Source organism: Heteronotia binoei, chromosome 14, assembly GCF_032191835.1.
Source record: "Heteronotia binoei isolate CCM8104 ecotype False Entrance Well chromosome 14, APGP_CSIRO_Hbin_v1, whole genome shotgun sequence".
Classification (NCBI taxonomy): Eukaryota; Metazoa; Chordata; class Lepidosauria; order Squamata; family Gekkonidae; genus Heteronotia; species Heteronotia binoei.
In genome coordinates, this window is record NC_083236.1 from 63,824,140 (window position 1) to 63,884,193 (window position 60,054).

Here is a 60,054-nt window from a genome sequence, read left to right on the forward strand (position 1 = left end):
TTCGAGCTGTGGTGTTGGAGAAGCTCAAATACTTTGGCCACCGAAGGAGAAGGGAGCACTCACTGGAGAAGACCCTGATGCTGGGAAAGACAGAAGGCAAAAGAAGAAGGAGACGGCAAAAAATGAGATGGATGGACAGCATTACTGATGTAACTAACAAAAAATTTGAGCAGACTTCGGAGGATGGTGGAAGACAGGAGGGCCTGGCATGACTTGATCCATGAGGTCACAAAGAGTCGGACTCAATGGTGGGACTGAAGAACAACCTCCAAGAATTCAACATTGTGGCTGGATTTTTGATTGAGCATTTTTAAGGGGAAAACGAGCTGCAAAGCGCTTCAACCTAGCAAATTGCTATTTCGGATGACTCACAAGAAGGCTCCCATTTTCCGCTTGAGCACAACACTTCCCAGCCTAAATAGCTGATGCGTTCAGCGGAGCGAGTCATCCAGCGCTGAGTAATCGAGAGATCGTGAGGCGCATGCACGTGTGAATCAGGCCCCACTGCGGACAGTCGCTAATTAGTGTGAGCTGTTTGCACTTTACGGCCTGAGTTGTCAAATGAAAGGAAAGGCCACTGTGAACTCGTAATGGCCGATGTGGTGTGACAGAAATTGCTGTCTTAGGTACACCTCCTGTGCCATCCTAAGAAAACTTTCCTGGGTGGAAGCACCCTGGAATGGGCTTGGGTAGAATTCTGAACACACCTGCGAGGGATTGTTCTCACAAGGTAAAGACTGACAAAGCAGTTCAAGGGGAAGTTGAGTACAGTGTGATCTTGGCTTCTGGTTTTGCAAGTTCTAAGCCAGATACTGGGCTAGACTCCAAAACAACTAAATGCCACACACATTTTGTCACTTATAAATTTATCTTGCTCTTTATTGTTTTTAAAGGGGAAGAAATTGAAAACAGTAGAACTGTTTCACGGATAGTCTGGGTCTTGTGACAACCCAGGTGTTAGCCAATTGGTGCTTTGGATATCGGGCGATAGACTAGTGATACAGAGAAAACAAGAAATGAATAAACGGTGCTCCCTTACATGAATAAACTTTGGTTGTTCAGTCGCACAGTCGAGTCCGACTCTTTGCGACCCCATGGGCAAAGTCACGCCAGGCCCTCCTGTCTTCCACCATCCTCTGAAGTCTGCTCAAATTCATGTTTGTTACATCAGTAACGCTGTCCAGCCATCTCATCTTTTGCCGTCCCCTTCTTCTTCTGCCTTCTGTCTTTCCCAGCATCAGGGTCTTCTCCAGGGAGTGCTCCCTTCTCATTTGGTGGCCAAATTATTTGAGCTTCAGCTTCAGCCTCTGACCCTCCAGGGAACAGTCAGGGTTGATTTCCCTTAAGATTGACTGATTTGATCTTCTTGCAGTCCAAGGGACTCTCAAGAGTCTTCTCCAGCACCATATTCTCCAGCACATAAACTACCACTCCCTTAAACAAAGTTTGAAGCATTCCTTTAGCCTAAGAACATATGAACATATGAAGCTGCCTTATACTGAATCAGACCTTTGGTCCATCAAAGTCAGTATTGTCTTCTCAGACTGGCAGTGGCTCTCCAGGGTCTCAAGCTGAGGTTTTTCACACCTATTTCCCTGGACCCTTTTTTGGAGATGCCGGGGATTGAACCTGGGACCTTCTGCTTCCCAAGCAGACGCTCCACCACTGAGCCACCGTCCTTCCCCAGGAAGTCTTCTTCCAGCATAAATGGCTGTTCCTCCAATTCAAAGGCCACCGTAGAGGAAGTCTGGATCCATGCCAGTTCCTTAATATATGCAAAAAACAAAACAAAAACCATGCATGTTATTCTAATTTTTCTTCTGTCTTCCTCTCTGGAGCTCAGAGCAGCATATATGGTTTATTTGTACAAAGTTTCCGTCCAGTGGCACCTTTAAGACCAAGTGCACACACGCTTTGTCAGAATCATGCATGCACATGAAAGCTTCTACCCAGAATGGAACTTTGGGTAGAACAGAATGGAACTACACCAGTTTGGTGTAGTGGTTAAGTATGTGGACTCTTATCTGGGAGAACCGGGTTTGATTCCCCACTCCTCCACTTGCACCTGCTGGAATGGCCTTGGGTCAGCCATCGCTCTGGCAGAGGTTGTCCTTGAAAGGGCAGCTGCTGTGGGAGCCCTCTCCAGCCCCACCCACCTCACAGGGTGTTTGTTGTGGGGGAGGAAGGTAAAGGAGATTGTGAGCCGCTCTGAGACTCTTCGGAGTGGAGGACGGGATATAAATCCAATATCTTCATCTACCTCACAGGGTGTCTGTTGTGGAGGAGGAAGGGAAAGGAGATTGTGAGCCGCTCTGAGACTCTTCGGAGTGGAGGACGGGATATAAATCCAATATCTTCATCTACCTCATAGGGTGTCTGTTGTGGGGGAGGAAGGGAAAGGAGATTGTGAGCCGCTCTGAGACTCTTCGGAGTGGAGGACGGGATACAAATCCAATATCTTCATCTACCTCATAGGGTGTCTGTTGTGGGGGAGGAAGGGAAAGGAGATTGTGAGCCGCTCTGAGACTCTTTGGAGTGGAGGACGGGATATAAATCCAATATCTTCATCTACCTCACAGGGTGTCTGTTGTGGGGGAGGAAGGGAAAGGAGATTGTGAGCTGCTCTGAGACTCTTTGGAGTGGAGGGCGGGATATAAATCCAATATCTTCATCTACCTCACAGGGTGTCTGTTGTGGGGGAGGAAGGGAAAGGAGATTGTGAGCCGCTCTGAGACTCTTCGGAGTGGAGGGCGGGATATAAATCCAATATCTTCATCTACCTCACAGGGTGTCTGTTGTGGGGGAGGAAGGGAAAGGAGATTGTGAGCCGCTCTGAGACTCTTTGGAGTGGAGGGCGGGATATAAATCCAATATCTTCATCTACCTCACAGGGTGTCTGTTGTGGGGGAGGAAGGGAAAGGAGATTGTGAGCCGCTCTGAGACTCTTCGGAGTGGAGGGCAGGATATAAATCCAATATCTTCATCTACCTCACAGGGTGTCTGTTGTGGGGGAGGAAGGGAAAGGAGATTGTGAGCCGCTCTGAGACTCTTCGGAGTGGAGGGCGGGATATAAATCCAACATCTTCATCTACCTCACAGGGTGTCTGTTGTGGGGGAGGAAGGGAAAGGAGATTGTGAGCCGCTCTGAGACTCTTCGGAGTGGAGGGCGGGATATAAATCCAATATCTTCATCTTAAAGGTGCCGCTGGACGGAAGCTTTGTTCTAGTGCTTCAGACCATCATGGCTGCCCGCCTGCATCTTTGGTTTATTTGTGTATTGAAAACTTATTTTAGCTGCTTTTCTTCCTTACAGGTTCACAGCTGCTTATGGTGGAGAGACAATATAGAAAATACATGTTAAAACCCAAATTTCAAAACCACCATTTAGGACGGCTAAACTGGATCAAACGTGGCCCTAGCTAAAACCATCCTCAGTTGTTGCCTAAAGGCCAAGAGTGAGGTGACCAGGTACACGTCTCTGGGGAGGTTGCTCCGTAATTGGGGGGTTCCCACTGAAAATAAGAGCCCCGTGGTGCAGCGTGTTAAAGCTGCAGTACTGCAGTCCTAAGCTCTGCTCACGACCTGAGTTCGATCCCTGGTGGAATTTGTTTTTTCAGGTAGCCGGCTCGAGGTTGACTCAGCCTTCCATCCTTCCGAGGTTGGTCAAATGAGTACCCAGCTTGCTGGGGGGAAAACGTAGCTGACTGGGGAAGGCAATGGCAAACCACCCCTTGAAAAGTCTGCCGTGAAAACGTTGTGAAAGCAACATCACCCCAGAGTCGGAAACGAGTGGTGCTTGCACAGGGGACCTTTCCTTTCCTTCCTTCCACTGAAAAGACAGCTGCGGTGTAGTGCCTAAGAGCAGCAGACTGCAATGTGGGAGAACCGGGTTTGATTCCCCAATCCTCCTCCACACACAGCCAGCTGGGTGACCTTGGATCAGTCACAGTTCTCACAGAGTTCTCTCAGCCCTACCACCCTCGCATGGTGTCTGTTGAGGGGAGTTAGATCCAGATGGGTAACCATGTGGTCTTAAGCAGTAGAACAAAGTAAAAGTTGCACCTTTAAGACCAGCAAAGTTTTATTCAGAATGTCAGCTTTCATGTGCTAGAAGCACACTTCCATCAGACAATAGGATGGAACGGCAAGCAGCCCTAAATATAGAGAAAGTGGGCTCTGAATTAGTATGCAAAATCATGGAAATGTTTGTTAGTTGATTAAAAGAATCACAGGTTGAGGTCTGGTGATCGTTAGTTTGTTCTGACTGGGCTGAAACCACAACGAAGGCAATATAAGTCAGAAGAGCCGATTGATGTCTATGCCATTAGGTATCCTGGGTTTGAAGTGCAATAAATAAGAGCCTGTTGTAACGTTAGCTCTGGGTTAAAATGAGAGGAAGAGAAAGGAGATGGTAAGTCCCTCCGAGACTCCCTTGGGTAGTGGAGAGCGAGATATAAAACCAACTCTTCTTCTTGTACTCACCAAATGAGCATCTTTGATTGTTGGGAGAGTCGAGGGGGGGGGGGGGGCTCTCCCTGTGGTCTTAATAGCTGTTCTATTTATGCTCACAACAAGCCTGTGAAATAGATTTGGCTGAGTGAAGGCCAACAGGGACTTCTGGGGAGGGGGGGTACAATGTCAAGACAGTGTGTGTTTGCAATAAAAAAGGCCAACGCCGTGCTGGGAATTATTAGGAAGGGAATTGAGAACAAATCAGCCAGTATCATAATGCCCCTGTATAAATCGATGGTGCGGTCTCATTTGGAGTACTGTGTGCAGTTCTGGTCGCTGCACCTCAAAAAGGATATTATAGCATTGGAGAAAGTCCAGAAAAGGGCAACTAGAATGATTAAAGGGCTGGAACACTTTCCCTATGAAGAAAGGTTGAAACGCTTGGGACTCTTTAGCTTGGAGAAACGTCGACTTCAGGGTGACATGATAGAGGTTTACAAGATAATCCATGGGATGGAGAAAGTAGTAAAGAAGTACTTTTTTCCCTTTGTCACAATACAAGAACTCGTGGGCATTCGATGAAATTGCTGAGCAGACAGGTTAAAACGGATAAAAGGAAGTACTTCTTCACCCAAAGGGTGATTAACATGTGGAATTCACTGCCACAGGAGGTGTTGGCGGCCAAAAGCATGGCCACCTTCAAGAGGGGTTTAGATAAAAATATGGAGCAGAGGTCCATCAGTGGCTATTAGCCACAGTGTGTGTGTATATATAAGATTTTTTGCCACTGTGTGACACAGAGTGTTGGACTGGATGGGCCATTGGCCTGATCCAACATGGCTTCTCTTATGTTCTTAATGCCCTACAACCCACCCTCCAAAGCATTTGTTTTCTCCATTTGTGATCTCTGTAGTCTGGAGAGGAGCTGTAATTCTAGGGGATCCCCAGGTCCCACCTGGAGGCTGGCATCCCTAAACCTCAGTGGGGTGCAATGCCCCAGGGACCCCCTCCAAAGTAGCCATTTTCTCCCAGGGAACTGATCTCAGTAGTCTAAAGGCGAGCTGTAATTTTGGGGGATCCTCAGGTCCCGCTTGGAGGTTGGCACTCCTTGCTGTGAAACCAGGTCTCTCTGTCCGTAGTCTAACACACTAACCGGCAGAATGCACCGCCTCTGCGCCAGTCTGTTCTGGTCCTCTGCTCTTTCTCCTTTCGGTTCTGAATGCGCAGAAAAACCTCTCCATGCACCTAAGGTTTCTTGAACTTCTAATCAAAGGAGGCGACGGAGATCTCCATCGGCCAAAACACGCACGGCTTTTAGTTTGCTGTGATGAAATATTCAGAGCGTGCCCCTGGATCATGATTTAAAGAGGCAGCTCCAAGAGGAACAAAGTTCTCATTTATTATTCGATTGGTTAAATATTTGTACTTTTGGCTTCTTTAAAAAGAGAGAGAGAGAGGAATTAAGCTGGCCTTTCTTTCCGCTCTTTTCTCCAACGAGCGATGTTCCCTCTTCCATGCTGGTGAGCAATGAGCAAATGGAATGCTAATGCTCGGCCTTCATTAAAGTAGAAAAAGAGTTCACAATGCAAAGCACGGCTTCTGCAACGGGGATCGCCAACATGGCACCCTCTCATAGGGATGCCAGCCTCAAGATGGCACCTGGAGATATCCTGCTATTACACGTGATCCTCAGGCAACCGAGATCAATTTCCTGGAGAAAATGGCTGCTTTGGAGGGTGGAGCCTATGGCAGGGGTAGCCAAACTTACTTAATGTAAGTGCCACATAGAATAAATGTCAGATGTTTGAGAGCCACAAGGAAGGAAGGAAGGAAGGAAGGAAGGAAGGAAGGAAGAGAGAGGGAGGGACAGAGGAAGGAAGGAAGCAAAAGAGGGAGAGAGGGAGGAAGGAAGGAAAAGAGAGAGGGAGGGGCGGAGGAAGGAAGGAAGGAAAAGAGAGAGGGAGGAAGGAAGAAAGAAAGAAAGGAAAAGAGAGAGGGAGGGAGGAAGGAAGGAAGGAAGAAAAGAGAGGGAGGAAGGAAGCAAGGAAAAGAGGGATGGAGGAAGGAAGGAAAAGAGAGAGGGATGGAGGAAGGGAGGAAAAGAGAGGGACGGAGGAAGGGAGGAAAAGAGAGAGGGATGGAGGAAGGGAGGAAAAGAGAGAGGGACGGAGGAAGGGAGGAAAAGAGGGAGAAGGAGGGAGGGAGGAAAAGAGAGAGGGAGGGAGGAAGAAAGATGGGGAGTGAGGGAGAGGTGGAAAGAAAGCAACTTCAGCTTTAAATGGCTTGGCTTGGAGAAGTAATTTAAAGTCAGCCAGTGCGGTGGTGGGGGCTTCAAGAGCCACACAATACTATGGAAGAGCCACAGTTTGGTCACCCCCAGCCTATGGCATTATACTCTGGCTGAGGCTCCTCCCCTTCCTAAACCACACCCTCCTCAAGCTCCGCCCCCCAAAAATCTTCAGATATTCCCAACCTGGAACCGACAACCCTACTGCTGACAACTTTCCTGGCGCCTGCCAAGTGTTTTGAGAAAGCGGGGGTACGGTGGGGGTTGCCTAGCAAGGTTTCCGACTGGCCGCTGGAGACTGGATTGGCTGTGATTTTTTTTAAAGATCCTTCGGCAGCAGCTGCCTCCACAGCACAAAGGTTTTCACGGTTTGACTGAAGGTGAGCTGGGGCAGCCATTTTGCAGCTGGCTCCGCCTCCTGCGGCAGCCATTTTGCGGCTGCACCCACCACCTGTCCGAAGTCCAAAGGTGTCCAGGGGCTCAAAACGGTTGAGGAGCCCCGTTCTACAGTCTTAATCACAGCATATCCCAATTGGAAGGAGCATTGGACGCTGTCTAGTCCAACCCTACCCCTGGACAACACGGAAAAAAACAAAGCTAGAACATCGCCAGTTTGGTGAAGTGGTGAAGTGCGCGGACTCTTATCTGGGAGAACCGGGTTTGATTCCCCACTCCTCCACTTGCACCTGCTGGAATGGCCTTGGGTCAGCCATAGCTCTGGCAGAAGTTGTCCTTGAAAGGGCAGCTGCTGGGAGAGCCCTCTCCAGCCTCACCCACCTCACAGGGTGTCTGTTGTGGGGGAGGGAGGGAAAGGAGATTGTAGGCCGCTCTGAGCCTCTCTCCTTGAAAGGGCAGCTGCTGTGAGAGCCCTCTCCAGCCCCACCCATCTCACAGGGTATCTGTTGTGGGGGAGGAAGGTAATGGAGATTGTGAGCCACTCTGAGACTCTTTGGAGTGGAGGGCAGGATATAAATCCAATATTTTCATCTTCCTCACAGGGTGTCTGTTGTGGGGGAGGAAGGGAAAGGTGATCGTGAGCCGCTCTGAGACTCTTCGGAGTGGAGGGCAGGATATAAATCCAATACCTTCATCTACCTCACAGGAGGTCTGTTGTGGGGGAGGAAGGGAAAGCAGATTGTGAGCCGCTCTGAGACTCTTCGGAGTGGAGGGCGGGATATAAATCCAATATCTTCATCTACCTCACAGGGTGTCTGTTGTGGCGGGGGGAAGGTAAAGGAGATTGTGAGCCGCTCTGAGACTCTTCGGAGTGGAGGGCGGGATATAAATCCAATATCTTCATCTACTTCACAGGGTGTCTGTTGTGGGGGAGGAAGGGAAAGCAGATTGTGAGCCGCTCTGAGACTCTTCGGAGTGGAGGGCGGGATATAAATCCAATATCTTCATCTACCTCACAGGGTGTCTGTTGTGGGGGAGGAAGGGAAAGGAGATTGTGAGCCGCTCTGAGACTCTTTGGAGTGGAGGGGGGGATATAAATCCAATATCTTCTTCTTCCTGACAAATGATTGGTCAGCCTCTGAGAACTTCCAGGGCGGGACAGCCCCACCCCTCCTATAACTTCTCCCCCCACAATAAACACCCTGTGAGGTGGGTGGGGCTGAGAGAGCTCTCACAGCAGCTGCCCTTTCAAGGACAACTCCTGCGATAGCTATGGCTGACCCAGGGCCATTCCAGCAGCTGCAAGTGAAGGCCGAGCAACTGGCTCCGTTGTCAAACTGCTAGTACCACTGGGCAGTTCCTCCTGCAACTTGAGCCCATTGAATCTTGTCTTGCCCGCCACTGAATGCCAGAGAACAAGACCCCCTGACCCTTCTCTGGATGAAAGCCGTTCTGGGATTTGAAGAGCTTGCCCGGGCCTCTCGGCTAAAAGCCAGTTCCTTGAACTTTATTTCCATTGATTATACCCTGCCCCTCCCGCAAGCAGCTGTTGAGGGGAGAGGAAGGGAAAGGAGATTGTAAGCCATCCAAGACCCCCTCCAATAGTGGAGAATGAAACCCATTCTTCTGCTTCTTGCAGCCACCAATTGAGCATCTTTGATTATTGGGCGAGCCAAGAGGGGCCTCTCCCTGTGACCTCCCTGTGAGCCACTTTGGTGTAGCGGTTAAGTGCGCCGACTCTTATCTGGGAGGACCAGGTTTGATTCCCCACTCCTCCACTTGCAGCTGCTGGAATGGCCTTTGGTCAGCCATAGCTCTGGCAGAGGTTGTCCTTGAAAGGGCCACTTTGGTGTAGTGGTTAAGTGCGCCGACTCTTATCTGGGAGAACCGGGTTTGATTCCCCACTCCTCCATTTGCAGCTGCTGGAATGGTCTTGGGTCAACCATAGCTCTCACAGGAGTTGTCCTTGAAAGGGCAGCTGCTGTGAGAGCTCTCTCAGCCCCACCCACCTCACAGGGTGTCTGTTGTGGGGCGAGAAGATATAGGAGATTGTGAGCCTGCCTCTCTGAAACTCTGTCCTCGAAAGGGCAGCTTCTGGGAGAGCTCTTTCAGCCCCACCCGCCTCACAGGGCATCTGTTGTGGGGGGAGAAGATAAAGGAGATTGTAGGCTGCTCTGAGACTCTGTCCTTGAAAGTGCAGCTTCTGGGAGAGCTCTCTCAGTCCCACCTGCCTCACAGGGCATCTGTTGTAGGGAGAGAAGATAAAGGAGATTGTAGGATGCTCTGAGACTCTGTCCTTGAAAGTGCAGCTTCTGGGAGAGCTCTCTCAGTCCCACCTGCCTCAGAGGGTGTCTGTTGTGGGGGAGGAAGGTAAAGGAGATTGTGAGCCGCTCTGAGATTCAGAGAGAAGGATGGGATATAAATCCAAGCCAAGCCATTTTGGTGTAGTGGTTAAGTGTGCGGATTCTTATCTGGGAGAACAGGGTTTCATTCCCCCCTCTTCTACTTGCAGCTGCTGGAAAGGCCCTGACCCCAAAGCCACCATGTGACTTTCCCCCTCAGGAGGCTCCAGTCTCCGATTGGAAAGGCTTCCTCTTGGGATGGTGTGTTTGTGTTACTTGGAAGAAGTTGGCTGCAACTTGTGAGTAGAGAGGCCAATCCCTCACTTCAGAGTCGCCAGAAATGGGGGTGGGGGGGAGGGAAACATCTGCTGACCGCTTCATTATTCCCCATGTGGAGATCGATTCTTATAGGGTATAATGGGGAATTGATCTGGAGGTTTCGGAGGCTCTGGGGAAGCTGGGTTTTTTTTTAGGTAGAGACACCAAATTTTCACTATAGTATCTCATGCCTCTCCCCAAAGTACCCCCCAAGTTTCAAAACGATTGGACCAGGGGGTCCAATTCTATGAGCCCCAAAAGAAGGTGCCCCTATCCTTCATTATTTCCTATGGAAGGAAGACATTTAAAAAGGTGTGCTGTCCCTTTAAATGTGATGGCCAGAACTCCCTTGGAGTTCAGTTATGCTTGTCACACCCTTGTTCCTGGCTCCGCCCCAATGTCTCCTGCCTCCACCCCCAAAGTCCCCAGATATTTCTTGAATTGGACTTGGCAACCCTAAAGAGAAGGGCGGGATATGAATCTGCAGTCTTCTTCTTCTTCAGTATCTTCTTCTTCTCCAACAACTGCTTTGTTCTTGTAGTGACTTGTTAGCAAGCACTTTTTCATGCTAATCCATTTTTAGTTCGGGGACAGGTCTGGAGAGAGAAACCATGTTGCATACCAGAGCGTACTCCATATGTATGGAGTATGGATTGGGGGCAAGAAGGCAAGGGCATGTGGCTCCGTTCCATTCTCAGTAGACGCAGGGGTGGGATTCTAGCGAGAGCTCCTTTGCATATTAGGCCACACCCCCTGATGCAGCCAATCCTCCAAGAGCTTACAAGGCTCTTTTTTGTAAGCTCCAAGAGGATTGGCTACATCGGGGGGTGTGTGGCCTAATATGCAAAGGAGCTCCTGCTAGAATCCCACCCGAGTGGACAGAATGAGTTTCGCTCGGGGTTTACATCCTCGTTCCACCAGGAGTTTCATTGGAAGGCATTGGCCAAACATCTGGTTGCCAGTTTTGGCCTGGGAAACTCCTAGAACAGGGGTGGCCAACGGTAGCTCTCCAGATGTTTTTTCCTACAACTCCCATCAGCCCCAGCCAGCATGGCCAACGGCTGGGGCTGATGGGCGTTGTAGGCAAAAATCATCTGGAGAGCTACCATTGGCCACCCTTGACCTAGAGATCTGGGGGGGTGGAGCCTGGGAAGGGCGGAGTTGTGGAGGGGAGGGACCTCAGAATTGTGGGATGCCAAACGATCCACTTTCCGAAGCAGCCTCAGAGCACTTGTTTTCCAGACCCGCAACGACTGCTGCTACCCTCCCGCTGATCTTTTTTGCAAAGACCGTACCGTTCTGGGAGAGAACTGTGCCACAGCAATGTAGATTAATGCTTGGGAGTAGGAGGAAGGAGAGGGCTGCAGCGGAGGAACATCCAAGTCTTTTTCCTGATAACACAGTGAGTCATATGGTGCAAGTTATCGGCTGTCAAAACAAGAGCTGCTTCGCGTCGTTGGAGGAGCCTCGCCGGACCAGACGGAACGCCCACCTGGTTCCGTCCTGGTTCCAAGAGCTGCCTCCCAGTTGGTTGGCCTGCCTCTTAAAAATGCATTTGAAAAAAACAGGGGTAGATACCTGTATTTTGTGTCAGTGTCTTATACGGCAGTGCCTTATACGGAAATGGCTGGTGCTTGCACAGGGGACGATCTTTACCTTATACAGCAGCATTGACAAGACATCCAAAACAAATATAACTTTAGACTGGGGAGGGGGGAGTCAAATGTGTGGCCCGAGGGCTGAATCAGGCCCCCAGAGGGCTCCTATCAGGCCCATGAGCAACTCGTTGTCATCTGCTTCCTTCTCTCTTGCTCTTCCTTCTGCATCACAGCTTGCTCAATTGCAGAAGTGCTACAGAGCAAAACCTCTATTTTCTCCATTGGCTGACCAGCACTTGAAGCAAGCTATGTACAAAAACTTGCAATGCCCAGCCGTTTCATGTTTTCCTCCATGGGTCTTAGGCTCAAAGCATTGACCATGAGATTTCCGTAATGAATGCCAGTAATTCAAAAGTAGGTTTGCGACTTACAGACACACACCTGAACGGCATACTCATGAATGCGACGACACAGACATTGTCTCCAGATTTTGATGCAATAATTCAAAGTATGAGTCAGTTATTGGAGACTGTTAAATAAAATACTGCAAGAGTGTTAATCTACCTGGCATTACATTTCATGACACATATGGCCTGGCCTGATAAGGACTCATTTATGTCAGATGTGGCCCTTGTAACAAATGCATTCAAAACCCCTGTTTTAGATATTTAAAAGGAAGCCAATGGTAATCAGGGGAGGAAGAGAGGAGGCTCCTTCTCTGCTCAGCTTCCATGGCATCTCTCCAACATGGGCTTTCTTTCCAGGGTCCCCCATGCTAGTAGCCAGTTTGGTGTGATGGTTAAGTGTGCGGACTCTTATCTGGGAGAACCGGGTTTGATTCCCCACTCCTCCACTTGCACCTGCTGGAATGGCCTTGGGTCAGCCAAAGGCTGGCCTTGGGTCTTGCAGAGTTTGTCCTTGAAAGGGCAGCTTCTGGAAGAGCTCTCTCAGCCCCCCCTACCTCACAGGGTGTCTGTTGTGGGGGGTGGGGAGAATGTATAGGAGATTGTAAAGCCGCTCTGAGACTCTTGATTCAGAGAGCATGGCAGGGTATAAATCTGCAGTCTTCTAATCTCTGTGGTTAGCAACCTTTTTAAACCAGGTTTCTCTCTCATGCTCCAATTTATTTATGTGATGGCGGCTGCAGTTCGCTGAAAATGTGAGCTTAATATTTATATTACATGTCCCAAAGTCACTAAATGAAGTCCCAAAATGTTTGGATTGATAACTCAGAGACGGCTCATAGTGGCCCAATGCCCAGCCTGTTTGTTGTGTTAAGAGCTGACGGCTAATGTAATAGTCACTATACCAATGCACTACACACTGACAGATTTCAGAACATTGAGCTTTATTCTTGTGCCCGACTCCACACAATTGTCTCATGCTCATATGACAAATCTGTTGTGCAGGCTGATAGAAATTTTAGCCACCCAAGTGAAAAGAATTACAAAAAGAACTCAACATAAAACCTCCTGTGAGGAAGGGTTTTTTTTTTTTTCTCCCCAAATGTGATTTCACAAAAATCCATTCAAATGTTAGTATTTTAGTTGACCATCAAAACAGTGTTTCTAATAACGGAAGCATAGAGACCCTGACCGTTCAAAAGAAGTGTGTGAAATCCACAAATATGCACCAAAGCAGAATAGAAACGGTTCCAAATCTAGTTATACAAGGTACATTAGGAATGCATGATCTACAGCGGTAGAAAAAATGCTTTTACACACAGTAGTTGAAAAAAATCAAAGCCAAACAAATGCAGTCTTGAAATCCCTGTAAGCTGGTAAAAATTTCTCTTTCTGACATCCAAGATTATTGGCAAGCTGTCAATGAAAATAAAAGATAAAAGATATTGATTTACTGGTTCAGTGCTGAGAAACTACCTGCGTTTACAGTCAAATACATTTTGGACTAAAATCCTTTTTGGTCTGCAGTTCGTAACATAGGTAGAGACCGCTTTCAGATTTGAAACAGCAGTCAAGAAATGCAGCTACTTAAAGAGTTAAAAAAACAACAACAGAAGGTCCAGCTAGTTCTGCAGGCCACACTTCTAACTTCTTGAAACATGCGTTGTGTCTATTTTTCTCCTCCTTTTGCAAGCAAGAGTGGTTGAAGGAGGTGGTACAAGGAGGTGGCGGCGGCTGCAAGCATAGCACGCTTCAAGAGGGGATTGGATAAACGTATGGAGCAGAGGACCACCAGTGGCTGTTAGCCACAAGGTACAGATGGAACTCTCTGTCTGGGGCAGTGATGCTTTGTATTCATGCTTGGGAGGGGCAACAGGTTGAGGACTTCTAGTGTCCTGGCTCCACTGATGGACCTCCTGATGGCACCTGGGGTTTTTGTGGCCACTGTGTGACAAAGAGTGTTGGACTGGATGGGCCATTGACCTGATCCAACATGGCTTCTCTTATGATCTTCTGTGACACAGAGTGTTGGACTGGATGGGCCATTGACCTGATCCAACATGGCTTCTCTTATGTTCTTCTGTGACACAGAGTGTTGGACTGGATGGGCCACTGGCCTGATCCAACATGGCTTCTCTTATGTTCTTCTGTGACATAGTGTGTTGGACTGGATGGACCACTAGCCTAATCCAACATGGTTTCTCTTATATTCTTCTGTGACACAGTGTGTTGGACTGGATGGGTCATTGGCCTGATCCAACACAGCTTCTCTTATGTTCTTATGCTAATACCAGTAGCCCACAAAGCAGAGGTCCATCAGTGGCTATTAGCCACAGCGTATTGTTGGAAATCTCTGTCTGAGGCAGTGATGCTCTGTATTCTGGGTGCCTGGGGGGGTGGGGCAGAGTGGGAAGGCTTCTAGTGTCCGGGTCCCACTGATGGACCTCCTGATGGCACTTGGTTTTTGTGGCCACTGTGTAACAGTGTGTTGGATGGGATGGGTCACTGGCCTGATCCAACATGGCTTCTATTATGTTCTTATGGTAATACCAGTAGTTCACAAAGCAGGGGTCCATCAGTGGCTATTAGCCACAGCGTATTGTTGAAACTCTCTGTCTGGGGCAGTGATGCTCTGTATTCTTGGTGCTTGGTGAGGGGCACAATGGGAGGGGTTCTAGTGTCCTGGTCCCACTGATGGACCTCCTGATGGCACCTGGGGTTTTTTTGGTCACTGCTTGACACAGAGTGTTGGACTGGATGGGCCACTGGCCTGATTCAACAGGGCTTCTCTTATGTTCTTATGTCTGGGGCAGTGATGCTGTGTATTCTTGGTGCTTGGGGGGGGGGCACAGTGGGAGGGCTTCTAGTGTCCTGGTCCCACTGATGGACCCCCTGATAGCACCTGGGGTTTTTTTGGCCACTGTGTGACACAGTGTTGGACTGGATGGGCCACTGGCCTGATCCAACATGGCTTCTCTTATATTCTTATGTCTGGGGCAGTGATGTTTTGTATTCTTGGTGCTTGGGGGGGGGGGCACAGTGGAAGGGCTTCTAGTGTCCTGGCCCCACTAATGGACCCCCTGATGGCACCTGGGGTTTTTTTGGCCACTGCGTGACACAGAGTGTTGAACTGGATGGGCCACTGGCCTGATCCAACATGGCTTCTCTTATGTTCTTATGTCTGGGGCAGTGATGTTTTGTATTCTTGGTACTTGGGGGGGGCACAGTGGGAGGCCCCACTGATGGACCTTCTGATGGCACCAGGGGTTTTTTTGGCCACTGCGTGACACAGAGTGTTGGACTGGATGGGCCATTGGCCTAACCCAACAGGGCTTCTCTTAGGTTCTTATGAAAAGAAGGTAGGAAAAGAAAAAGATAGTGGCGCTTAATGGGACAGCCCACTTTAGGCCAATGTGCAACCCACCCCCTCACCCCTCCAATAATGAGCAAGGCCTCGACCGTTGCGTTTTGCCCATACCCTGGCAGCCACGGCTCGCGACTGGCCATCCCTGCCCACTTTGGTCTGCAGACATCAAATCGTTTCAAAGTTGCTCTCACTCGAAGCAGTCTTGTTTGCCGCCGCCTTGCCCTCGCCTTCCAGCTCCTCCACTCCGGCTTGAGTCATGAGATCCGCTATGTTTTTCTCCAGGTCGTCGATGCGACAGCTCATGTCGTCGAGTGCGTCCCAGTTAAAGAAAATGGCGCAGAGGGAAAACAACCAACCAGAACCACAAACTCGACCCAGAAGCGCTGGGAATTTGAAGTTAGCAAAATCAGCAAGCGAATCCAACTTTTAAAGCTCAACATTTCCGGGGGGCAGGGGTGTGTGTGGAGATAAATAAGATTTTAATATAGCACAGGCTGAAATAAAACTCATTTTAAAGGAGCGCTGATGTTCTAAATCTGGGCTAACGTAGGGCTTCCCAAGACTTTGCCCTCAACCAGGAAACCTGCCCTCCCTAGTTCAATTCTTGCCCCAAGCAGCAATGATTTTATTTATGTCCGTAGATTTATAGGCCGCCCTTTCACATAGTGGGCTTAGGGCGGCTTCCGACATAACAAAACGATCAAAACAGTTTACAATTAAGACAATTAAGCCACAGCTCACATTAGTTAAGGCGGCATGGATGGTGTGGACAGACCACCCTCTTCAAACTGGCTTCAAACTTCAGACACCCTCTTCAGTTCCGCAGGGCCTGCAAGACCACCCTCTTCAAACTGGCTTATGAATAGCTGAACTATAAGTGCATAACAGAAGAAACATCAAAATGGTCCAGTCTGGAGACCCGCCATCAATACCAACTGACAGGCATAGCGCCAAATGATAACATTACTGTCAGATTTAATTCAATTTAATTTAATGGTATTAGATTAGTAATGGTTTTTAATTAATGTACTAATTGCTTTTAAGGTTAATTAATGTTTATTAATGTATTGTTATTTTTTGCTGTTGTTAGCCGCCCTGAGCCTGCTTCGGCGGGGGAGGGCGGGATATAAATAAAATTTTACTTTACTTTACTTACCAATTAGGCACGCTTGTCCCAACTTAGATGTTCAAAAATCTCAGCTGTATCGGTTTTAAGCAATCGGTGCAAGGCGGTTTAAATGATAAGGATGTCTGTCTGCCTCAGCCACAGGCCCGGTGGAACGGCTCCGTCTTACAGGCCCTCCGGAACGGTAACAAATCCGGGAGGGCCCGAACCTCCACAGGGAGCTGATTCCACCAGGTCGGGGTCAAGGCCGAAAAAGCCCTGGCTCTGGTCGAGGCAAGCTGGACGTCCCTTGGGCTGGTGATGGTCAGAAGATGTTGGCCGGCCGATCGTAATGACCTCCGGGGCTTGTATGGGGAGAGACGGTCCCGCAGGTATGCCGGTCCCAGGCCGCGCAAGGCTTTAAATGTCCGCACTAAAACCTTGAAGCGGATCCGGTACCCGACTGGTAGCCGGTGCAAACTGCGCAGCATCGGCCGGCTGCTCGCTGCGTTCTGCACCTGCTGGAGCTTCCGGATCAGCCTCAAGGGCAAGCCTGCGCAGAGCGAGTTACAGTAGTCCAGCCTGGAAGTGACTGTTGCGTGCATCGCTGTAGCTAAGTCCCGAGGGGCCAGATAGGGCGCTAGTTGTTTGGCCTGCCGAAGATGGTGAAAGGCAGACCATGCAACAGCTGTGACCTGGGCCTCCGTATGAACATATGAAGCTGCCTTATACTGAATCAGACCTTTGATCCATCAAAGTCAGTACTGTCTTCTCAGACTGGCAGCGGCTCTCCGGGGTCTCAAGCGGAGGTTTTTCACACCTATTTGCCTGGACCCTTTTTTGGAGATGCCAGGGATTGAACCTGGGACCTTCTGCTTCCCAAGCAGATGCTCTGCCACTGAGCCACCGTCCCTCCCATAGAAAGGGTGGCATCCACACTCAAGCTCCTCAACTTCTAAGCTGGCATAAGAGATGCGCCATCCAGAGCGGGGAGCCAGATCTTAGAACACAGCCCCCCCGCCCCGACCTAAGTACAGGACTTATGTTATCTCAGCTCCCAGTTTGGTGTAGTGGTTAAGTGCACAGACTCTAATACGGGAGAACCAGGTTTGATTCCCCACTCCTCCACATTCAGCCATCTGGGTGACCTTGGGTCAGGCATAGTTCTCTGAGAGCTCTCTCAGCCCCCACCTACCTTACAGGGTGTCTGTTGTGGGGAGAGGAGGGGGAGAAGATTGAAAGCCGCTCTGAGTGAAGGATGGGGTACAAATTCAAATGTTGTTCTTCCCAGATGCTGCAATATGGGGATAGCAATATTGAACTACTTTACAGGGCTGCTGAAAAGCATACTTCGAAAAGCTCGAAGTGCTAAGAACTGTTTGCCCGAATGAAAAGGTAAAAAAAAAAAAAAAGACTTACAGAAAACAAAATGAAAAGTCCAAGCTCACACTAAAAATAAATACTGCAATCAGTGTTCCCTCTAAGGTGAGTTAGTGTGAGCTAGCTCACAGGCTTTTAGCCTCCAGCTCACACATTTTTTATCTTAGCTCAGCAAGGATGACCCCAGAGTCCGATAATTTTTGCAGTAGCTCACAACTTCAACGCCAGCAGCTCACAACTTTAATAGCAGCTGCTCACAAAGTAGAATTTTTGTTCAGAAGACTCTGCAGCTTAGAGGGAACATTGACTGCAATAGTCTTCTAGCGGACATTTATTTCGCTACACCACACCATCACAGCTGCATCTTTGCAAGGAGAAGGGAAGACAGAGAAAGCGTACTGTACCCCCAGAGAGCATTCTGAAGTTGCCGAACACACCTTGCCAAGTGAGGTTTCCTTCAGCAGGCCACAGAAATGTTTAACATACCGGAGAAAGCAAGAGGTCTTGTCTGGGAGCAAGACACCCAGGGCGTTGTAGAGTTTGGGGGGAACAGAGCAACATACTGGAAGGCCAAAGGATATTCCTGCCAATGATCTGGTCAGACATGGTTTGAAACTTGTCCTGCATCTGTTGCAGCAGGGTTTGCACCTGGCGGGAAAAGAAGATGTGCATGATACAGAGATCTTTTCAGAGCACAGGAATTCCTGGCCCTGTTGTGCATTTAACTAAACAACAGGAAGTATTTTGTTCAGAACAAGTCTAGCACTGGGAATGTCAGGACATGCCCATGAAAGCTTCTTTAAAAAGGTAAAGGTAGTCCCCTGTGCAAGCACCAGTCATTTTCGACTCTGGGGTGACGTCGCTTTCACAACGTTTTCATGGCAGACTTTTTACGGGGTGGTTTGCCATTGCCTTCCCCAGTCTTCTACACTTTACCCCCAGCAAGCTGGGGACTCCTTTTACCGACCTCGGAAGGATGGAAGGTTGAGTCAACCTTGAGCTGGCTTCCTGAACCCAGCTTCCGCTGGAAATCAGTTGTAAAAAGGGGAGATCTCCAGGCCCCACCTGGAGGCTGGCAACACTGAAGGGAGGGAGGGAGGGCAGGTTGCCAGGTTAGTGTTTGTAGAATCTTTCGGGCTCAAGTGCCGTGTTCTACTGGAGAAAGTTTTTCTTCCAGACGTTTCGTTCTCAGCTGCGGAGAACATCCTCAGTGGCGTTGCAGCCGGAGCAGGCGCTCTGACCTTCTTGGCTGCTGGAGAGCTGCTATTTCTAGGCTGGAGGGGGTGTGGTGAGAGGGCAAATGGTTTGTGAATGTACCCATTGTTTGGTGGGGCTTCCTGGAAGGGTGGTGATAAGGAAACTGGCTGTGGATGTTCTCCGCAGCTGAGAACGAAACGTCTGGAAGAAAAACTTTCTCCAGTGGAACACGGCACTTGAGCCTGAAAGATTCTACAAACCCTAATGATGATGCCAGCCGTGAAAACCTGAAATCTTTGATGCCAGGTTAGTGTTGGAAAATGCCTGGAGACTTCCGGGTGGAGCTGGGAGAGGGTGGGGTTTGTTGAGGGGAGGGGCCCCAGCAAGGTCCACCCCTTCCAAGCAGATAATTGTCAAAGCGGGAGATCTCCAGGCCCCACCTGGAGGCTGGCAACCCTAGACCCCAGCCATCCCCCTGGCAACAACGTCCTCCCGCTTCAATACCGCTCCCCGTCTCCACAGCAACCACAGCCTCCCTCCTAGGCGCCTCCCCCTCGCCGCTCCCCATCTCCATAGCAACCGAGGCCCTGCCCCTCCCCTAGCTCTCCGCAGGTCTCGCGCCAGCCCCGCCTGTCACCACAGCAACCGCCTCGTGCTCTCCCATCACCCCCCGCGGCTGCCCTGGGCCCTCCGAGGCCGCCTCACCACAGCGGTGAGGTCCTGAACGGTCTTGGGGTCCGTCTCGGCCATCCTGGTTCGCTCCGGCTCCCCCTCAGACTCCTGCTCAGACCCGACTCTCGAAGCGCTTCCGGGCCTCGCCCGGGGATTTCCTCTCCCCCGTCAAACAGCCCAGCGAGATCTCGCGAGACAGACGAGAGGTCGCCCGGGAGCGAAGCGTGACGGAAGAGCAGCGCCCTCTGGGAAATGTAGTTTTTGTAAGTAAGCGTTCTATTTTTGTTCCTAAAGTCTCGAATCCCAAGTGGCCTCTGGCTGGGACTCTCTGTGGTGTCGCTCTAGGCGCTGGCGTCTCGACGGTGAGGCATCCGCTACACTCTCTATTGCGATTGTTCCTGATAAAAAAAGTCGTCACACCGCCGCAAGACAGCTGTACGTCGTACACGGCTGGGTGACTGTACCTTCGTGCCGCTCTAGGCGTCCCCTCTCGTTGTACAAAGGCATTGTGGGAAATGTAGTCTTGGGGGGGGATGTAGTCTCGTATCCCGTTTCAATAGCAGGTGGGATTAAGTTTCCCAACCTCCAGGTTGAACCTGGACAGCTGCTGGAATTGCAGTTGATCACAGAGTGCACAAGCACCTTAGGGACCGACAAGAGTGGGGTTACGAAGCAAAAAAGAGGCCGTATTTCCTAACGACTTCAAATAAGTGCTCACTGTGACAAATCTCATTGTGAATAGCCTTCCTATTTAAGCGGTGGTATTTGCTGCTCACTACGGAACAGGACTGCATTTACATGTTTTTTTTGGGGGGGGGGCAAATTTAAAAAATGACGCCCCCTTTTGGGCCATTCTATATTATGGTCCCATAGAATACAATTGTAACGTACTCAGACGGGAGACGCGCGTAGGGCAACATTCTTTATTAGGAGCACGTTGCAAGAGAGGGAACACGCGGGCCGGGTCCCACTTATATACAATCCCCGGTACAGCCTACTGGGCCGGTCAGGCCAATCCTGACCGGTTGAACTTCCCGCCACAGCTGTTGATTGGCAGGGGATTCCACGCCCCGCGCTGGGCCTCTGGGACAGCCCAGTTGCCCCTGAGCGTGGGCGCATGTTGTTACTGATACACTACAACAATGGACTCCATACCCAATTTGGCACACACACACCCCTGTCGACATCCGGGGCAAGCACCCCCCCTGCCCCCCCCCCCCCAGATCCAGCCCTGTAGGGATATTCATAAACTTCCAAACCCCAAAGAGAACATTTTCATAATTCCCTCCCCCTCTCCCCCCCCCCAAAAAAAAGAAAAGAAAACCAGCCGAAAAGAGGATAGACACCACAAAAAAGAGAAAAGGAAGGAAGGAAGGAAAGTGTTATGTATGTAGACTTATCTGGATCGAGGCTGCGGGAGCTGCACTGGCTGCCAATTGTTTACCGAGTTCGCTACAAGGTGCTGGTTATTACCTTTAAAACCCTATATGGCCCAGGACCTGCCTACCTTAGGGACCGTCTCTCTCCATATGTTCCCCAGAGAGCACTAAGATCTAGTTCACAAAACCTGAAAATCCCTGGGCCAAAGGAGGCCAAGCTAAAAACAACAAGGGAGTAGGCCTTCTCGATAATGGCATCCCAATGGTGGAACCAGCTGCCAGAGGAGGTGCGGGCCCTACGGGATCAGTTCCGTAGGGCTTGTAAAACCGCCCTCTTCCAACTTGCTTTTTAAGATGGAACCTCGGCAATAATATTAAGCTATTTTATATATACTGAGACTGTAGCATCATTAAATTATACTGGTTTTTAGATAATTATTTAATTTAAATTAAATTAAATTTATGAATTGTATTTTAATTGTTATTCTGATTTTATTGTTATATCATGGCATATGTACCATGTCTTGTAAGCCGCCCTGAGCCTGCCTTGGCGGGGAGGGCGGGGTATAAATGAAAATTTATTATTATTATTATTGTCATGGCTGGGGCCGGGTCAGGCAAAGTCCAGAGGCAGTCCGAGGTCTGTAGCCAGCAAGCAGGAGTGTCCAAGGTGCCAAATGCAAATCGCTGTGCAAGTATCGCAGGTCCAAGGTCCAGAAGCCAAGGTCAGGGAGTCCAGAAGTCAAAAGCCAAAGTCAGGGAGTCAGGAACCAAAGTCAAGCCGGAGTGGATGCTAGAACGTCAAGGAGACAACTAGTTGCTTCCACAAAGCCTCCTCCCAAAGCCCACAGCTATATAGCCCTCTGCTGGCTGTTGCCCATTTGGGCTAATTGCTGGCTCTGGGAGGCAGCCAGGATCCTGTTACAACTCAAGCATCCTTGCTCTTAGGAGGGCCAGAATCCTCTCAAAACTCAGGACTCAGGGAGCGTCTTGCTTGTGAGCGTGCCGCCCTCCTCCGATCCCTGAGGTCCTGACGGAGGCGGTCACGCACACGAGCCACCCGAGAGGGCGAGGCAGGGGGGCTGGGATCTTCTTCAGCAGGAGGCAGGGGTACTGGTGCAGGTGGCAGGGGTACAGTTTCCTCGGCAGACTCGTCTTCCTCTGCAGGGTCCCCAGCACCCATGACAATTATTAGACTTATGTCAACTATCTGGGTATTCCTATTTAGCTAATTGTAGCCAGAAGAACGGAACTTGGGGAACTAGGAACAATGGACAGCAGGATCCTGATACCTGCTGCCTTGTACCAATCATAGGGCCCCGGCCAGTTTGAACAGACCAATAACCTGCTAGCGTGGGAACCCAGCGTTGTATACATAGTTATGGCCCGTCGACCAGTTAGCCAGTCTTGTTACTGCAGCCATCCACCATGCTGCCTCTAATAAAGAGCTGTTATCACTGTTGCCTTGTCTCTTCGATGCTTTGAACCCACTATATTATAGGAAGGAAGGAAGGAAGGAAGGAAGGAAGGAAGGAAGGAAGGAAGGAAGGAAGGAGGGAAGGAAGGAAGGAAGGAAGGAAGGAAGGAAGGAGGGAAGGAAGGAAGGAAGGAAGGAAGGAAGGAAGGAAGGAAGGAAGGAAGGAAGGAAGGAAGGAAGGAGGGAGGGAGGGAGGGAGGGAAGGAAGGAAGGAAGGAAGGAAGGAAGGAAGGAAGGAAGGAAGGAAGGAAGGAAGGAAGGAAGGAAGGAAGGAAGGAAGGAAGGAAGGAAGGAAGGAAGGAAGGACTGTCCTCTAAAAAGATGATCTGGTGTCCCCAGCTCAGATGACAGGGCTAATGAATGACCCCGGGGGAAGGGTCAGCTCTGGCCACAGACACACATACCTTTGTAACAAAAAACAGGGACTAAATATAGGTGGTTTACCAGGGAGAAGTAACCAGGAAGGCAGTATGCGTCTGTGTCCTGGGTAAGTAAAGACAACTGAAGAATATGTGACTATTAATTGAGGAGTTTTGCAAGTACTTTGTGCATGTCATGGTTGACTGCTGGCCACCCCTAGTGAAGTTTGGACATTCAGAGAGGTGGCTTGCTGCTGCCCACCCCCACCTCCTAACTGCTGGTATTCCTTGGAGGTCTCCCATCCAAGTACTTGCCAGGGTTGGCCCCACTTAGCTTCCGAGATCTGACAAGATCGGTCTTGCCTGGGCTACATGACAGTACTCCATGTGTCTTAGTATGCTATATGTTTGCTGATATTATTTTGGGGTAGCAGGGTTGCCAGCGTCCAGGTGGGGCCTGGAGATCTCCCGATTTCACAATTGATCTCCAGCTGGCAGAGATCAGCTTCCCTGGAGGAAATATGGAACAATGCAATCAACACTGGAAATATAGTTATTATCACACCAAAGTGTGTACAAAGATATATTTTAGTGATAAAGACTTAACAACATTTAAATATACAGTAATCTTTCCAGAATAGCAGCTGGTTACAAAACACAATCATTCACAGAAGAAGTGAAAAAGTCCACACAACTCCATATATGGGGCAAAGCCCAACGCCCTGTACATGTCTCTATGTCTTGTCATCTTCTGTTCTGCTACCAAGGAATCAAAAAAATCCCACGAGAGAGAGAAAAATTCCACTAGGTCAAATTACAGTTTCGTTTTGTGTCCCTTCGTCAGCCTGATATCTCCACGACCATCATTCCACAGAGCCACACAAAAATACTTTTGCTTTCGAATCAACACATTTCTTTTTTCTCTGCACCTGGCTCTTCACGCTCCTACCCTTTTCTGCAAGTTTTAAAAGTAGCAACATACAAAACTCCCACCCCAAACAAGATATCCAAAGCACAACGGTTCTTTCAGTCAACAGCAGCAGCCTTACACAGCCCCTCAAATGCATTGGGCCTGCTGGAATGGCACAGGGTTGCCGACTCCATGTTGGGAAATTCCTGGAGATACGGGGTCAGAATTGGGCGGAGGGCACGGTTTGGGGAGGGGAGTGACCTCAGCAGGGTATAATGCAATAGAGTCCAACTCTAGGGGAACTGATCTCTGTAGCCTGGAGCTCAGTTACAATTACGGGAGATCTCCAGGTCCCTCCTGCAGGTTGGCAACCCTAAAATAACCAAATCATTCTCTTTTCAAGGCCTGGAGTCAGGAAGATTGCAGGAAATGTGGTTTTGCCTTAAAATCTTTTATTTGCCTTGAAAATGATCAAGTTTGCAAAATCGCATGGTGGTTAGGATTGCCAAGTCCAATTCATGTAATATCTGGGGACTTTGGGGGTGCAGGAGGCATTGGGGTGGCGCCAGCAACAAGGTCATGGTAAGCATAGTTGAACTCCAAAGGAAGTTCTGGCCATCACACTGAAAGGGACCGCACACCTTTTCAATGCCTTCCTTCCATTGGAAATAATGAAGGATAGGGGCACCTTCTTTTGGGGTTCATAGAACTGGACCCCCTGGTCCAATCTTTTTGAAACTTGAGAAGAGGCATCGGATGCTAGGCTGCAAATTTGGTGCCTCTACCTCAAAAAAATTGGCGCCTCTACCCCCCCTGAGCCCCAGATACCTGTCAATCAATTCTCCATTAAACCCAATGGGAATCGGTCTCCATAGGGAATAATGGAGTGCCCAGCAGACATTTCCCTCCCCCCCCCACTTTCTGATGACCCTGAAACAAGGGGAGGGCCTCCAAACCAGGGGATCTCCTGCCCCCACCTGGGGATTGGCAACCCCAGTGGCAATTGCCTTTGAAGGAAACACCTTCTCTCTCGAGTTGGAAAACGCTCTGAACCCAGTAAATGAGGCTGGCTTCTTAAGGTTGCCGCTCTATTATTGCAGCAAAGTTGTCCCCCCCCCCGCACCCCGATCTTTTTCCCACCAATGATTCACCCAGCCGACTTCTTCCCTCAGACGGCCATCCGTGCCTCTCGGTCTCCTTGATTCGCCATCCTTCTGGTTAAAGCCCTAATTGCCACTTGTCTTCTATCGATCCCTCTAATCCCGTTCGCTTCATTGGGCTGCACAGCCGTGCTCAGTCAATCTATGCCACGCTTTAACCTATTATATCTTGTTTCCACTTAATTGCACCCACTGAATAATAGGCCGGGGAAGCGGCCGGTCATATTTAGCATTCAGCAAAAGACAGAGAACTCTCCGGAGTTACAAGAACAAATTTGCCGGAACTCTGTGTTCAGGAGTGGCAAAATGGCAGCCAGGCCTTGGATGATTTAATTTTAGTTAAGCAAAGGAAGTGATCAGAATGTCGGTCCACGCAGCCACGTGCTGTCTGGTTCCAGAGGCAGCGGCTCGCCAGGGTGTGAGGAAGAGAAAGAGCTTTCCCAAGACCTGCTCTTTGAGTAGGGTTGCCAATCCCCAGGTGGGGGCAGGGGACCCCCCAGTTTGGAGGCCCTCCCCTCGTTTTAAGGTTCATCAGAAAGCGGGGGGAGGGGAGGACTCCCATAGGGTATAATGGAGAATAGATCTGGGATAGATCGATATAGGGTATAATGGAGAATAGATATGGGAAGATCGATTCCCATAGGGTATAATGGAGAATAGATCTGTGAGTAGATAGATAGATAGATAGATAGATAGATAGATAGATAGATAGATAGATAGATAGATAGATAGATAGATAGATGAATTTATTGTCATTGTTCTCAACAAAAAGAGAGCAACGAAATGAGGTGCTCTTCCACAAACATACCAACACATCAAACACACATATTCATAAACCATTTAAATACATCTAAAACCATTAAACCATTTAAACCATTAAAACCATTTAAATACATCTAAAACGGATAAACATTCATAAAACCATCTGGGGCTCTGGGGAGTATCTGGGGCTCTGGGGAGGCTGTATTTTTAGGTAGAGGCACCAGATTTTCAGCATAGCATCCAGCGCCTCTCCCCAAAATACCCTCCAAGGTTCAAAAAGGTTGGACTGGGGGTCCAATTCTATGAGCCACAAAAGAAGGTACCCCTATCTTCATTATTTCCAATGGAGGGAAGGCATTTAAAAGGTGTGCGGTCCATTTAAATACGTTGGCCAGAACTCCCTTTGGAGTTCAATGATGCTTGTCACAACCTTGCTCCTGGCTCCACCCCCAATGTCTCCCGGCTCCACCCCCAAAAGTCCCCAGATATTTCTTGAATTGGACTTGGCAACCCTATGTTTTGAGAGCCTTAACGGGAGATGCCAAGGGGTGAACCCAGGGTAGGGATGCCAGCCTCCAGATGGGATATGGGGCTCCCCTGGAATTACAGCTTATCTGACTTTTCCTCCAGGTTCAGTCTCATAAGAACATAAGAGAAGCCATGTTGGATTAGGCCAATGGCCCATCCAGTCCAACACTCTGTGTCACACAGTGGCCAAAAAACAAGCAAACAGGTTTCAGGTCCAACAGTGGGGCCAGGACACTAGAAGTCCTCCCATTGTTGCCCCCCACCCAAGCGTCAAGAATACAGAGCATCACTTGCCCCACACAGAGAGTTCCATCTATACCTTGTGGCTAATAGCCACTGATGGACCCTCTGCTCCATATGTTGATCCAATCCCCTCTTGAAGCTGTCTATACTTGTAGCTGCCGCCACCTCCTGCAGCAGTGAATTCCATGTGCTCATCACCCTTTTGGGTGAAGAAGGACTTCCTTTTGTCTGTTCTAACTCGACTCCACAGCAATTTCATGGAGCGCCCACGAGTTCTTGTATTGTGAGAAAGGGAGAAAAGGACTTCTTTCTCTACCTTCTCTATCCCACGCATAATCTTGTAAACCTCTATCATGTCTTAAAGGGGTGGGTGGGCAATACATCCAGTTAAAAGAACCAGGCAGGAGGTGATGGGAAAGACCTCTGCCTGTGACAGCGAAGAGCAACTGCCGGTCTGAGTAGACAAGACTGACTTTGATGGACCAAAGGCCATATTCAGTCAAAAGCAGCTTCTAATGGACAGGCCAGCCCTGGATGATTCAGTTGTTGTTAGAAGATCAGTATCATAATGCCCCTGTATAAATCGATGGTGCGATCTCATTTGGAATGCTGTGTACAATTCTGGTCACCGCATCTCAAAAAGGATATTATAGCACTGGAAAAAGTCCAGAAAAGGGCAACTAGAATGATTAAAGGTTTGGAACACTTTCCCTATGAAGAAAGGTTAAAACGCTTGGGGCTCTAGCTTGGAGAAACGTCGACTGCGGGGTGACATGATAGAGGTTTATAAAATTATGCATGGGATGGAGAAAGTAGAGAGAGAAGTCCTTTTCTCCCTTTCCTTCTTCACCCAAAGGGTGATTAACATGTGGAATTCACTGCCACAGGAGGTGGTGGCGGCTACAAGCATAGCCAGCTTCAAGACGGGGTAGGGACGGTGGCTCAGTGGTAGAGCATCTGCTTGGGAAGCAGAAGGTCCCAGGTTCAATCCCCGGCATCTCCAAAAAAGGGTCCAGGCAAATAGGTGTGAAAAACCTCAGCCTGAGACCCTGGAGAGCCGCTGCCAGTCTGAGAAGACAATACTGACTTTGATGGACCGAGGGTCTGATTCAGTAGAAGGCAGCTTCATATATATATATATTCCTGTCAAGAGGGGATTGGATAAAAATATGGAGCAGAGGTCCATCAGTGGCTATTAGCCACAGTGTGTGTGTATATATGTTGGCCTGATCCAACATGGCTTCTTATGTGCTTAAGAGCCCAAATTCTGCTGTTTGTAGCTCACTTAAAAGGAATATCAGGAAGTGTTGGAGATTTAATTCAGCTATGTGGTATTGGGTGCAACGCTCATGTTCTGTAATTGTAACAGTGAAATCATTGCAAGGCTGTTGATGTGCCTTGCCTTCCAGCCCCAGACAAATATAACACTCTGCTATTTTGCCATCAAATGACATCTTGGCTCTTATCATTGCACTATTTACTAAAGGGCTGACCAAAGCTACTAAATTGGGGGGGGGGCCTTTGCTGTGCAGAAAGGGGCAAAATAAGACTCATCGGACCATGGTGGCAGCTAAAACTAGGATCCAGAGAGAAAGAAGCAGTTCGTTCACATGCTGCCTAGGCGAGCTGTGTCCATTTAAGAGTTCCACGGAGGGCAGAACAACTGCAGATATAATCGGCGATAGCGTTGCTGCATCAGAAGGGAAAAAATCCAGCGTGTATCTGCTAAAAGCTTCTCTGCTCCCGAGCAATTTAAAACCCTGTTCCCTGATGGAATTAACCTGGGTTGACATGACATTAAAGTGATGTTTCCTTTCCCTCCATAACATCGTTTAATTTTTTTTTCCCCCTTGTGCTGCGGCAGCAGCCGTCATCCAAGGGGCACCTGGGAATTCGCATCTCTTGATACCTCAAGGGCACTCTGAAGGGAAAACTTTGGTGCAGATAAAGGATTCACATTTGTTTTCAAGTAAAGGAATCTGTTAGGGAATGGAGATACTTTTTGTTGGATATTGTAACTCTGCAAGATGATCTGGTAGGGAAAGAGTTAAGAGAACTCTCTCTCTCCCCCCCCCCCCCCACTCCAGGGGTACACTTGGATAGGTGTTGAACTGCTTTGTCCCTTGCTTGCCTTCTGTTTCATCTTATATAGGGCCTTTCCTCTCCTCTCTCTTACCTGGGCTTGGAGCTGTAGCAAGTTAACCTTTTTGAAGTTCATCTGTTCACAATATGTCATGTAAGATGTGCTTCTAATTTTGTAAGTAAAAATTCTTTCTCTTGTTACCGTTGGAGTCGGATCATCTTTGTCATTTGTTTGAGCAGCATTTTCTCTCAACCAGGACAAGTGGAGGATCGGGGATGCTGTGTAACGCTTCTGTGCTTCCAAGTCAAATGATTTCTTTTTACACATAACTCCAATTTTTTTTTTTACCTGTGATCAGAGGTACAGAGCGGTGTGGTTTAATAACGCCATACTAATAACTGGAAGAGCTCATTGGAGCTCCAGGGTCTATATTACAAGTGGATTCATCCCCCCCACAAAGCATATTCGTGGATGACAGCACTGCATAGTGGCTAGAACATGGATGACCAAACTGTGGCTCGGAACCCACATGTGGTTCTTTCACACATTGTGTGGCTCTCAAAGCCTCCACCATCCCATTAGCAGGCAGCTTGGAGAATGCATTTAAAGTTGCTTTCTTTTCACCGTTCTCTCCCCATCTAATTCCTTCCTTCCTTCCATTCCTACCTACATCTGATGTTCATGTCTAGCAGCTCTCAAACATCTGACATTCATGTCTTGTGGCTCTCAAGCCTCTATTCTATGTGGGAGAGCCAATTTGGTGTAGTGGTTAAGTGTGCGAACTCTTATATGGGATTCCCCACTCCTCCACTTGCATCTGCTGGCATGGCCTTGGGTCAGCCATAGCTCTGGCAGAGGTTGTCCTTGAAAGGGCAGCTGCTGTGAGAGCCCTCTCAACCCACCCACCTCACAGGGTGTCTGTTGTGGGGCAGGAAGGTAAAGGAGATTGTGAGCCGCTCTGAGACTCTTCGGAGTGGAGGGCGGGATATAAATCCAATATCTTCATCTACCTCACAGGGTGTCTGTTGTGGGGGGGAGGAAGGGAAAGGAGATTGTGAGCTGCTCTGAGACTCTTCGGAGTGGAGGGCGGGATATAAATCCAATATCTTCTTCTTCTTACATTAAGCAAGTTAAGCAGACCTTATGTTGGGACCTTAATCTGAGTAGACCCACCTTAGCCATTTATGAATGGGCAACTCCCTGCTTTTGATGACCTTTCCGTATTCACAAAGAGAAGTCAATACTAATCAAGACCATCTCTGCTTAGCTTCCATGATCTGGCAAGGCTGGGATAGCCTGGGCCATGCAGGTCAAGGTCAACCAAGCCTAACAGTCAGCATTTTGATGCTGTTATTTAGCTTGTATTTGCGTGAGCATCGCAGGAATCCTTAACCTGGTGAGATTCTAGGACTTCCCTTCCAGCCACGCTCAGGGTAAGCTGTGGGTATATCCCTGGGCCTCGAATAGCAAGTGACATTAGCAACGGCAGCCAGTCGAAGAGGAAGAGAGAAGAAAGTACGGCTAGCAAGACTGAACAGCAGGATGCTAAGGACCGTGGACAGCTCCTATTTAAGAACATAAGAGCCTCGCTGGATCGTATCAGCGGTCCATCTAGTCCAGCATCCCGTCTCACACAGTTGCCAACCAGCTCTTCTGGAGGGCCAACGGCAGGATGTAGAGGCCGAGGCTTTCCCTGGATGTTGCCTCATGGCACTGGCATTCGGAATGTGGAGGTTGCCTTTAGTCACCGTGACTAATAGCCATTGATAGACCTGTTCTCCATGAAGCTGTCTCATCTTCTTTTGAAGCTGACTGTGACCATCACTACATCGTCCGGCAGGGAGTTTTTACATTTTCACTGTTTGTTGTGTAAAGAAGTATTTCCTTTTGTCTGTCCTGAATCCGTTGCCCATCAGTTTCATCGGATACCCTTGGGTTCAAGTCTTTGGGGAAAGGGGGAAAAAAAAGTTCTCTCAGTCTACCCTCTCTACCCTGTGCCTAATTTTATCATCTTTTATCATGTCCTTCAGTTTGGTGTAGTGATTTGATTTGGTGCAGGTGTAGAGAGCCAGTTTGGTGTCGTGGTGAAGTGCACGTACTCTTATCTGGGAGAACTGGGTTTGATTCCCCACTCCTCCACTTGCAGCTGTTGGAATAGCCTTGGGTCAGCCATAGCTCTCGCAGAGTTTGTCCTTGAAAGGGCAGCTTCTGGGAGAGCTCTCTTAGCCCCACTTATTTCACAGTGTGTGTGTTGTGGGGGAGAAAGATAAAGGAGATTGTAAGCTGCTCTGAGACTGATTCAGAGAGAAGGGCAGGGTATAAATCTGCGGTCTTCTCCTCCTCCTCCCCTCCTCCTCCTCTAGTCATTTATTTTCTAACCTGAAAAGTCCCAGACTCTTCAGCCTTTCCTCATAGAGAAGATATTCCGACCCCCTAATCATCCAGGTTGTTCTCTTCTGTACTTTTTCCAGCTCTGAAATGTCCTTTTTGAGATACGGTGACCAGAAATGCACACAATATTCCAAACGAAGCTGCTCCATGGATCTATACTTACCTGGTTGAGATGAAGCTCCAGTGAAGCCCAGAACAAACCGAGCTTCATACTTTCTGGAGTAACATGAGGAGACGACTACCTGAAGCTCCAGTGAAGCTGTAGTATGGAGGTGTCGAACTTATTTGTTACGGGGGCCGGATCTGACATAAATGAGACCTTGTTGGGCTGGGCCATGTGTGTCATAAAATGTAATGCCAGGTAGCGGAGATATAAAATTCAAAAAGGACATGGACAGACACGATTAATGATGTATATCTCCTGTGTGATAAAGGAACCGGGCAAAGGAAGCTCTGGCTCTTTCCCTTCTTTCCCAGGGGATGAGGAGATGAAGGCACCTCAGCCAGTAGAAGGAAAAGAGGCTTGGCTCAGTAGTTCTGTTGTGCAACTGAGAGAGCCTGGCAAAGCAAGCTATCCCTCCCCCCCCCTTCTTCCCCAAGGGAGGAGCCTCAGCAAATGGAGAAAATAGAGGCTTTGCTCTGTAGCTTCTGTGCAATGGAGCAAGCCTGGCAAAGCAAGCTGTGAGCCAGAAGGAAGCAAGAGAGAGGAAGAACAAAGCAGACTTGCTCAAGGGCTTGATAGGAACCTTCTGGGGGCCTCATTCAGCCCCCGAATCGCACGTTTGACACCCCTGCTGCAGAAGCTTTAAAGGGGTGACTCTCTGCTTTGGAACAACGCATCGTTCTGCTACTGAGTGACCTCCAATTGTGCCTGTATGCCGTAGACACTTGTAGAGCATTTGGTGAGCCTATTCAGACATTTCTGCCCTGAGATCTGGACTCTTAGTCTCGAATTGTGAGTCTGATTATGCATCGTCGTCATTTCTGAAATAGGCTGGAACTTCTAGCAACCGGGCCCTCTAATAAAATTGCAAGATGTCAAAGCATCTTAAAGTGCGGGCATCTTGATGGGGAGATTATTTTTTTTTTTAAGGCTGCTGGCTTAGCCCGAGCAGCCATTTAAAATGCCAATATTCCTTCTGACACAGTTTGTGGAATCGTGCTGTCAATCCCCTCGAAGGTCCTTAAGACCACATTTAATGGTTTCTTTGTTCCATCTTGGCTGTTGGAAACGACAGGCTTGAAAAGTTATCGGATGGACGAAAATGAATTTTTAATACATCAATTACTATGTGGGTAGCCAAGGGTGGGAAAGAGGTCTTACGGATGCTTTCTGCTCGCTTTCCCTTTAAGCGGGAAGAGAAGAGCCGAAGGCGGGGCGGCGACGGGTGTTTCTCGAGGCTTTCCCAATATAAATGAAGTCGGGGGCAACGTTAACCAAGAGGCTGTAATTAGAAATCAAACAAGCATGGCGGAGAAGGGAAAACAACATTCTGGACTCAGCAGTTTTCATGAATCACCCGGCGCTGACACAAAACGCTTGGGGCAGGAGATTGGACAATACGTTACACTAAAATAAGGAATCGGTGATTTGCTGGAAAATAGGAAGCACTCGGGTCGCTTTGTAGGTTGTGCTCTTGGAAGTCAAAGCTAATTAAATGTTTGTCCCAAGGTCTGTTTGCATTAGCGGCCCCGTGGTGCAGAGTTGTAAAGCAGCAGTACTGCAGTACTGTGATCTGAACTCTCTGCTCACGATCTGAGTTCGATTCCGGCGGAAGCTGGGTTTTCAGGTAGCCGGCCCAAGGTTGACTCAGCCTTCCATCCTTCCGAGGTCGGTCAAATGAGTACCCAGCTTGCTGGGGGGAAAGTGTAAAAGACTGGGGAAGGCAATGGCAAACCACCCCGTAAAAAGTCTGCCGTGAAAACGTTGTAAAAGTGACGTCACCCCAGAGTCAGAAACGACTGGTGCTTGCACAGGGGATCTTTCCTTTCCTGTTTGCGATAATGCCAGGGAACAATGAAATTATCTTTGCTGTGTTCAAGAGCCAGTCTTTGCTGTGTTAGAGAGGCAGTTCGGTATAGTGGTTAAGTGTGTACACTCTTATCTGGGAGCAGTGTTCCCTCTAACCTGAATTAGTGTGAGCTAGCTCACCGTTTTTTTAGCCTCTTCACACGTTTCCCTTAGCTCAGGAACAATGGCCCCAGAGCAAATCAATGAATGCGGTAGCTTACAACTTTAATGCCAGTAGCTCACGAAGTAGAAGTTTTGCTCACAAGACTCCACAGCTTAGAGGGAGAATTGTCTGGAAAAACCAAGTTTGATTCCCTACACCTCCACTTGCAGCTGCTGGAATGGCCTTGGGTCAGCCATAGCTCTCGCAGAGCTGTCCTTGAACGGGCATCTTTCGTGAGAGCTCTCTCAGCCCCACCTACCTCAGGGTGTCTGTTGTGGGGGAAGAAGATAAAGGAGATTGTAAGCCGCTCTGATACTCTGATTCAGAGAGAACGGCGGGGTATAAATCTGCGGTATTCTTCCTCTACTTCTTTCTTACAATAGGTACCATAGATCTTCCCCCTCCTAAATGGCTATAACGTTTGGGGAAAACATAGAGTTTCCCTGGAAATGCCTAGAGTGGACACCGCGTGACGTCACTGACACGATGATGTCACCAACGTGATGACGTCAGTTTCGGGTGACGTCATCACACACCGCGCATGTTGCGTGCACAAAGATAGTCACCCGCCGGAAGTGCAGAGGTACTTGGCAACCCTAGGTGCGGCTGCTGCTGGTGTCTTTGCCAAGTTTGCCTCTCTCTGCCTCTTCCAGTTTGGTGTAGTGGTTAAGTGTGTGGACTCTTATCTGGGAGAACCGGGTTTGATTCCCCACTCCTCCACTTGCAGCTGCTGGAATGGTCTTGGGTCAGCCATAGCTCTGGCAGAGGTTGTCCTTGAAAGGGTGACTGAAAGAGCCAGTTTGGTGTAGTGGTTAAGTGTGCGGACTCTTATCTGGGAAAACTGGGTTTGATTCCCCACTCCTCCACTTGCACCTGCTGGAATGGCCTTGGGTCAGCCATAGCTCTTGCAGAGGTTGTCCTTGAAAGGGCAGCTTCTGGGAGAGCTTTCTCAGCCCCACCCACAACAGGGTGTCTGTTGTGGGGGGAGAAGACATAGGAGATTGTAAGTCGCTCTGAGTCTCCGATTCTGGGAGAAGGGCGGGGTATAAATCTGCAATTCTTCTTCTTCCCCACAGCTTTGTGAAAGGGGCTTTTGAGCAGGTGCCTGCATGCTGCGGGTGGTGGTGCGGATGCTCTGACTATGAGATAATTTGTGAGCCCCCCCCTCCCCCGAGATTTTGACTGACTGGGGGCCTCCACAGGGTTTAATGTGGCCCTGGCAGACTCTGTGGCATTGTAGCCCACTGAGGTCCCTGTTCTCCTCAGGCTCCATCCCCAAATCTTCAGGAGTTTCTAGGGTTGTCAAGTCCAGTTCAAAAAATATCTGGGGACTTTGGAGCCAGGAGATTTTGGGGTTGGAGCTAGGAGACTTTGGGGTTGGAGCCAGGAGACTTTGGGGGGTGGAGCCAGGAGCAAGGGTGTGACAAGCATGACTGAACTCCAAAGGGAGTTCTGGCCATCACATTTAAAGAAACTGCGCACCTTTTAAATGCCTTCCCTCCATTTGGAAATAATGAAGGCTAGGGGCGTCTTCTTTGGGGGCTCATAGAATTGGACCCCCTGAGCTAATATTTATGAAACGTGGTGGGTGTTTTGAAGAGAGGCACCAGATGCTATGCTGCAAATTTGGTGCCTCTAGCTAAAAAAATAAATAAATAAAAACCAGCCCCAGATACCCGTGTATTCATTCTCCATTATACCCTATGGGTGCCCAGCAGACATTTCCCTCCCCTCCCTCCTCATTCTGATGACCCTAAAGCGGGGGGAAGGCCTCCAAACCGGGGGATCCCCTGCCCCCCCCTGGGGATTGGCAACCTGGATCTGTCAACCCTAACCCCCTGAAGGCAGCTGGGGGTGGAGACCTGGCAACCCTACATGTAATTATATCAAGGTGTGATACAGTGTGCTAGCTAATTAGTAGACTAATTAGAGGCAGATGGTTTGTGTTGGTGAGAACAGGACAAACCACATGCCGTGGGTGTCACCCAGGATCCAAAAAGCGTTGGGCTGCATCCGAAGCCTTCTCTTCTGCTAGGCGAGGAGTCTTGCCATGAACTAGGAGACGGAGATTTGAAATGGTATGCTTTGGTTGACCCACCGTTGTCCACATATTTGGAATTTGTCTCTAGAATTGTCCATATATTTTGGAATTCCTATCCGGAATCTGTACAGCCATATATTTGGAATTTATATTTGGAATTTGTATGTTTTGTTATATAAGACCGGCTACCGCTAAATAAAAGGAGTCCCGTGGCGCAGAGTGGTAAGATGCAGTACTGCGGTCTGAGCTCTCTGCTCAGGACCCGAGTTCGATTCTGACGGAAGCTGGGTTCAGGTAGCCGGCTCAAGGTTGCCTCAGCCTTCCATCCTTCTGAGGTTGGTAAAACGAGTACCCAGCTTATTGGGAGGCAAATGTAGATGACTGGGGAAGGCAATGGCAAACCACCCCGTAAGAAGTCTGCCGTGAAAATGCCATAATGTGATGTCACCCCAGAGTCGGAAACGACTGGTGCTTGCACAGGGGACTTCCTTTACCGGTTTTTGCCACTAAATTATCATGAAATTGATGTGCCTGGAGCAGTGTATTTTTGATTTGTAGCCTCCAGGTGGGGCCTGGAGATCTCCTGCTTTCACAACTGGTCTCCAGCTGGCAGAACTCAGCTCCCCTGGAGAAAATGGCTACTTTGAAGGGTAGACTTTAGGGCATTGGACCATGCTGAGGCCCCACCCCTCCCCAAACCCGTCCCACGTTCCTCTGTGATATTTTCGGTGCCAAGGTGGGTAGAGGGCAGGCCTTTTTGAAGCCGAGAAGTCTTCCTCCAATTAATTATTTCCTTCCCCTTGGGCATCTGATTGAAGTCTCTGCAAACTCGTTACCAGCGAGTAATGATTTAGCCGGCTTCATTAAAAAGTTGCCGCTTCCCCTCTCCGACGGGAGCAATGAGTGGAAACCTTCTTTCGACAGTTTCAATGACCGAAGTATATTCCTGGGGGGAAGAGGGTGAACTTTTGAGCAGAACGTCTTTGATGTGAATTGCCCAAACTCAGCCTGGGAAGGCTACATGCAGGGGTTTAACTTGGGGTCACCGGGCACTTTTGTGCAGGGAACAAGCAAATGGCGCTTAAACATTCAAGGAACATCGTTTGAGTCCAGTGGCACCTTTACGGTCAACGAAGATTTATTCAAGGTTTGAGCTTTCGTGTGCGTGCACGCAAGCTGGAATGGGTCCAGAGGAGGGCGACTAAGATGGCGAAGGGTCTGGAAACCAAGTCCAGAAAGGCTGAAGGAGCTGGGGATGTTTAGCCTGGAGAGGAGGCTGCTGAGAGGTGATGGGAAGGACTGGCCCTACCCCTTCTGGCACCCTAGACAGCACAGCTCCACCCCCGCCCCTGATGATGATGATATTGGATTTATATCCCGACCTCCACTCCGAAGAGTCTCAGAGCGGATCACAATCTCCTTTCCCTTCCTCCCCCACAGCAGACACCCTGTGAGGTAGATGAAGATATTGGATTTATATCCCACCCTCCACTCCAAAGAGTCTCAGAGCGGCTCACAATCTCCTTTACCTTCCTCCCCCCCCCCCCACAACAGACACCCTGTGAGGTAGATGAAGATATTGGATTTATATCCCACCCTCCACTCCAAAGAGTCTCAGAGCGGCTCACAATCTCCTTTACCTTCCTCCCCCCCCCCCCACAACAGACACCCTGTGAGGTAGATGAAGATATTGGATTTATATCCCGCCCTCCACTCTGAAGAGTCTCAAAGCGGCTCACAATCTCCTTTACCTTCCTCCCCCCCCCCCCACAACAGACACCCTGTGAGGTAGATGAAGATATTGGATTTATATCCCACCCTCCACTCCGAAGAGTCTCAAAGCGGCTCACAATCTCCTTTCCCTTCCTCCCCCACAACAGACACCCTGTGAGGTAGATGAAGATATTAGATTTATATCCCGCCCTCCACTCCAAAGAGTCTCAGAGTGGCTCACAATCTCCTTTACCTTCCTCCCCCACAACAGCTACCCTGTGAGGTAGATGAAGATATTGGATTTATATCCCGCCCTCCACTCCAAAGAGTCTCAGAATGGCTCACAATCTCCTTTACCTCCCCCCCCCACAACAGACACCCTGTGAGATAGATGAAGATATTGGATTTATATCCCACCCTCCACTCCGAAGAGTCTCAGAGCAGCTCACAATCTCCTTTCCCTTCCTCCCCCACAACAGACACCCTGTGAGGTGGGTGGGGCTGAGAGGACTCTCACAGCAGCTGCCCTTTCAAGGACAACCTCTGCCAGAGCTATGGCTGACCCAAGGCCATGCTAGCAGGTGCAAGTGGAGGAGTGGGGAATCAAACCTGGTTCTCCCAGATAAGAGTTCGCACTCTTATCCACTACACCAAACTACACCTGAGTTGCTGGGCCTGCTGCCTACTCACGAGTAGCCCCGTGCCTTTCAGGATGCTGGTCACCTGCTGCTGCTGGCCTGACAGACAGTGAGCCCGAAGCGTGGTTTTACCCACCGATCAGCTGATCGGTGCGGGGGGGCCCTTTAGACAGCCCGAGAGCGTGTAGCTCGATCACCATTCGGGGCATTGAAATAGAGCTGGGGTGGGGAAGGGAGGGAGGAGGAGGCTGGGGAGCCGGTAAACTAGGCGTTTGCCTAGGGGGGAGGGGGAAAGGCCAAATTTGGTGCCCCCATACTGCCGGTGCCCTAGGCAATTGCCTAGTGGGTGAGCCGACCCTGGTGATACGATCACCAACTTCAAGTACTTGGAGAAGTGTCATATAGAGGATGCTGTGGGATTGTTTTTTGCTGCCCCAAATGGTAGGACCAGAACCAACGGATTGAAATGAAATCAAAAGAGTTTCCGGGTCAACATTAGGAAGAACTTCCTGACTGTTAGAGCGGTTCCTCAGCGGAACAGGCTTCCTCGGGAGGTGGTGGGCTCTCCTTCCTCGGAGGTTCTTAAAGAGAGGCTAAGATGGCCGTCTGACAGCAATGCGGATCCTGTGAACTTAGGGGGAGGTGTTTGCGAGTTTCTTGCATTGTGCAGGGGGTTGGACTAGATGACCCTGGAGGTCCCTTCCAACTCGATGATTCTATGATTTGTTTAGGGTTGCCAATCCCCAGGTGGGGGCAGGGGATCCCTCGGTTTGGAGACCCTCCCCCCGCTTCAGGGTCGTCAGAAAGCGGGGGGAGGGGAGGGAAATGTCTGCTGGGAACTCTATTATTCCCTATGGAGATTTATTCCCATAGAAAATCATGGAGAATTGATCCGTGGATATCTGGGGCTCTGGGGGGGGGGGTAGTTTTTTTTTGGGTAGAGGCACCAAATTTTCAGTATAGCATCCAGTGCCTCTCCCCAAAATACCCCCCAAGTTTCAAAATGATTGGACCAGGGGGTCCAATTCTATGAGCCCCAAAAGAAGGTGCCCCTATCCTTCATTATTTCCTAAGGAAGGAAGGCATTGAAAAGGTGTGCCGTCCGTTTCAATGTGATGGCCAGAACTCCCTTTGGAGTTCAATTATGCTTGTCACAGCCTTGATCTTGGCTTCACCCCTAATGTCTCCTGGCTCCACCCCCAAAGTCTCCTGGCTCCACCCCCAAAGTCCCCAGATATTTCTTGAATTGGACTTGGCAACCCTAGATTTGTTGGTCTCAAAGGTGCCACTTGGACTCAGACTTTGTTCTGCTGCTTCAGATCGACATGGCCGCCTCAATACTGGAGGAACATTTGAAGTTGCCTTTTACTAAATCAGGCCATCGGTGCAACCAGGGGTGGCCAAGGTTTTTGGCGTGCCCCAGGCCAGGCCTCGGATTCAGCAGGAGCTCACAGGAGTGCAGCTCCTGAACCTTTCTGAGGGTTCCCCCTCCCCCTCCCCACCTCCCTTGTCCAATGAATAGCAGCTGCAGCTGCATCACAATCCCTGGATGAGCTCCACCACCTATTTTTCTACAAAGCGACCCCTGCCCCGTCTGAACCAGATGGCCGCAAGGCGTTGTTTTTCAGGCCACTGACTGGCAGGCATTGGGTGGTTTTCAGTCTAGCAGAATGTAAAATGACAGTAAATTTATGACTCCCCTTTCCTGCAGTCTTTGCATTTTGAATTTAATGGACTGCACCAGAAGGAAAGCTGAATATCTTACAGAAATGTAATACAAGGAACTCGTTTTCGCAGTTGTCAGCCACGGACTGAAAAAAGCCTGAGGTTTCCTGGTTTCGTCTCATTCTTTAGGACAGCTGCCATAAAGACAGGGCATGAGGGATCCAATTGTGTTGAACACCCCAAGCATATTTTGCTCAGCATCATTCACACCTGATCAGGAGTCGACCCTCCCTCCTTCCCCACCTGCTTTTGAGCCCCATCGAAATGGGATATGGGTGGAAGACGCTGCAAAGTTCGGACCCTTTCTTTGGATGGGTTTTTTTCCGGTTGCATCTTTTGCCTCATATGAATTAAGAACAAGAGCAGTGACTCCTGAACAATCGCCAGGCCACTGTTACAGTTCGGTGAGATTCTACAGAACGAGCAGATAAAGTTTAATCCCTTCCTGCCTCCCAAGTACTGCAAAAGCAGGACAAATTCAAGGTTTAAAAAGCTGTGGGCCGTGGTGTAAAATGACAGTGTTCCCTCTACTGCAGAAAGAATCCTTGTCATTGTTTAAAAGAAAATGTTAAGTTTCTAGTCCTCATCCTTAGGCAGTTTTCATAGCAGCAAATCAGAAAGGTAAAGCTCTGTTCTCCAATCACCTTTCCAGTACCGTGACCTTTAAGTTTATGGGTTTTCCCCTATTCTCATTTTCTATTCTGTTTCTTTCTCTTTTTTTGGAGGGGGGGGTCTATTCTTCACATGTTCACTCTCTTGCTTCCTTCTGCATCACAACCGGCTTTGTAAGGCTTGCTCAATCCACAGGAGCTACAGAGCAAAGTGTTTTTTTTTCCCTCCATTGGCTGAGGCTCCTCCCTTGGGGAGGAAAGGGGGAGGGGGAGCTCGCTTTGCCAGGTTCTCTCAATTGTACAGCAGAGCTACTGAGCCAAGCCTCTCTTCCTTCTATTGGCTGAGGCTCTTCCCCCTCCTGGCCCCCTGGGGAAGAAAGGAAGGAAAGAGCCAGAGTTTCCTTTGCCCAGTTCCTTGGATCCCATGGGAGAGATACAAAGAAAGCACCTTAAGACCAATGAGTGCTAATGTTTTAAGCAAGTTTTATTTCAAGGTGGGTTTTTTTGAAAAAAAAATATTTAATTGTGTTTGTCTGTGTCCTTTATAAGGTTTATATCTCTGCTACCTAATCTTAAATAGGTACACATGAAGAGGAGACCCCTGAATAATTAATGAATACCCCTATAATAATAATGAATGAAAATATGGTTTTGTGCCTTCAAAAGAGAATGTCTGATGCAACATTGAGAGTGTCTGTTGGGAGGCCCCTCAGAGGAGCTTCTGCTAAACTGTTACGGCCAGGCAGCCCAAATGGGTGTGAGTCACAAATGTGTATTGATAGCAGGAAACTCCTTGTTGAATAAAGATAAGCAGACATAAGAACATAAGAACATAAGAGAAGCCATGTTAGATCAGGCCAATGGCCCATCCAGTCCAACATTCTGTGTCACACAGCGGCCAAATACACACACACACACACACACACTGTGGCTAATAGCCACTGATGGACCTCTGCTCCATATTTTTATCTAACCCCTTCTTGAAGGTGGCTATGCTTGTGGACGCCACCACCTCCTGTGGCAGTGAATTCCACATGTTAATCACCCTTTGGGTGAAGAAGTACTTCCTTTTATCCGTTTTAACCTGTCTGCTCAGCAATTTCATCGAATGCCCACGAGTTCTTGTATTGTGAGAAAGGGAGAAAAGTACTTCTTTCTCTACTTTCTCCATCCCATGCATTATCTTGTAAACTTCTATCATGTCACCCCTCAGTCGACGTTTCTCCAAGCTAAAGAGCCCTAAGCGTTTCAATCTTTCTTCATAGGGAAGGTGTTCCAGCCCTTTAATCATTTTAGTTGCCCTTTTCTGAACTTTCTCCAATGCTATAATATCCTTTTTGAGGTGTGGCGACCAGAACTGCACACAGTACTCCAAATGAGACCGCACCATCGATTTATACAGAGGCATTATGATACTGGCTGATTTGTTTTCAATTCCCTTCCTAATAATTCCCAGCATGGCGTTGGCCTTTTTTATTGCAAACGCACACTGTCTTGACATTTTCAGTGAATTATCTACCATGACCCCAAGATCTCTCTCTTGGTCTGTCTCTGCCAGTTCACACCCCATCAACTTGTATTTGTAGCTGGGATTCTTGGCCCCAATGTGCATTACTTTGCACTTGGCCACATTGAACCGCATCTGCCACGTTGACGCCCACTCACCCAGCCTCAACAGATCCCTTTGGAGTTCCTCACAATCCTCTCTGGTTCTCACCACCCTGAACAATTTAGTGTCATCCGCAAATTTGGCCACTTCACTGCTCACTCCCAACTCTAAATCATTTATGAACAAGTTAAAGAGCATGGGACCCAGTACCGAGCCCTGCGGCACCCCACTGCTTACCGTCCTCCACTGCGAAGACTGCCCATTTATACTCACTCTCTGCTTCCTATTACTCAGCCAGTTTTCCTATTACTCAGACACACTGGAGAACTACCAGGGAGAAAGGGGAGGGGGGGGAAGTGAATCAGATAACGTGTGAGGGGCCAGCCTGCAGGCTTGCTTTTGCTTAAAGCTGATGGTTTGAGAAGTGTGCGGGGTTCATTATTTTTGGGAGCCCTGATGCTCAAATGAACCTTGCTATTGGTGCCAAATAGTAAAATACCTCGTTTTCAATCAGTAAGTGTGCGCCTCGTTATTTCCCTGCTACACACACATGGCCCGGCCTGACATGGCTCAGCCCAGCAAGGTCTCATTTATGTCAGATCCGGCCCTCGTAACAAATGAGTTCGACACCCCTGCTCTAGAGAATTGTAAACGTATTTGTAATAATAACAATATGGTCCTTTTTTTGTAGCAGGAACTCCTTTGCATATTAGGCCACACGCCCCCGATGAAGCCAATCCTCCAAGGACTTACAGGGCCTACTGTAAGCTCCAGGAGGATTTGCTACATCAGGGCTCTGTGGCCTAATATGCAAAGAAGTTCCTGCTACAAAAAAAGCCCTGATTAAGCCACACACCCCTAATGTAGCCAATACTCCAAGAGCTTACAGTAAGCCGTGTACTAAGAGCCCTGTAAGCTCTTGGAGGATTGGCTACATCAGGGAGGTGTGGCCTAATATGCAATGGAGCTCCTGCTAGAATTCCACCCCTACCTGTAAGCTCTTGGAGGATTGGCTACTTCAAGGAGGTGCGGCCTAATATGCAAAGGAGCTCCAGCTAGAATTCCACCCCTGCCTGTAAGCTCTTGGAGGATTGGCTACTTCAAGGAGGTGTGGCCTAATATGCAAAGGAGCTCCTGCTAGAATTCCACCCCTGCCTGTGAGCTCTTGGAGGAGTGGCTACTTCAAGGAGGTGCAGCCTAATATGCAAAGGAGCGCCTGCTAGAATTCCACCCCTGCCTGTAAGCTCTTGGAGGATTGGCTACATCAGGGAGGTGTAGCCTAATAGGCAAAGGAGTTCCTGCTACAAAAAAAGAGCCCTTATAATAACTGTGAACATATTCCTGCATGGTAATAACCCATGAAGAAGAAGAAAAAATCTCTGCAGAAAGTACTTTCTTTTCCTCCAGGGCTTTTCTTCTGGGGGAATGCGGCGGAACAGAGCCTCTTTGGGGGAATAAAACTCTCAAAAAATGTTTTAAAAGTTCATGAGGGGCACCCATGTGTTTCTCCTCCATTTCCCTATTGAGAATTCCAGCAGCTCTTTTCCCAGAAAAAAAAAAAAGTCCTGTTATTCTCCAAACCTTATGCAAATCCTTGAATATCCTGACACTACTGATTAGGTCGAACCCTCGAGAGTATAGAAAAGTCAAGGTCGCTCTACCTGAAATGACCTTGCATTTCTACAAACTCCAATGAAAAGTTCCTTCCAACTCCTTCTTTTTGCTCATTTGGTAATTGCAGAAGTCAGCCTGAGGAACCTGGGTTGAATACTTGGTCAGATATCCTTTAGATCTGATCTATGAATCATTCCAGTAGTTTAAATTCACAAGAGTAGAATCAATTTTCCTTGAACGGCTCTAAGAGGATTCGTTGCCATTTGCGTCGCTCCTGACAGACTAAGCCGGATGCATTTAATTATAAGGAATTATTTCCCCTTGTGTGTGGAGGTGAATCGCTAATTATTTTTCGGCCGCTACAATACCGGAATGGATCGTTGTCTACTGTATTGTTACTGTACCTTGACAGAGCTTGCAATTAAAAGGGGAACTAAACATCATGCTCTCTGCTCACGACCTGAATTCGATCCCGGCAGAAGCTGGGTTCAGGTAGCTGGCTCAAGGTTGACTCAGCCTTCCATCCTTCTGAAGTCAGTAAAATGAGTACCCGGCTTGCTGGGGGGGGGGGGGTAGTGTAGATGACTGGGGAAGGCAAACCACCCTGTTAAAAAGTCTGCCATGGAAATGTGTTGATGCGACGTCACCCCAGAGTTGGAAACGACTGCTGCTTGCACAGGGGACTACTTTTACCTTTATAGACATCATGGAGCACAATAAACGGAACCATCACTGATGGAACTCTCTGTCTGGGGCAGTGATGCTCTGTATTCTTGGTGCTTGTGGGGGTGGGGGGAGAAGTGGGAGGGCTTCTAGTGTCCTGGCCCCACTGATGGACCTCCTGATGGCACCTGGTGCTTTTTTAGCCACTGTGTGACACAGAGTGTTGGACTGGATGGGCCATTGGCCTGATCCAACATGGCTTCTCTTATGTTCTTCTGTGACACAGAGTGTTGGACTGGATGGGCCATTGGCCTGATCCAACAGGGCTTCTCTTACGTTCTTCTGTGACACAGAGTGTTGGACTGGATGGGCCATTGGCCTGATCCAACATGGCTTCTCTTATGTTCTTCTGTGACACAGAGTGTAGGACTGGATGGGCCATTGGCCTGATCCAACATGGCTTCTCTTATGTTCTTCTGTGACACAGAGTGTTGGACTGGATGGGCCACTGGCCTGATCCAACATGGCTTCTCTTATGTTCTTATGTGACACAGAGTATTGGATTGGATGGGCCATTGGCCTGATCCAACACGGCTTCTCTTATGTTCTTCTGTGACACAGAGTGTTGGACTGGATGGGCCATTGGCCTGATCCAACATGGCTTCTCTTATGTTCTAACTCCAAATGTCCATATTTAACTTTGTGTTAAAATTTTTGTTAATATGACTTGAAAGAGTTGGTCAGGACTCCCCCCCCCCCTTTTTTTTCCTTTTTCTTTTTTTAAAGCAGGAACGCAGTTCCGGCTGGCTTAGTGTCAGGGGGTGTGGCCTAATATGCAAATGATCCCTGCCGGGCTTTTTCTACAAAAAAGCCCTGTGTAAAACATTGGTGATGTAAGGGTGTGTGGCTTAATATGTAAATGAGTTCCTGCTGGACCTTTTTCTACAAGAAAAGCCCTGGCTGTTATTGTCTATGTACAGTTCCCAACCCAGGTTTTCTAGAACCAGTCTCGGGATGAAAAGCGGAGTTATCCCATGATTTCACAAACCACACATTGTGGCTGATCTGAAGAAGTGCGCTGTGGCTCACGAGAGCTTATCCCACGCCACAAATGTTGTTAGTCTTTAAGGTGCTACCGGATTCTTGCTCTTTTCGACTATTACAGGCAGACTAACATGGCTACCCATCACACACATGTGGTAGATGTGGAGACTTCTTTTGAACTCGGATAACAAACTGCCAGACAGCTATGTTTTCCTCATGTGTCTTGTTGACCCCGACGGATAAATGCTGTTGCGAACCAATGCTGTCTGATACAACAGATAATAACATCAGACCAGTTGTGTTGGATCATTTATGGTTGCCACTTCTGGCTTGGGAAATTTCTGGAGATTTGAGAGTGGAGCCTGGGAGAATGAATTTAGGGGGAGGTGTTTGTGAATTTCCTGCATTGTGCAGGGGCTTGGGCTAGATGACCCTGGAGGTCCTGTCCAACTCTATGATTCTGTGATTCTAACGGGGTTGGAAGGGAGGGAGCTTGGTAGAGTCTAATGCCATGCATTCCACTTCTAAAGTAGCCATTTTCTCCAGAAGCAGAAGAAAGGTTTTGAATGAATGAATGAATGAATGAATGAATGAAGAAGAAGAAGAAGAAGAAGAAGATATTGGATTTATATCCCGCCCTCCACTCCGAAGAGTCTCAGAGCGGCTCACAATCTCCTTTACCTTCCTCCCCCACAACAGACACCCTGTGAGGTGGGTGGGGCTGGAGAGGGCTCTCATAGCAGCTGCCCTTTCAAGGACAACCTCTGCCAGAGCTATGGCTGACCCAAGACCATTCCAGCAGGTGCAAGTGGAGGAGTGGGGAATCAAACCCGGTTCTCCCAGATAAGAGTCCGCACACTTAACCACTACACCAAACTGGCTCTCATGAATGAATGAATGATGTTTCAGGGCTGTCAAACTCATTTGTTATGAGGGCCAGATCGACGTAAATGAGACCTTGTCAGGCATGGTCATGTCGGGCCAGGCGTGTTCCTATTTAACATTTAGTAGTGAGGATATAAACTTTATAAAGGACATAGACAAATGCAATTATTATTTTTTTTTAAAAAAAAAACAACCTTAAAATAAAACAAGCTTAAACATTAGCACTCATTGGTCTTAAAGATGCTTTCATTGTAGTTCTCCCATGGGATCCAGGGAACTGGGCAAAGGAAGCTCTTGCTCTTTCCTTCCTTCCCCCGGGGACCAGGAGGGGGAGGAGCCTCAGCCAATAGGAGGAAGACAGGCTTGGCTCAGTAGCTCTGCTGTGTGATTGAGATTGTCTGGCAAAGCAAGCTCTGCCTCCCCCTTCCTCCCCAAGGGAGGAGCCTCAGCCAATGGAGAAAATAGAGGTTTTGCTCTGTAGCTCTTGTGCAATTGAGCAAGCCTGGCAAAGCAAGCTGTGATGCAGAAGGGAGCAAGGGAGAGGGAGAAGGAAGCAGATAACAGCCAGTTGCTCGGGGACTTGAGCCCTCTGAGGGTCTGATTTAGCCCCCGGCTGCATGTTCAATATCCATGATTTATATAATCTGGAGATCAGTTGTCATTATGGATAAGCCTATGATGCCCCATCTATTTCAGAATCATTTCCCACTGCAAATGGCCAGAGTAAGTCCTACAAAGAGGGCACAGAAGCCAAGACCACCCCTTTTGATGCCCCCAGCACTGGTATTCAGAGCCGGATTGCCTCTCAACATGGAGGTTCCATTTAATCATTGTTGCCCTATAGCCCTATGCCAACTGACAGGCCTGTCCTCCATAAATGTGCAGAAGTCCCTTTTAATGTCAACTAATCTGGCGGCCCTCACTATTTCCAGTGGCCGTGAATTCCACAGATTATTTGCTCTTCGAGGGAAGGAAAATTATACACAACTCTGCAAAGTAAAGCAGCAACTGAACATATTCTCCGTATCTCCAAAGAAAGTGCCTCTAGATCTAGGGCTGGCATTTACTCTGGCATAGTTCTTGGCATGGCATTTGTTCATGTTAAGTGGGTGAGAACGAAGGGAAGCATAGAACATAATAGAACGTAAGAACATAAGAGAAGCCATGTTGGATCAGGCCAATGGCCCATCCAATCCAACACTCTGTGTCACAGAAGAACATAAGAGAAGCCATGTTGGATCAGGCCAATGGCCCATCCAGTCCAACACTCTGTCACAGAAGAACATAAGAGAAGCCCTGTTGGGTCAGGCCAGTGGCCCATCCAGTCCAACACTATGTGTCACAGAAGAACATAAGAGAAGCCACGTTGGATCAAGCCAATGGCCCATCCAGTCCAACAATCCGTGTCACAGAAGAACATAAGAGAAGCCATGTTGGATCAGGCCAATGGCCCATCCAGTCCAACACTCTGTGTCACAGAAGAACATAAGAGAAGCCACGTTGGATCAGGCCAGTGGCCCATCCAGTCCAACACTCTGTGTCACAGAAGAACATAAGAGAAGCCATGTTGGATCAAGCCAGTGGCCCATCCAGTCCAACACTCTGTGTCACAGAAGAACATAAGAGAAGCCCTGTTGGATCAGGCCAATGGCCCATCCAGTCCAACACTCTGTGTCACCAAAGAACATAAGAGAAGCCCTATATATATATACACACACACATATACATACACACTGTGGCTAATAGCCACTGATGGACCTCTGCTCCATATTTTTATCTAACCCCCTCTTGAAGCTGGCTATGCTTGTAGCCGCCACCACCTCCTGTGGCAGTGAATTCCACATGTTAATCACCCTTTGGGTGAAGAAGTACCTCCTTTTATCCGTTCTAACCCGACTGGTCAGCAATTTCATTGAATGCCCTCGAGTTCTTGTATTGTGGGAAAGGGAGAAAAGTACTTCTTTCTCTACCTTCTCCATCCCATGCAGAAGGTAGAGAAAGAAGTACTTTTCTCCCTTTCTCACAATACAAGAACTCGTGGGCATTCAATGAAATGTACAGAATGTTTTATTTCAGATTCTGGGGAATGCGGTGGTGAGGCCAGTTCCCACTACTTAGCAGAGCGCTTAAATGAAGCTACAAACGCAGGAGCGTCACTTAACCGGGTTACTCCATTGACAGAGTGACAGAGAGCCACGTTGCAAGTTTAAAAGGAGAAAATGCTCCTCTCTTTATTTGAGAATACAGTTTGGATAGGAAAGCATAGAGACAGGATAGAGTACTAGCTTAATACCTCCCCCATCCAGAACTTCATGCACTGATCCAGCCTTCACTTGTGTATATGGATTTTCTTTCTGAGTGATTGGGGACACTACCCAGGGTTATGGCTGGCTCACCAATAGGGCCTGCAAATCAGAATTTCTGCCCATACTTCAAGTTCCGTGTTAGCGCACATTTCCAAAGAAATTGTCTTCCCTGGACTGCTTGTATCCAACTCCTAATTTCATTGCAAATGCCACTTCAACCCACGCTTCTGCCAGGCCCAAACAGCCCTATTCATCAAAAAGAACATCACCAAAGAATAACGGTTGTCAGCTCGCATTGCCAGCTGGAAACAAACCACTGTACCTTGGACCAACACCAAAGGCAGCTTGTCCTTCTGTCTTCCTTCCTCCACAAACACCGTTATTTGCAATTGCCAGGGGTGTTGTTAGGCGGATAAGCAACTGCAACGCTCTTCCTAGCAAAGATGAGAAGATTTTAACAGCTGTCGCACCAGCCCCAAGCATGCTGGAAACCATGCAGAGCTGGGATCTTTAATCTCTCACCTGAAAAGCCACAAATTGAAGGGAATTGAAAGGAATCTCTTAGCTAGAGAGAGAGAAAGAGAATGATAGGTAGGTGGAGAGATAGATGATGATATGTGATAGAAGATGATGATGGTGGTGATAGATAGATAGATAGATAGATAGATAGATAGATAGATAGATAGATAGATAGATAGATAGATAGATAGATAGCAGACTAATTTGGGCTTCTTTCTTAGATATTGTGGAACCATAACAGACATCAGTTCCCCTGGAGAAAATGACAACTTTGGAGGGTGGACTCAATGGCATTATATTCACTGAGGGCCTCAGTCTCCGCCCTAGGGTTCCCAGATCCAGGTAGGGAAACACCTGGAGATTTGGGGGTGGAGCCTGAGGTGGGCAGGTTTTAGGGTTGCCAGGTCCAATTCAAGAAATATCTGGGGACTTTGGGGTTGGAGCCTGGAGACATAGAGGGTGGAGCCAGGAGCAAGGGTGTGACAAGCATAATTGAACTCCAAAGGGAGTTCCGGCCGCCACATTTAAAGGGACCACACGCCTTTTAAATGCCTTCCCTCCATTGGAAATAAAGAGGGATAGGGGCACCTTCTTTTGCGGCTCACAGATTTGGACCCCCTGGTCCAATCCTTTGTGAAACTTAGAGGGTGTTTTGAGGAAAGGCACTGGATACTATGCTGCAAATTTGGTGCTTCAAAAAAAACACCCCCCCCCCGAGATCCAGATATCCATGGATCAATTCTCCATTATACTTTATGAGAATTGGTCTCCATAGGGACTAATGGAGTGCCCAGCAGATATTTCCCTCTCCCCCCCCCACTTTCTGATGACTCTAAACTGGGGGGAAGGCCTATAAACCAGGGGATCCCCTGCCCCCACCTGGGGATTGGCAACCCTAGCAGGTTTGGAGAGGGACTTCAATGGGCCATTTTGCCCCAGGGAACTGATTTCTGTTGCTTGGCGGTCAGATAGCGGGAGGTTTCCAGCCGTCGCCTGGAGGCTGGCAACATCACTTCACCCCCAGATCTCCAGGGAGTCCCTAACTGAGTGTTGGCAACCCTAACAGCTAGCCAGCACGGTCCTTATCTCCAGGAATTCCTCGTCCTGAAGCTGGAAACCCTAACGGACTATTTGGTCATCTGAACGCATAGCCAAGAAGTGCAGATTTGCCATACGGAATGGCAGTGTTCTTCAAGGTCACATGAGCTAAACTCTCAATTTAAGAACATTTTTTTCTTCTTATCTCAATGGCAACACTGAGATTCCGACTGGGTGGGGAATGTAATAGTTTTCTCCTAATGAGAAACCAAGAACAGTATCCTATTTTTGGGCACAGATTATGGAGATTTTAATCTTTCAGTCTCTCGGAAAACCAAATCAATGCTATTAGAGCAGCAGCATATAAATTAATCCTGGTAGGACACATTCAGCCACACACAAAAAAACCCATTTCAGGTGACACGAGCGTTACATTTTCCCGCCATTTCTCCAGCCCTCGTTTTGTTTGCAGTCAGCATTTTTACTTGGAGCCACTGGGTCCATCATGTCAAATGCTTTATCGGTGTATTCGTGTTAGCAACAGTATCACTTTGACCGCTAACGTTTCTAATGGTTTATCCCTCAAAGGATTTCAAAGCATTTCAGCCACACGACAACAACCTTGAACATATGAAGCTGCCTTATATTGAATCAGACCTTTGGTCCATCAAAGTCAGTATTGTCTTCTCAGACTGGCAGCGGCTCTCCAGGGTCTCAAGATGAGGTTTTTCACACCTATTTCCCTGGACCCTTTTTTTGGAGATGCCGGGGATTGAACCTGGGACCTTCTGCTTCCCAAGCAGATGCTCTACCACTGAGCCACCGTCACTCCCCTTGCGAGGTAGACGAGGCCGAGAGATTGTGGCTGACTTGAGAGCAAAATAAAACAAAGTCATGCGGCCGGTTTAAAAATGAGACACGCTGCAGGACGCTAAAACAGTCTCGTCAGATACAGACAGATCTAAACAAAAATAAATGAAGCAGAAACCTATGAAAAGTCAAGGAGCACCAAGAGTATCCTTCAAAGTTTTGGAGAAAGGTCTCGGATTGACCCATCCTTAAAGGCAATTCACATCTCTCTCTGTGATACTGTATTCAACGCATCAAGACTGTATGTGTTGATGTGCGTTACTCGGGGCTCTTTTTCTAGCAGGAGCTCCTCTGCATATTAGGCCACGCCCCCTAATGTAGCCAATCCTCCAAGAGCTTAGAGTGCTCTTTGTACAGGGCCTACTGTAAACTCCAGGAGGATTGGCTACACCAGGGGGGCGTGGCCTAATAGGCAGAGGAGCTTCTGCTAGAAAAAGAGCCCTGGCGTTACTGATGCCAACCTCAGCCTAACCTACCTCACAAGGTTGTTGTGAAGGTAAAAATAGAAGGAAACGTGAGCCACATTCTTCTTGCACAAAGGGTGGTGTGAAAAATGTCATATAATAGATTTGATTTCATTTTGTCCTCAGATCACATTTGATTTATGGCGACCCCATAGGGTTTTCAAGGGGAGAGATGCTCAGAGGTGGTTTGCCGTTGCCTGCTTTTACATCACGTTTCTGGCATTCCTTGGGGGTCTCCCATCCAAATACTAGCTAGGCCTGACCCTCCTTTGAGGCTTGACAAGATTGGGCTAGCCTGGGCCAGCCAGGTCAAAGCTTCTAGATAGATACGTCCAGGCCTCATTTTGGGCAGGAGCTCATAGGAGCGGAGCTCCGGAACTTCTAAATTTTATTGTGCTTTCTTTCTTAACACCCCACCCCCCCAAAAAAAACCACTTGCTTCTGGGCTCCATTGTTCAACCCCCTGTGAGAATTTTTGCTGATCTCTAAGATTTGACAAACTTAGAGAGCCAGTTTGGTGTAGTGGTTAAGTGTGTGGATTCTTATCTGGGAGAACCGGGTTTGATTCCCCATTCCTTCACTTGTACCTGCTGGAATGGCCTTGGGTCAGCCAGAGCTCTTGCAGAGGCTGTCCTTGAAAGGGTGGTCGAAAGAGCCAGTTTGGTGTGGTAGTTAAGTGTGCGGACTCTTATCTGGGAGAACGGGGTTTGATTCCCCACTCCTCCTCTTACAGCTGCTGGAATGGCCTTGGGTCAGCCATAGCTCTGGCAGAGGTTGTCCTTGAAAGGGCAGCTGCTGTGAGAGCCCTCTCAGCCCCACCCATCTCACAGGGTGTCTGTTGTGGGGGGGAGGGAGATAAAGGAGATTGTGAGCCTCTCTGAGACCCTGAGGGTGGAATATAAATCCAATGTCATCTTCATATTTTTCTCCGTAAAAAAAAAAAAGGAAAATAACCAAAACATAAAGCAGACGGATGGAAATCTTCATCGTACCTCTGTGGCCACCTAGGAGAAAGCCATTTTAAAAGTATGATGGGTGTAAGGTTTTATTAGGACAATTCTAATTCAAGAAGCATTTGAAGCTTGATGGCGAGAAGATAGTCCACCTTCCGGTGATGTCAGGAGTGTGTGGCATATGCAAATGAGTTGTGCTAATGAGCTCCGGCACCTCTTTTTCTACAACATGACTTCTGGGTACGTCCCATTGCATTCACTCACAAAGAGCTGATATAGTCGCACTAACTCCTGGCAAAATGACGTCTATCCCAGTCCTTTGAGATTTAGGGCGAACGGCCAAACGCATGAAGCTGTCTTCTGCTTGAATCAGACCGTTGGTCCATCGGAATCATTATTGTCTGTCTACCCAGGCCGGCAGCAGCTCTCCAGGGTCTCGGCATCACCTGCTGCCAGATCTTTTAACGAGGATTGAACCCGGAGACCTTCTGCATGCTAAGCACTGAGCCTCTTGAGGGAAAGAAGGGACATAAATAAAAACCACGGCAGGGTGTGAAGCACAGAGTGGGGATTAATACATCATCTCCGCTCTCAAACTGCCAAGGTTTTTATGAAGTGACTTCAGAACAAAGGCAAACAGTTCCCATCTGGGATAACGAAATCCCGGAGATAGATATCAGAAGCGGCATTGATTTCATTATCTCGGATTTCAGGCTGCTTTAAACTCAGGGAATGGGGTGAGGGGGAGGGGAGAATTAATTTTTGACCTTCCCCTTTCCTCCTCCCGAGGCTTATGCGGCAGAGTGTTTGAATTTCCTCCTGACCCACTTCGTGAGGAGGATGCCCGGAGAAGGTTTGGATTATTTTTTTTCCCCTTTCTCTGGTTTCACAAGGGATATTTTCCTTCTTTCCGCCCGAAGACAACAGAGGATCAAACGGCATCCACTGGAAAGCACTCGGGGTGGCGGAATAATGCACTTTGGTTTCCGTACTGTACTGTTCATCGTTTCCTGGCAGGCATGGACTAGGAACTCAAAATGGCCCCGGAACAAGTTGGCTGGGTGGCCCATGCAGTGCCCGAGCAGAGCTCCTGGATAGGGTTGCCAACTTCCTTGTGGCACCTGGAGATCTCCCACTTTGACTACTGAACCCCGGGCTATAGAGAATAGTGCCCCTGGAGAAAATGGCTGCTTTGGAGGGTGGACTCTGTGGCATTATTGTCGGAGTGAATGACTCAACATGTCTGGACGTTGGTGTGTGTGTGCGCTTCAGCTGTCATGGGTACTGGGGACCCTGCAGAAGAAGCTGAGCCTGCAGAAGAAACTGCCCCTGCCACCTGCACCAGTGCCCCTGCCTCCTACTGGAGAAGATCCAAGCCCCCCTGCCTCGCCCTCTCGGGTGGCTCGTGTGCGTGACCGCCTTCGTCAGGACCTCAGGGATCGGAGGAGGGCGGCATGCTCACGAGCAAGACGCTCCCTGAGCCCTGAGTTTTGAAAGGATTCTGGCCCTTCTAGGAGTGAGGATGCTTGAGTCTCAGCAGGATCCTGGCTGCCTCTCTGAGCCAGCAATTAGCCCAAATGGGCAACAGACAGCAGAGGGCTATATAGCTGTGGGCTTTGAGAGGAGGCTTTGTGGAAGCAACTAGTCACTTACCGGACGTTCTAGCACCCACTTCGGCTTTTGACTTTGGCTTCTGGACCCCCTGACTTTGGCTTTGACTTCTGAACCTCTGACCTGCGATACCTGGACTGTGATTCGGTTTTGGCGCCTTGGACCCTCTTTGCTTACCAGCTACAGACCTTGGACTGCCCCTGGACTTTGCCTGACCCAGCCCCAGCTCGTGACATCAGCACTCTAAATATGCAAAGTGTTATCTCCTGAATGGGATCTCTCTCTTTGTCTCAATCTGGGAGCTGCCCTCTGATACCTCCTATCTCTTTGTCCTCTCATTTACTTCACATGGCAAGTCTGCCCTGTAGAGACAATGCCCTCAGACTCCCACGCACATGACACCAGACAAGCTGGCCATTTGTGGCAGAGAAAGCACTCTTTAGATCTGGCTTTTCCACCTCCCATTTGACTGTATGTGAATTGGATCTACTTGAATAAATGCAAGCTTTTTACCTTTTGCAATATTCTTCTTGGGAGGTTTGTTTATTGCACTCAGTATCACGCTCCTACAAGTGTGCGAACTTCTGCTATATTAAACAAATATCCCAATAATATAACCTACTGAAGTCCCTCCCTTTCCCAAACCCCACCCTCTTCAGGCTCCACCCCCAAATCTCCAGGTATATCCCAATCAGGGGTGGAATTCTAGCAGGAGCTCCTTTGCGTATTAGGCTGCACTCCTCTGATGTAGCCAATCTTCCAAGAGTTTACTAGGCTGTTTTATATCAGGGGGTGTGGCCTAATATGCAAAGGAGCTCCTGCTAGAATTCCACTCCTGATCCCAGTCCAGAGTTGGGAACTCTACTACTGTAGGTTGGCTCAGTTTGATCCCAGTAAGTTAAATGGACAGTCTCTCCTAGACTTCAGACTGGCCCCGTGGCGCAGAGTGGTAAAGCAGCAGTACTGCAGTACTGTGATCTGAACTCTCTGCTCACGACCTGAGTTCTATCCCAGCGAAAGCTGGTTCAGGTAGCCGGCCCAAGGTTGATTCAGCTTTCTATCCTTCCGAGGTCGGTCAAATGAGTACCCAGCTTGCTGGGGGGAAAGTGTAAAAGACTGGGGAAGGCAATGGCAAACCACCCCGTAAAAAGTCTGCCGTGAAAACATTTGAAAGCAACATCCAGAGTCGGAAACGACTGGTGCTTGCCCAGGGGACCTTTCCTTTCCTTTAGAAATCAAGCAGAAGTTTACTACTATTTCCCCAGGATGCTTTAACAAGGTCTGGAGAACAGCATAAACTGTATCTGGCCTGCTGGACCTATAAAGACGATTGGATACTACAGTGCCCTTTTCAGAGACAGCATGTTCCTAGGGCTGCCAGCCTTCAGGTGAGGCCTGGAAATCTCCCAGACTTACAGCTTATCTCCAGAAAACATAAGGATGCCTGCCTCAAGGTGAGACCTGGGAATCCTCTGGAATGAAAGCTTGGAATGAAGGAGAAAGAAGTACTTTTCTCCCTTTCTCACAGTACAAGAACTCGTGGGCATACAGTGAAATTGCTGAGCAGTCAGGTTAAAATGGATAAAAGGAAGTCCTTCTTCACCCAAAGGGTGATTAACATGTGGAATTCACTGCCACAGGTGGAGGCGGCTACAAGCATAGCCAGCTTTAAGAGGGGATTGGATAAAAATATGGAGCAGAGGTCCATCAGTGGCTATTAGCCGCAGTGTGTATATATATATATAGGCCACTGTGTGACACAGAGTGTTGGACTGGATGGGCCATTGGCCTGATCCAACATGGCTTCTCTTATGTTCTTATCTCCAGACTAGATAGAATTAGTTCCTCTGGAGAAAATTGGAGGGTGGACTCTGCGGCGTTGCACCCCACTGAGGCCTCTGTCTTCCCCAGGCTCCATCCCCAAATCTCCAGGAGTTCTCCAACCTGTATCTGGACATCCTCACTCTCTATCTCCCGTTGGTGGCGGGGGGGGGGGGCTGGCAACCCCAAGACAGCAGAAATCAGTTCCCCTGGGACAAAATGGCTGCTTTGGAGGATGGGCTCTCTGGCATCATATCCTGCTGAGACCCATCCCCTCCCCCAACTGTACTCTCCTCAGGCGCCATCCTCAAATCTCCAGGAATTTCCCAACCCGGAGTTGGCAACCTGCATCTTCCCTTTAATTCACTGCAAAGTGGTCTAAATTGACAACTGATCTCCTTGAACCACTGCAGACATGGAAGGGTTTTCTAAATGTCATGCAAGGAGTCCCGCCTGCGGTTCTGGCCATTCCCATTTGGGAAATTCGAACTACAATGGCAACGTAATCTGTTACCTCAGCCAGCTTTTATTGGGGGAATGTTATTTTTCTTAGCTCAAAATTGTAGGCTCTGCGAAAGGTGAGGTAAGTGGGAATTCGGTCAGTGTTTACGGAGCTCGACCTAGGGTTGCCAATCCCCAGGTGGGGGCAGGGCATCCCCTGGTTTGGAGACCCTCCCCCCGCTTCAGGGTCGTCAGAAAGCGGGGGGAGGGGAGGGAAATGTCTGCTGGGAACTCTATTATTCCCTATGGAGATTTATTCCCATAGAAAATCATGGAGAATTGATTTGCTGGTATCTGGGGCTCTGGGGGGGGCTGTTTTTTGAGGTAGAGGCACCATATTTTCAGTATAGCACCTAGTGCCTCTCCCCAAAATACCCCCCAAGTTTCAAAAAGATTGGACCAGGGGGTCCAATTCTATGAGCCCCAAAAGAAGGTGCCCCTATCCTTCATTATTTCCTATGGAAGGAAGGAATTGAAAAGGTGTGCTGTCTCTTTAAATGTGATGGCCAGAACTCCCTTTGGAGTTCAGTTATGCTTGTCACACCCTTGTTCCTGGCTCCACACCCAAAGTCCCCAGATATTTCTTGAATTGGACTTGGCAACCCTAGCTCGATCACTGAAACCCTTGGTTGAGTTAATGGGTTTTATTATTGGAAATGATTTTAAATAGTTACATCCCAATCAAAGCATTTCAAGCATATACGAGGAATTACAGATGTTAGCTGATAGGTAGGGAGGGGGAAGAAGAAGACGACTGCAGATTTATACCCCGCCCTTCTCTCTGAATCAGAGACTCAGAGCGGTTTACAATCTCCTATATCTTCTCCCCCCACAACAGACACCCTGTGAGGTGGGTGGGAGAGAGAGCTCTCCAAGAAGCTGCCAGGACAACTCTTGCGAAAACCATGGCTGACTCAAGGCCATTTCGGCAGCTGCAAGTGGAGGAGTGGGGAATCAAACCCGGTTCTCCCAGATAAGAGGCCACGCACTTAATCACTGCACCAAACTGGCTCTGGAAGGTGATACAATACCTAGTTCTTGCAGCGCAGGCTCAGTCAGGGAGAAGATGAATAGGAGGTAAGGGACCTCTCTGGAAGGGACTCCCTCAATGGCAATGCTGAGCTCAGATGGACTCCCCCCCCACCACCACCCTCATGTAAGAACTTGGTGCAAAGTTCTAAAATATGCTAGGCTAAAAATGGCAGCTGTGCTGTTGGAACGGATGCAAAGCTGGTGATGTAAGCTCCAATTGTATAGCTGCCTTCAGAAAATGGACGATTATTTCAGGTCTGAGCTGTTGCCGCAAAAAAATACTTCAGTGAGGTGCATTTAAAGGCGAATCCTGCTGGTGCCTTCGGTTCCTCTGGGAGACAATTTAAAGCTGATTTATTTCTTGCTCTCTTTCTCCCAGCCTTAACCGAGGCAGCTGGCTCTCCCGAAGCCGTCTATCTGTGGGTTTTACAGCACAGCAGCGCTTGAGCTGATCTGTGCAAGAGAATCGGTCATGCTGTGTTAGACACAAGATAACAATTCTGCTCAGAAATGCAAAAGTCTTTGTTAAGTCACCGATGCTATTTCACTCACAGTCACCTATTCCCTCTTTGTACAATCCCCCATCGCCACCCCCATCTACCGTTTCCTTCAAAAACTCCTCCACATAATTACTTGTAATTATTTTTCAAATCAATACTCATACCCATTTGACTGGCACACTTAATTATACGGACGGAAGCCCCTGCGTCCTATTCATTGTACCGTAGATGTGTGTGCGTTTTGACTCTCTGAGAAGGAATACTTGGTGCAAAGAATTAGTACTCGATATAATCAGGGCATTTTTTGTAGCAGGAACTTCTTTGCATATTAGACCACACCCTCCTGATGTAGCCAATCCCCCAAGAGTTTACAGTAGGCCCTATACTAAGAGTCCTGTAAGCTCTTAAAGGATTAGCTACATCAGGAGGTTGTGGCCTAATATACAAAGGAGGTCCGCTACAAAAAAGTCCTGGATATAATGATCATCACTCTGGGCGTTTTCGCACTCACCTTAATCAGCAGCGACGCCCCTCTTCACCGCGCAGGATCTGCGCGGATTTCGCACTAATTGCCGCGGAGCACCCGGAAGAGCCGGAAAGTCCCGGCGCTTTTGCGGCGCAAATGGAAACCGCCAAAACCCAATTTCCGTTTGCGCCGCAAAAGCGCCGGGACTTTCCGGCTCTTCCGGGTGCTCTGCGGCAATTAGTGCGAAATCCGCGCAGATCCTGCGCGGTGAAGAGGGGGTCGCTGCTGATTAAGGTGAGTGCGAAAACGCCCTCTGTGTTAGGGTTGTCCGTCTGCAGGTGACAGAGATGTGTTCCCCTGGAGAAAATGGCTGCTTTGAAGTATGGGGAGAGGAAAGGAAGGCCATTGCAGACTGCTTTGAGACTTCTTCAGGCAGAGAAAAGTGGGGTATAAAAAACAACTCTTCTTTTTCTATAAAGTAAAGAGGGGACTGAGCCATTGGTAATGCCGCGAATCTTCTTCCCTGACTTGAAGAGAGTCAAGGACAGAGTCAGGTCCTCTGCATCTTATTCCAGAGTGCTTTTTCTAGAAGAAGAAGCAGCAGCAGCAGCTAGTCTCCAGACAGATCAGTTCTCCTGGAGGAAATAATAGAAAATACAGGAAAACACCACAGGATAGCCTATATCACAGCATCGTATGATACCATCTTCCAGTAATCATTGGAAGCCTATTGTTTTTTGGTTATTTGATATAGTTACCATAAGAAATCCTTTTCTGTTGACAGAAAGGAGATGTGTCTTAATAGAAGACGCAGAAACATGCTTCAGTGCCGAGGATGCGTGTTGTCCCATGACCACGATTAACTGATTTAAGGACTTTTGTCACATTTTGGAAAGAACAACATTGGATTTTGAACTTCCATGGGTGTTCTTTCAGTGTCCCTAACATGTTTCGCATTTTTGGATGTACTGGATCATGTGTGCTTCATATGCTGAAGAGGTTTTCCTGTGAACCATGTTTTTAAAAATGATTTAGATAAAAACTAACACACATCGTCAGGGCTTTTTTTTTTTTTTTGTAGCAGGACTTTCTTCGCATATTAGGCCACACCCCCTGATGTAACCAATCCTCCTGGAGCTTCCAGTAGGCCCTGTACGAAGAGCCCTGTCAGGAATTCTAGCAGGACCTCCTTTGCATATTAGGCCACACCTCTCTTATGTAACCATTCCTCCAAGAGCTTACAGGACTCTTCTAACGGGGCCTACTATAAGCTCTTGGAGGATTGGCTACATCAGGGGGTGTGGCCTAATATGCAACCGAGCTCCTGCTACAAAAAAACAGCCCTGCACATTGTGCTTCACAAAGCCCTTGGAAGAAATGGCAGCTTTGGAGGGCGGGACTCTGGCATTGTACCCCAATGAGGTCCCTGTCCTCCCCAAATCTCCAGGAATTTCCCAGCCTGGAGCTGGCAACCCTGCTTTCCATTCCCCACCAGTGGCCAGGGAGAACCAGGCAACCCTAGCAGGGGAACCTTACAGAAACCCTGGGCATATGGTAGGGTTGCCAATCCCCAGGTGGGGGCAGGGGATTCCCTGGTTTGGAGGCCCACCCCCCGCTTCAGGGTCATCAGAAAGCGGGAGGAGGGGAGGGAAATGTCTGCTGGGAACTCTCTTATTCCCTGTGGAGACATTCCCATAGGAAATAATAGAAAATTGATCCACGGGTATCTAGGGCTCTGGGTGGGCTGTTGTTTTAGGAAGAGGCACCTAATTTTCAGTATAGCATCCAGTGCCTCCCCCCAAAATACCCCCCCAAGTTTCAAAAAAGATTGGCCCAGGGAGTCCAATTCTATGAACCCCAAAAAGTGCCCCTATCCGTCATTATTTCCTATGGAAGGAAGGCATTGAAAAAGGTGTGCAGTCCCTTTAACTGTGATGGCCAGAACCCCCTTTGGAGTTCAATTATGCTTGTCACAGCCTTGATCTTGGCTCCACCCCCAATGTCTCCTGGCTCCACCCCAAAGTCTCCTGACTCCACCCCCAACGTCCCCAGATATTTCTTGAACTGGACTTGGCAACCCTAGCATATGGGGATGCTGGCCGTGGTTCTAAGAGGTTAGATGTCTTCCCAAGCTAAGAAACACAGCAGAGACTCCTGATGGCTTTTTAAAAGATTGCAATGTGGGAAAAGATCCCTTGAAGGCACTGCAACCAGCAGCCCTTTTGGCTCCGTGGAACTGTTTTGCCAGACGCCTGAACTGCTCTTTTAATTAAGCCCAGTTATGCACCGCCATGAGCAACGGCGCTTGAGTCTGAAACCACATCTGAAGCCATAACTGCCTGTACCAAGATGAATGAAACGACGCAAGGACTGAATGTTCCTTTCGACATATTGCTACTTTCCGAACAGCAGAACCAAAGGCGCAGTCTAAGAAAAGCAGTGCTGT

The 60,054-nt window shown here is 48.6% G+C and overlaps 1 protein-coding gene across 2 annotated transcripts; it reads right to left on the minus strand.

Moving 5' to 3' along the window:
• Nucleotides 1-12,724: 12,724 nt before the first annotated feature.
• HSBP1 (heat shock factor binding protein 1) lies at nt 12,725-19,715 on the minus strand. Of its 2 annotated transcripts, none has more exons than XM_060253934.1 (4): nt 19,552-19,715; nt 18,231-18,297; nt 15,276-15,475; nt 12,725-13,213 (listed from the first exon to the last, which is right to left on the minus strand). In XM_060253934.1, the coding sequence occupies exons 1-3, from the start codon at nt 19,594-19,596 to the stop codon at nt 15,330-15,332; spliced, it is 258 nt and encodes an 85-aa protein (XP_060109917.1). In that variant the 5' UTR covers nt 19,597-19,715; the 3' UTR covers nt 12,725-13,213; nt 15,276-15,329. The 2 variants fall into 2 exon arrangements, with proteins under 2 accessions (XP_060109917.1, XP_060109918.1); XM_060253935.1 differs by having other exon boundaries at nt 15,276-15,470; nt 18,226-18,297; nt 19,552-19,695.
• Nucleotides 19,716-60,054: the final 40,339 nt, after the last annotated feature.

Coding starts and splice junctions, on each gene's coding strand:
- HSBP1 (XM_060253934.1), bottom strand. CDS start 19,596: ATGGCCGAGACGGACCCCAAGACCGTTCAGGACCTCACCGCTGTG. Junction 18,298..19,551: donor TTCAGGACCTCACCGCTGTG/GTGAGGCGGCCT, acceptor TTTTCCCGCCAG/GTGCAAACCCTGCTGCAACA. Junction 15,476..18,230: donor TGACCAGATCATTGGCAGGA/ATATCCTTTGGC, acceptor ACTGGGACGCAC/TCGACGACATGAGCTGTCGC.